General features: G+C 36.0%; 4 protein-coding genes and 1 non-coding gene across 5 annotated transcripts; 4 read left to right on the top strand and 1 right to left on the bottom strand.

Moving 5' to 3' along the window:
* Window positions 1-3,966: 3,966 nt before the first annotated feature.
* On the top strand, window positions 3,967-6,954 carry Smp_166920 (hypothetical protein; the record flags this gene model as incomplete). Its single annotated transcript, XM_018795879.1, has 2 exons — window positions 3,967-4,118; window positions 6,285-6,954. Coding segments are annotated over 2 exons (822 nt in total), but the record flags the coding sequence as incomplete, so codon positions are not given.
* Window positions 6,955-21,755: 14,801 nt separating this feature from the next.
* Smp_166930 (ADP-ribosylation factor-like 10, arl10) lies at window positions 21,756-24,971 on the top strand. Its single transcript, XM_018795878.1, has 5 exons — window positions 21,756-21,953; window positions 22,035-22,115; window positions 22,148-22,221; window positions 22,257-22,489; window positions 23,918-24,971. Exons 1-5 carry the CDS (start codon window positions 21,831-21,833, stop codon window positions 23,962-23,964), a joined length of 558 nt encoding a protein of 185 aa, XP_018650146.1. The 5' UTR covers window positions 21,756-21,830; the 3' UTR covers window positions 23,965-24,971.
* A 2,829-nt stretch (window positions 24,972-27,800) lies between these two features.
* Window positions 27,801-27,872, top strand: Smp_tRNA_00708_Pseudo_TTG.1.1. Its single transcript has one exon. It is a non-coding gene (tRNA).
* A 12,785-nt stretch (window positions 27,873-40,657) lies between these two features.
* Smp_166940 (excision repair helicase ercc-6-related) lies at window positions 40,658-50,314 on the bottom strand (the record flags this gene model as incomplete). The annotated part of the gene is made up of 7 exons (XM_018795877.1): window positions 40,658-40,968; window positions 42,850-44,367; window positions 46,904-47,942; window positions 48,018-48,262; window positions 49,395-49,814; window positions 49,855-50,058; window positions 50,096-50,314. 7 exons carry the CDS (start codon window positions 50,312-50,314, stop codon window positions 40,714-40,716), a joined length of 3,900 nt encoding a protein of 1,299 aa, XP_018650145.1. The 3' UTR covers window positions 40,658-40,713.
* A 17,645-nt stretch (window positions 50,315-67,959) lies between these two features.
* On the top strand, window positions 67,960-71,187 carry Smp_166950 (hypothetical protein; the record flags this gene model as incomplete). Its single annotated transcript, XM_018795875.1, is given in 2 exon segments — window positions 67,960-68,322; window positions 68,326-71,187. Coding segments are annotated over 2 exon segments (3,225 nt in total).
* Window positions 71,188-71,200: the final 13 nt, after the last annotated feature.

Here is a 71,200-nt window from a genome sequence, read left to right as displayed (position 1 = left end):
AATTCAACTATAAATACCTGACAATGCTGTACCATAATCTACACTGTTCGGAATAACATTCCTTATACTTGTCTTCTGTCGAGCCTAAGCCCTTAACCGATAGACCACTGGTTAAGGGCTTCGGCTCGAGACTGGTAGGTCCTGGGTTCGAATCTCGCGAGAGCGGGTTCGTGGATGCGCACTGCCGAGGAGTCCCATAATAGGACGAAACGGCCGTCCAGTGTTTCCAGGTTTTCCATGGTGGTCTAGCTTCAATTGACTCACGCTTTCAACTAAGAAATATATATCCTAACGATTTACTACAATGTATATTAGTTTAATTATTCTTTATTATTCTTATGTTTCTATCGCAATTAATATTTACAATAATAATATCCACTCAGTAGCTGAGTGGATAACGCAATGATGTTTGAAGTGAAAGGTACTGGGTTCGAGTCCCAGAGTGAACATCAACTCTGAGGTGCAGGTACATCCAACTGACGAGTCCCAAATAGGACGAAACGTGCGTCCTGGATTCCACTGCTAGCCACTATCCATCTTTGCTTACCATGCTTGTGAATTAAGGCTATATCGAGGCAATACGCACAGTATGCACATATGCCAATAAGAGACTGACCAGTTGCAGTCCTAAACATCAATGGGAAGATTCAAACAAACAATACTAAGCGAATTTAAAAGTAAAGATGGTTAGTTGATTAGATCAATGAATAAGTTAATGTGAGTTCATTTAAAGTCATATATCTTATAATCTTTTGACATTCGACAAAATGTAAAATATTCAAGTTAAATTAGAATTCGCTGGACATTATTTTATTGATCGAAAGGTAAGTAGTGGTTAAGATAAATATAATGCTAGTACACTGTAATACGATTTGTAGAACTTCAGTAATAATTATATTTCTAAATGAAACCAGAAACCAGAGAGTCTATTTTAAGTTATTTAATCAAAAGATTTTATACATGAATGGGAGATTTATTGAAAACCACAAAGGACTTGATAAGTAATTCATCTAAACTTCAAACTCTTCAGTATTATTATGAATCTGGTGTTCATCTTGTTGTGCTGACGAGGTATTGCAACTTGGACAGATGCATATATGTGTTTGGTCCTACGTTGTAGCTGACTGACTGACTTCAGTGTTATACACTTTTGACATGGTGGAGAAGATTTGTAGCTCAAGTGGATGATTTTGATGGAGTTTTGTTGTCTGAGCTGGATAGTTTGGTCGTGGAGCTTTCATCGTCCTTCTGAACGACATCATCAGCACAAACTTCGGGTAGAGGAAATATGGAATAAAATTAGGGATTCCAAGTATCCAACTTGCAGTTCAGTAGTAATACTATCTCCTACACTAAATGTATGACTCAAGGTGAAATGAATGATTTAATTAGTCGAGTTAATTAGATTAATTGTACTCATAAACCTGAGAAACTTGTTAATAATATATTCTAAGAGGCCAAAAACTAATACGAATAAAGAGACCATTAAAACGTATCCAATGATTTGGTGATCTTAATTAATCAAATACATGGATTTCGTTCTCATCGGCGAACATATGAACTCAGATGAAAGAGATATCTTAGTATTCAATAATTTTCCAACTGACATCGAATGGTATTACGATTTTTTGTTTAGATATCTTAATTTATTCTAGTTTATGTAACTGAAAAATTTCATTAAATATCAACAATACAATTCATATACATTAACTTTAGTATAGTATTCCTTTTTTTCCCCACACGTACTTGTTAACTAGAAAAAGTCCTTAGTTTATGCATCCATTTTAATAACGTAGGCATAAGGTATTTCAAGCTCTTCGAATTTCAAGTATCTATTTATAAATTATGTCAAAATATAAATATCTTATTCAAGAAAGACATCCCTTTCCTAAGGTCTTCTGAACAAAAAAACCGTACTGTGAAACATTTGTATCATCTTTTCAAAAATAAAAAAAAATAGAAAGGGAAATCAGATTGTAACCATTTGTGAATTATATAATAATGACATTAGAATTCAATGAATGATGACTATCAGGTGTTTCAAAAAAAAAAAAGAAAGAAAGAATAAAAACTAATAAAGAGTGAAAAGAAGGAGAAATAAGAAATATGTATTTACTTTATTTTGTATTCCCGCAAATTATTGTTGACAAATGAATGATCAATGAATTTATAAAAGTGCAGAAAATATTTAACTTTGAAGGACAAAAGCAGGAAATAATTCAAACGTTTATAGAAATGTTCTTGTAGTTCCATTTATCATAACTTATGACCTAGTTATAATAAATATAATAAACATGTCATTAAAAAAGGTTGTCATATATATATATATCCAACTTAAGAAAAGAACTTGAATATTATGTATATTGTAAAATTGTTTCGAATTTTCTTTCGAATTGTTGATTGGTTTAAACAATTGGTTGTTTGTGTTTTTAAAAGTTACTGATAAAAGTCCAACATTTATTTGGTCATTTAATAAGCCTTAACATACAAATGAACTTTAACGGTAAATTTTTTTTCTTATTGAAAATCTGTGTTAAATAAAAGAGTTGCTAATGAATAAATAATAATTTTATAGTTGAATTCATGAGTTAATTGAAGCTGGACCACCATGGAAAACCTGGAAGCACTGGACGGTCGTTTCGTCCTGTTGTGGGACTTCTGAACAGTGCGCATCCACAATTCTGCCTCGTGAGATTGGAATCCAGGACCTATGAGTCTCGCGCGAGAGAAGCACTGGATGGACGTTTTCAGGTTTTTCATAGTGGTCTAGCTTTAATTGACTCATGAATTCAACTATAAAATTACTGAAATTTCCACAAAATTCTCTGCTGAGAATAAATAATATGTAATTTATAATATTTTCTAACCTATTTCAAAAGTATGGGAAGTATAATGAGCATCAGATACGAAAAAGAAACAATTTTAATCGTTTCATTAAAGTGATATTATGAAGATTTGTTTAATTTGTTGGCTGTATTCGTCATAGATTGATTACGTTCGGAGTCCTATAGAAACTCAAAGAGCGTTGGATAGCTATTTGTCCTAGTAGGGAACTCGTTAGTAGTACGTATAAACTTGTGATGATTACAGACTCTGAATTAAACCAGTGACCATTAAACTCTTTCAATCACACTGTAATAGCGCACTAGTCATTTTGCTTCAAGATATACTTGAGGTTCTAGTAAGATGTTACTACTGGTAGAGATCACGTATGTGAAGAAGGAAACAGTTGCCTCCTAGTGATATTAGATTACTGTCACATTATATTACAAATTGACTGAAGTTAGTACTGTACTGATGTACTAATGGCAAAGAGTACGCTGTGAAACTGGAAAGTTCTGAATTTGATCGCTGGTGGAGTCGTGGATCTGCACTGTTAAGGAGTATCAATTCGATTGAATAACCTTGTATAAATTAAATATAAATAGTTCAAACATACAGAGTGGACGAAAACTCATTTTTCTTTTAGTTAACAATGTTTTATTATTTCTACAGGGTTATAAGAAATGACAGTTATAACTTGACATTGATTATCAGGTTTGAAAACGTAATAAGCAATGAAGCTATATGAACTCTGACATCTATAAGGAAATAATGATATAGAAACGTGTTCTGGTCCAACACGGGAAAGGCATGGTTCCACAAATTTCTGCCACATCTGACTAGTCTTAACGTCAGTAGATGATGCTTTATATGGTCTTGTTAATAAATACATAAAAATGTAGTTAATTCATTAAGACTAATATTTTGGAATAGTTTCACTAATCGGATCAAAGCTTGCATCTTACAATGACTCAGATCACTAAACCTTAGCATTGTTTACATGAAGAATCTAAAAATTAGTTAATCATTAAGTGAAACATCTGAACATATTTAACACTTGTATCCACTGAACTGTTTGTACATTTAAATTTTTACACGTAGTATGAAATCAAATTATGAATTAATCATTATTCTTACTTTCAGGTGACCTCAAATGGACTAGCCAATCAAGCGGGCATAGAGGTTGGTGACGTTATAGTAAGCATTTGTAATTCCTTAACAGTTGGCAAGACGTACGAACAAGTCAAGGCGGAGATTTTACGAGCTGGCAATGAATTAGATCTTATATTAATCAGGTATGCAGGTATTAGTACTAATGTGGTTTTATTGCAAGTTGTTCATGCTATGTTGCTCAAAGAACTTCATTTTAGAAGATAGCGGTCGTTAAAGAGATTCATTCTTCATTTATATGTTTTACAATATAAAATACAACTGCCTGTGTATATAATCTGTTTGAGAGAAATTGCGATCAATATCAAATTCTGTGTTACAGTTTAAATAAAAAAAAACATTTACCTCCGGATACTGTCAGAGCACAAAATAGCTCGTAATTGAAAAGCATATTCCGAACTGTACTCATATTCCTCTAATTGACTGTAAATTAGTGACTGATATCACATTATTTTTTATTTAATAGTATTCTAATTATAAAAATCACGTTTGGCTATAAGCACTAGTCTAATTGCTTTAATAAATTGATTCACTTTATATAATGTTGCGTAGTTGGAGGTAATAACCAGGATGCCTTGTTAATATCTTCTGTTGTGAGACTAAATGATTCGGTTTTCAGTCATACGTGGAGCACGTTCTCATATAAGTCTTTGTGACAATTATCGGTCAGTATAAAAGTCAATTCTATAATTTTCTAATGAGCATCAGTAATCAACTAACTAAAATTTCAGTTTTCAAATGTTTAAGCCAAGTGGTTATGTGTACAATCTTCTAATGCATGGTTTAATTAAATTATTTGTTCAGTTTCTGACTATCTTGTTGAAATTTTTGACAAAATAAAAAGTGAGATAATGACATTCTATTTCACTTTATAATACTGGACTCTATAATGGAATTTATAATTTTATTTGCACATATTCGTTCACAAATTGTAGTCGTTGATATTCTATATAATCCTTAAAATTCGTATATTGTATGTCCTGATAACCGTCCCCAGATAACGCCCCCAATGGTGTGTAAATCAGAAGCGTTGATCATGCTTGTTATTACACCATGAGGAGATCGCCGGAAACACAGGCACGGGAAACAAGAATGAAATGCTAATGCCGAAAAGCAAACAAGCGAGTGAGCTTGGTAGTCGAATGAAAAGGAATAAAATGTACATATCTATACATAGAGAAATGAATGAATCATCGAATCAATTAAGCGACTAACATTAAAACTAGCAGGATAAATGTGCGTGAAGGCGGTAAGCGATGCTCAAGTATACATATTCATACAAGCGCAGCAATAGTTAAAGTACAGTGGTATAAATAAGTTGTTATTGAACGAATGACTCTGTCTGTTAAATAAATCAACAAAAGGGCTTAACCAAGTTAAATGTGAACAAACTCAAATGTATGTGGGCTACTATAGTTTACACAACTACCTCGATGACCAGATGTTTGTCCCTCTTTTTCATAATGCCAAAAGTTTTATTTCACAATTTCTGGAAAATCTGTATTTAACTGTTTTATTCTGAAATTCTATTCAAGTGTATTTTTTTGCATTTTATCAATATTATGTATGGATTTTCATTGGAAAGATAAAATATTAGGCGAACATCACCTGTTAACGTATCAGTTTTACTTAACTTGATAGTTAAAATATAAACAGTTCTCTATGGTGATAATCGATAGCATTAATATTAGTAGTGGCGTGATGAACGTAATCTTGGGTGCGGTAAACCAGTTTACTGTATTAGGCTCAAGTACATATTGTATTTGTAAAATATTAAAAAAAATACAATATTTGAATACACTTTATGTATATCTCCCTTTAATTGTCTCTCCGTCGCTCTCTCAATCTAACTGCTACTTGAACTGCTTCTGTTTTTCTCTTTCTTCTACTCATGCTCCTCTTCTGTCAGTAAGAATCATACTACTGACTTTCGAGACAAACTAATGAATTCTGTCTGTATAAGTAACACACACCACATAAACTTGACGTGATAAGCAACATAATTCTTGTTTGGCAGTGTTATATTTTCTTAAGTCAAGAAAACAATCTTACATTCAAGATACATGACCACCAAATGCATCAATTTGAACAACGAATTATTTTCATCATTACGAAATTTTATGAGTCCTTTTATAAGATCTGACATCTGTGTTGAGGGCTTACTTGTTGTTGAGTAAATATCAACGCTGTAAGCTTCTTCTTGAATATATATATATATATATATATATATATATATATATACATAATTGTTTTTGTTCTATAACTAAAACTTTTTTCCTTATTTCTTAAAGACGAGGTGTTGACCTAAATAAAGTTGGACAGATTGCTCCACATATAATGACTACATCATCTTTTGGTCATCAGTCATCATTTGATTCGGATAGTAGCAATCAGAGAAAAATATCAACAAGATCATTAACACGAGGTCGATCATTCCGCCCGATTCAAACAAAATCGTTCCGTATTTTAGAACAACAGCTTAGTATTAGTGAAAGCACCGGGAATCCAATTGTTAAACCTAGACAAAACGTTCAGGAACTACGTATTGTAACCTCACCTAGCTATAGTACTACATTTACTAAGCCCTATGGACAAAATATGAACAGCCAAGGATTTATTACTGATGTTCAGAATAAACCACAACAAATACATCACGTAACAAAGTCAACAACATTTATACATCCTAAATCCAATCAGAATTATAACCAAACTCAATCCAGTTCATATGACTATAGTTATACAGCGAGTAATGTTTCTCCAAATCGATGGGTAACTACTCAACCTATTCGAATATCAAATACAATGAATACCAATAATATGAACAATGGTAATTATCAGTCATACCAGAGAACTGAAAATGTCAACTGGATAAACGCTACTCCATCTAATCTACATTCTCAAAATGATTTGTATAATCAAAGCACATATATAACAAACAGTTACACTGAACACAGTAAGTAATTTTTTCTTCACCAGTTAGCGATTCTCAACTATTTTCACCATAACTTAGAATCAATTATACATAAGAAGATAATTAAGTTTAAAACAAATATGAGTTTTAGTAATAAAAGAATTATTGACTTTCAGGTGACTAGTTGACTGGTTTCCCAGGTTAATTGCCAACCCATCAAATAATCACTTTATATAAGTAAGTTAATTGCTTCTCAAATATACAATAAATTAGTACACTACTGAGTGGTTAAAATAAAATTCAGTCTTAGTTTATAATTAGGTTTCATATTTCAATCATTAGGCCGACTGGCTTTCCGACCATCCGACGATTTATGATCATACAGAAATTATCTTCCCTTTAAACTTGAGCTTTACGTAAAATTCAAGAAAATGAATGTTTGAAACTAAACAAGAGAAACTGAAATAGTTGAAACTCAACTGGCCTTGAAATAACAGGAATAGGGGTAAGATAAAATAAAGTATGGAGATCCAGTTAAAGAAGGCATAGAGAAGGTCATATCATTTTAGATATACTGTCAGCTTAGTCAGAGTCATTGGGTCTAATTTGTCTCAACGAACCGTAGTTTCCGTTGTCTGAATTCTAGAGACTTTATTTATATTAATTTGTTGGTATTTGACTATGATAAAGTAGAATATCACACCGAGTAAGCCTAGGATGCAGATTCCTTGTAATATAACAAATGTTTTAGTGGAGAAAATCTTCTTTACAGTGATTTCATTTTCTTGTAAACGAGTGTGTAACAGTAATTGGAATAACTTATGATTCGATTGATACCAATCCATTGATATTAAACGATTACTTTATTTTCATAATTGAAATCATGAGTCAATTGAAGCTAGACCACCATGGAAAACCTGGAAGCACTGGACGGCCTTTTCGTCCTATTATGGGACTCCTCAGCAGTGCGTATCCACGATCCCGCACCTGCGAGATTCGAACCATGGTGGTCTAGCTTCAATTGATTAATGATTTCAACTATGAAAATACTGAAATATCCATAAAAACCATTTCTGATTACTTTATTCACCAGTTACCTGAGTTAATATATTATATGGCTTCATAGATTTAAATAAACCTATCACAGTTCAAAAAATCGTCTTCAGAATGAAAAGTGTTATTTTTCTCAAGATCATTATTTTCACAATTATGGGTATGAAAATTGAATGAAAACAAAATTCTTAACTATTTTTCAGGTATTTACGAAGGAAATTTAAGTACCATAGACTACTTACTTCTCACACACCTACAGTTTTAAAAATGCCACTATATAAATCATTTTTCTATTTCAAAACATACTAAGTTTTTTTCACAAACATAACAAAACTCAGTCCAAAGTTCTTATTGTCAAGACGAATGTTGTTTGATATTGTGTAGAACATTTCAATATGTAGTTCACACAAAATTCTTCAAAGTGAATTTTTCAACCCTAGATATACACTTATGCAATACATGTGTTTCTGTCAAAGTAAAGTAAGTCAGTATACTAACATATTATACTTTGTCAGGATAATATGCTGTTTACTGATACACAATCAACATCAACTTTTGTTTGAATTTACAAGCCCTACATTATTGAAACTATTTAAATCATTTGTTAAGTAAAGAACTTACAAACATATTTATAGGCAACATAACATTTTTTTAGTTCATTAAGTGAATCGACCTTTACCTTGTAGAAAGAAACCATAATTTTTTTTGGATCTGAACCGTGGTTTCACAAATGTGTCAAAAAAGAGAAATAACCAATATAAATCTATAATTTAAACAGTTAGTATGCTTTTCTATCTTTTAATGGATAACCTGAAAGTTATTTTTATTAGTTTATTTAGTCTTTGGTGATAAACGAATACTTTTGATCAAGTCCACAGTATAGCTATCAAGTTAAAAAAAAATGTGATGTTTCTATATATTTCGCTTAATAAGAAAACGGTTGGAAGCGTTTCGAAGTGAGCTCTGAATTTGAGTTTTGTTTTCTTTTTCACTTACCAGAAAGAAATAGTTATGATATCAAAAAATCCATGCTCACAGAAGAGTTGGGGCGATCCTGAAAATTTCTCTCAATAGACATGACAAGCTGAGGGAACATTAAGAAACATTTGATTAGCGTTTGATTAGAAGTTTTGCTAGAAATATCGCGAAAATGAAAAGTCATATGTAGAGGTTCTGATTGGCTGATAACTACACTGCTACTATGTTTACTAGTATTCTAGAATTTTCAGGAAAACCCAAAGACTTCTAAAATACTATAAAAACCCTATATTTTCTGTACATAAATGAACCTTTAGAGTAAAGTGCTTCTCATATATTTTGCGCCTTTCCTCTCTTGTTCAAGTCGCTGTGTAGTTCTAGTTTGAGGGTTACAAGACTAGCTTGGGATCCGAATATAACGTTCAAATCTGTAAGACATATCAAGAAGGTATTTTGTGTTGTATGTGTTCAATTCTATAAGATACATAAGTTTCCTAAAATTACAGTTCACAACAATCTGAGAGTAAAGCTACATAGTAGTATGGCAGTGATTATTCATTCAGAAGAAACAGATAAACTCGAAAAGATACTTTATGCCATATATATATATATATATATATATATATATAGTGAATGTAATCATATGAAGTGAAGAGTAGATGAGTTTCAAGGTGGTACTTCGGTGCAGCCCTTTTAAAATTAAATAACCTTTACCGTGTACAGTTTTAATGATTTTCAATTTATCGTTTTACATATTACAAATAGCAAGCTATGGTGTCTGTAAGTTAAAAATAGTATCAGATTAAGTACTAGATTTCTTATTATTTTTAAAATAATAGTAAGCTTACTAGAGTAAATGAATGTCCAAGATCCAATACTATGAGTTTACAAGTGGACAATACCAGAAATTTTCAATTTAGTATAACATTAATAATTAGGATCATCTAATTTTCTGGTTTGTAAACTAATTCATGGATCATCTTTAAATTGATTAAATCTTCAAAAATAGGAAAGTCATCATATTTTATTACGTCGCAAATAAATACAAACTTTTATTTTAAACAAATATGTATCATAGTTTTTTTTTTACTTTAGTTATTAACTTTAGGATAATACTGACACAGATTTTGGACGAATTATTCCCTTAGCAACTTAACTATATGTTAATAAAGATATATAATATTATAATGTTATAAGCAGATGATTAACCATTAATTCTCACTTTCCTATGACAAATCTATAACTATATGTCATTCATCTGGGTCCACAATTTTCTCATCTAAATCGTTTTATCATACTTTTTTTCTTTATTGATTATTCTGTAAATTATACTAACAGATATGATTTACTTCCAATTACGAAACACATTCAATTAGTACTGAGTTAATTAAACTGCTAAAAAACAAAATAAACTGAATAAACACTATTTTAATTAACTAATTGGGTAAAACAGATTTAGTTGTTTTTTGCTGATTTTCATATAATCTATGCTACTGGACTTCAGAAATAGAATTGATTTCAGTCAAATTCTGAAGATGTATGAAATTTAATATGTATGCAATGTATAGTGTATATGGTTACAGCTTCTTAAAATAAAAGGATATTTAGATATCTGTAATGTAGTGAAAGAGAACATAAGTGGGGACAATCGAGTGTATTTGAACACACAAATTACGGAACGTTTAAGTAAAACCTAAGAACCATAATAGTAAATACTTCATTTACAAAATATCAATCAATCGTTTCAAACTTCATTGTCTCCTCGCTTTCACAACAATAAGTTTCTGTTCTCGTTCTCTTTCCTTCGATCTACTTAATCTTCTGCCACCAGGCAATTCTCTTTCGATCCATGATGCATATTACTTATATCTCTCGAAATCAGTAACACACACCACAGCATTAATTTATTGCTTTGTAAGCGATATTTATGTATTCAAAACAAATAAAGGAGAAAAGATTACAATTAGAAGATATTCATGACTATGTGAAGATTTCAACAGTAATCCTAAAATATTATTGGTATAATACTCAACTAATCAAATTATTATGAATTATTTGAAACATACAAGATTATCCTGTATGAAACCGACAGAGAGATCACTTTATTAAAATAAATAATGAAAAAAATATATAATTACTGTTAAAATTCCTAATTATCCTCAGTAAAGTTTTGACCAAAATATCAATGAAAAATATAATCAGAAAGGGGTTTTGTGAATATTATAGTAATTTACTAGTTGAATTCATGAGTCCATTAAAGCTAGACTATCATGGAAAACCTGGAAGCACTGAACGGCCGTTTTGTCTTTGTATGGGACTCTTCAAAATTGCACATCCACGATCCTGACTATGGGATTCGAACCCAGGACCTATTGACCTCACTTCCAGGTTTTCCATGGTGGTCTAGCTTTAACTGATTCATTAATTCAACTATTAAATTAAAATATAATTAACAATAATGTAATTAATTACATCAATTGTTAACATTAACAAACATGAAATTGAGCTTATTCAAATGAATTAATGGACAAAATGCACATTTTTCATTATTTTAATCATCTTTTCTTATTATTGAAAAAACCTTTCATTCTTATTTGGGCTATTATTGCGTCTTACAAATTAGCCTTAATCAGTTATCTAAACATTTTGTTGCCCCCGAATGCCCTGGTACAGTCGAGGCTCGGAGAGTCAGCTCTGCCTCTATAAATGCTCACACATGGCCATGCATATACATTCACTATTACGGAAGTCCTACTCACTGCATCCTCACGACATTACTGTTGTTTATAAAATTGAGAGGATGAAAAGCGAATATTCGGCAGGAGCTTTAACCGGTTTGGTGGACACGGAAGATTCACTCAGAGGAGTTGGAAACCCTCATTCCAAACTAATAATACACATTGACTCAAGCATCCTGAAGGAACAAATGGCTTATTAACCAATTTTTGATCACCAGCTACCATAGGACTGCATCTCGTAACTCTTGATTATACAATTTATCATAGAATTAGTATAACTTGATCATTTTCTTTTAGTAAATGAAAATAATATTAATTTTCAAAGAGATATTTCATTAAACCACGTTTTGTTTTAAAAATTAAGCAAAATTTGTGTGAAATTTCAAATTTAATATGGATTGGTAAATGAATGAGATTTAAACAACTGTAATACATTTTCAATCAGTTCATAGGCAATAACAATAATGTTGTAACGTTTAAGCGGATTTCACTAAATAATGAATTAATTAGTCTTCTATATGTTGTTTAGTTAATAAAGGATGTATAAATTCTTCTTTATGGATATAAATCACACATTTTTTCAAGTCCTTATAAGCACCAAAATATTTTGCATTGTTTCTAGTTGAGGTTAAGTATTTCAGGACAGAACTAGCGTTTTGGCTTTAGAGTTTTCATCGGTAAATGATATACGGTGCAATCGAATTATACTTTGTAGCCATTTGAATGAATGAGTCCTGCTCAAGGAAATTCGAGAGGAGTTATCTTGTATTCGATTAATCCATTCAAAGATTATAACTCTATCTGGTTGAGGTTTGCTTCTGGAATAACAGATAGTGTTAATTTGCTGGTGAAGAAGATATTACATGGAAGGGATTCAGCACTTGATATTTTTAACACTATCACTTTTACCACATGACAAAAAAGTAATTTCTCGTCTTCACATTCTGAGAGGTATAACTAAAGTATTTCTACTGCTCATTTCATGTATTCTGAATTTCGCTTAAAAGTCATTCTCTCGATTCTTATTGGCTCACTCCCATACCATACTTTGATCAAATTTTCTTGAAAATCATTCGAAAACTTAATGTAAGTGTTAAATAGTTTAATTGTGACCTTTACAGTCCGCTAATACTGCTGGAGAAAGAGACTGACATTCGAAAGACAAAAGTAAATTCTTTTGAAGTTAGTCTTCATCACTATCTAACATCATTTGTAAAACCATTAAAAATTATGTTGCAATAGACATTTGTTTGATTCTCGTTTCGAATTCCTCAACCGTGTAAATGCAGGACTTTCGAGTCTCGAGATGAGCACTATATTAAACTAGAGTGAAAGAGGTGTGGTTGTCAATATCTGGTTTTCAAGAATTTTCCATTTGATGTATGTAACAAAAGTCAACTTTGTACTTTAAATTATACATTATTCCTGAATTAAAGCTCTAGAAGTGAGTGCTGATAACATCATTTGGAGGAAAAAACAAAGCTTTATAGTTAAAACGTGGAGCTTGGACGATACAACAACAAAAGCATGCAACTGGGCTACGAAGTTCTGCCATCAGTACAACATTTCAGTGGTAGCGAATAGTTTCTTTTCTTTTCTTGTACATTCCTCTGCTTTAAACGATTTCATTTATCAATCCTTATCCATCTAATGAGCGGAAATGAATCCATAAAATGTAACTAAAATGTCACTAGATATTAAAACATCATGACCGTGTGATGTCTCATTACAACCATTGATAGTAAATATCTTTTTAAATAAATATTTTAATTATATCTGGAGTGGCACATTAACTCGGAGATCATGATGAATAGGGATAATGCAATGTCACAAATTGACTGAAACTTAGAAATGTAAATTCTCTAATTTCATTTCAGTAGCTTGATGGTATCGTAACTGTCCTAAGACCTTAAAGCGCCAGGTTCAGATTATTTTGACACTATGTATTCATTCCTCTTAAAGATACTCAAACATGATGAAATAAGTGTTCGATTCTACATTATTTTTAATAGCTTTCTGGTTTGACTTCGTTTCACAATGTGAGTTACTTTTGAATGGATGGATATTACAAAAACAGGCTCATTTTACATTTTAAAAGCATTTATTTGAACCGGATTTTTTACTTTTTATGTCATCATCAATAGAACTTATATTCGTTCAATTTAATTGTTAGTGATTCAATTACAATTCACTTAGACTGTTTTAAATGATAAATGTTATATCTCGAACTTAGATTCTTAGTATGTCGCGTAATACTTGAGCACTCGAACGCTAGAACCCTCCCAAGTCGCGAGATCAGAAGACAGAAGACAAGTAGAAAGAATGTTATTCCGAACAGTGTCAATTATGGTACAAAACTGTCAGGTATTTATAGTTTTTAGTAGGAACAAAATCATCATTATAGTTATCCAATCCGCACACAGGTGGTTATTAGCATTGTCCAATAGGGGAGTATACGTAGTGATTCTAGAATATTCTTTCAAAAGCTGATCGGATGGAATATGTTCGGCTCCTTCTGGGCTTCTTAGAGCTTCCTCAACTTCAATTGTGAACCGTCCTCACAATAAACTATAACAGTTTACTCTCTACAACCAGTCTTTTTTAACGAATATTTCAACAAATGCCAACCGATTTTCTGAATTATTAATAATGCCATATGTGTATAATTTATTCACGTACTACTAACCATTTATTTTAAAAAGCTACTTCTATTTATAATTGACACAATTTATTTTATACATTATTTCTCTTGTTTTTTAGGAGATACATCAAGTACTAGATCTGTTCCAATCTATCCTACTTCATATTCACCTTATAGACAATTCTAAAATCTGGTAGCAGTTATATCTTAAACTTCTACTGAATAAAAAAAGAATTTTCATAGATTTCCTTACATAAAGTATACAAATATATAAAATCATTTTATAGAATAAGATTTATCCATCTATTCCATCAATCTGTTTTACTAAATCGTATATTAATAGTATTCCTCCTCCATCTCTTCTTTTACTATATTTTCTACCTTACTTTATAATTTTCTAATATGCCTTATATTAACCTAATGGAATGAGAATGAATTGTTTAATTTGTTGAAAATTTTATCATTTTTTCCTGCCTAAATTCTTAACTGCCTTCTCCTACCTTACATTATTCATTCGATCAGATTTGATATCATTCTTTTTAATATTTAGTACAGTAAAAGAAAAAAAAATTGACCGATGTTACTTTTCATCATGTACATTGTACCGTGAGCACTTTAAATAAACACACCTGTCACGTTGTCAAGCCCTTCTCTTAATAAGTTTGACTGATACTTCACACTTTTATTTTTAGTAAATTTTTGACTGATTTGAGTAGTTTGCTAAAATTTCCTTCATATATATTTATATATACATATACATATTCATTTTATCCTAGTAATTATACAGTTGATTTTTTACTAAAAATAACTTTGATGTAAACTACAAACAACTGAGAGAATAAGTATTTGTTTCAGCTGTTGCTCAGTTTAAAGTGACGTCTAGTTGATGTTAGATAGAAATTATGACTTTACCTAGGTATTAAATATGCTTTTGAGAAAATCCTCTAGTTTACACAAGTTAACTAGGAAATTAACTAGAAACACAGATATATTTCAAATAGATGTTATTTAAGGTTTCTATTTTTCAATGACATATTCGTCAACATGTTGCTTAACTTTCAACAGACAGCTTGTCTACTAACACACAATGTGCCGAAAAACTGAATGCGTTTGTGAAAAAGTATCAGGTATTTTTATGTATTCAAAGCTAGATTCCATTCGTTATCAGATATTGTGATAATTAACAAGTGCTCCTGTGATACATTAGGAAAAATGTCAACTCCAGCAAAGTATGAAACGAAGTATTTGAATAGGAAATGATGATTCGCGGTTTATGACTAATCACTGAATGATAATATGGGATAATAAAGTTACAAAATACTGAGAATTAGGATGAGATCAAGTCATATTTGAATCTTTATATCAGTTCATGAAAATTCAAACTGTTCAGATTATTTTTCGGCCACTTTTCAGATCAAGTCTACTTACCACACCATCTAATTTGTTTATTAGCATTAACCCAGGTTTATTTCTCTTAAATTCAGCATTTCCGTTCTTCTGCCGTATCAGTATGAAAGTAGACAAAGAGTAATACAGGAGATCATATAAAGATAGACAAGTGTACATACAATAGACCGAAAAATTCTCAGTTGAACATGTCAGGACCAGATAACTTCATACAATAATTTATATCAGTGTCATGTCATTTCCTGACAGAATTGTGACTTCAGTTGAGCGCTTATTACGCTACATATGTAGTGTACCTCACTTTTTAATGTACTGTTGTAGCAGCCTTACTTCGAGTATTTTAGGATAATTTGATTGACATCTCGGAAGCTGTACAATTTGTTTCGTTGTGCATTGATTAATTGAGATTTATACGCACTTCCGTGACATTTTAAAATGAACGTGGCCGTTCCCACTTTGGTTAGCCAGTTACATTTGTTCAAATCCTAACACCTCGTATTTTTGACTTCTGTTTTCACATAATTTCTGATGGCTATTCTAGTCGTCTATTAATACCAACTACAATATACTTCCATATAGGAGTCAGATTTGTCAGCTAAAACTTTGCTTATTAGTGTATGAGAATGTATGGTTGGATGGAGATTCTCAGAAGTGCTTTGAGGATCCAAAATACTTGGAATTCCAGCTGTTCTGTAACTATGATGACGATATATTTGAAAACAACTGTTCGCTTACATGTGTTGTTCTAACTATGGATTCATCAGTTACGCGCTTTGTAATTCAAATATATCATAACACTGTATTTCGGCAATAATTGAGTATAATTGCAAACAATAATTTATAAAGGCGTACAGAAGCGCATAGAAGCGGAAATGTCAAGGCAAATGTTAGCACAAAATAAAGAAAGCGCACCTGAATGTTACTTTCTATAACAAGTACAATCAATAATTAGTACGACCACTGTACACAACCAAACTGTAAGACAACACGTGACCGAAGTTTTAAGAATATGAACTAGCTGCGTGTCAAATGCAAGAAAGTGGTTCTTCTAAATCAAGGAACAATATTATCTTTTAAAAGATAGATTTATTCAACTGATTTCAAAGGTGAGCAATCAAATTAGGGGATAATAAGTATAAAAATGTTCAAGAGTCACATAATTAATTGCTGCTTCCAATTATTGAAACTTACACACTTCAGCCGGACAAGAACAGAGAAAGTCAAAGCACAAGGTGAATACATGGAAGCAAACAAACAATTGAAGCAGAGCTTTAGAGCTGAAAAGTAAAAACATGGAAAACTCAGCAACAATAGCGGATAAAGCTGCAACAGAATGAAATATCAGACAACCATATGACACGACGAATAAACTAGCAAGGACATATAGTAAACCAGATAAACCGATCAAGGGCAAAGAAAGCAAGACAATCACTGAGATTCAAGAACAGATGAATAGGACATTTCGAGGAACTCTTGGATTGGTCAGCTCCATTGAATCTGTAGTGACCTACTTTTCATGATGGGAACGCGAATGGTATAATCGAAACAATTATTATCATAATCAATTGTACTAATGATTGTTTAACTGTACTTGTTTGTTTAATCGTACCAAACATACTTTTCCTTCCGTTGCCTGTGACCTTGCACGAACCCGCTTACGCTCCATAGTTTTGCCTGTAAACTTTGGCACGTATCGGTATTCTTTCGGTATCACGAGATCGCCAACAAATATATTTTATTGCAACCGTTAACAGCCTTCTGGTTTTTTGCCTATCGAGGGATCCACGTCGATACCTGACACGCAATCTTCATGTGGTGGTGATCATAGTTAACCGCGACTTAATGCCATCTACAAATCCACCGGATATCCCAGCAGCACCTACAGACTTTCCTATAGATGTCGCTCCACCAACGATCGAACAAATCAGAGTGACCAATAAACAACTGAAGGGTGTGAAAGCAAAAAACCAAACAATATACCAGCCGGAGCACTGGAATCAGACAGAGAAGCAACTTCAGCGATGCTTCACGTTCTATTCGGGAATATTTGGGAGGAAGAACAAGTGGCAACAGATTGGAAATAAGGATATCTCATCACGAGTACAAAGAAAGGAGATCTGAGGAAATGTGGAAGGTACATAGGCATTTATAATATTTAAAAGTATTCGGACTACTGTATTAACTAGGAATTCTCGAAACAGTGCACTTTAAGCCAAATAAAACTAGGTGAGTACAAACGAACATACTGTATTTAGAATTCCGAATATACCAGCAATCAAGTATAAAGCATTCGTTAATTCATACAAACACCACAGAATCACACTACCAGTGGTACAAGGAAAAATGTTCAGCAGAGTGTTTCTGGACCGGATGAAAGACTCAGTAGATGTCTAGCTTCGAGATCAACAAGCCGGATTCTGCCAGAGACGATTGTGCATCAAACTGTATCACGAAGCAAGCACTAACTTGGAATCCTGAAGAGGAACATGGAGGAGGAAGACCAAAGAAGACATTGCGCCGAGAATTGGAATCAGACATCGAAAGGATGAATAGCAACTGGGAAGGATTGCCCGAGACAGAGTTGGATGGAGAGTGCTAATGGGTAGCCTATGCTCCTTTATGAGGGGTAACAGGCCTAAGTAAGTAAGTGTGTTCTTATCTACTTACGCCTGTTACTCCTAGTGAGAAATAGGCCGCTGGCCAGGATTCTCCAGCCAGCTCTGTCCTGCACTCTGCCTTTCAGTCTTTGCCGAGCGCTTTCCATTCTCTTGACCTCTGAGTCCCATTCCCCGGGGACACAACTTGCTCCATGACTTAGTTTGGTGATTTCCATAAAGCGTGTACTATCTAACTCCTGTGACTTTTTTAATTTCCCCTTCAGCTGGAAGCTGGTTTGTTCTCCTCAGGAGTAGGTTGTTGTTGAAGGTGTCCGGACAACAGCTCCGAAGTGTCTTGCGTAGACGATTATTTATAAATAACTCTACTTTATCTATGATAGTTATAATGGTCATCCTTGTTTCGCTTACGCGCAACAAAACTCGTGATGTTTGCATTAAAAATTCTGACTCTCTTATGTTGACCGACAGTTGGTCTGAGTTCCACACGTTCTTTGATTCTAGAAACGTTACCCTCGTCTTGTCCATCAGGGCCTTCACATTTCTATCAGTCATACTCAACTTATCTAGAACTTCTCTATTAAGTGCGATATGGTTGGAGCTAGCTGTATTCTATTTTAAGACTAGATCATCTGAGAAGTCCAAATCGTCTAGCCGCATACAGTTATCCATCTTACTCCATGCTTCTGAGGTTTGAAGAACTTTGTGATCCGGTCAACCATCAGAAGAAAGAGAAAAGACGAGACTAGTCAGATTCGTCTTAGTTTGGATTGTTTCAATTATTTTTTGCTCTTTAGTGTTTTCGGCAAAGTATTTTCTATGAAAAGGGTTGAAAACCTCAGTTCCAGCCCTCCTCTCTTGTTCTAGAAGGGCTTCAGGCAGAGTTTCAACAATAGGTAAAGAAATATATATCCTTTGTAGATAGAATAAATAAAACAGGTATGATAGACGCCAAAGCACATGCTCATGTGAAGGGAAATCAGAACACAAAAAATGAAACCAAGAAAAACTTGAAAACAGAACTGAAATAAAGTAACGACATTTGATCTCAATTATGTTGACAAAACGTACAGAAATTCCAGAGAGCATTGCTTCATGTAGTTTGAAACCAACACTATCACAAGAAAACCATCATTTAAGGGTAAAGATACCACCAGTATTGTAGTTTGACAACACTTTACCAGTAACACCTATAATGGAATCGCGCCCACCCAGTAAAATCAAAAGTCGGAAGCGAGGAAGTTGGAAGGTATATTCAATGGGTTATCAATATAATGAGAAATAACTGATCTAATCTGGCTGATGATCACAGGAGATGTTTCGCACGCCGTTCTGAAACATGATCTGGTGCGGATGCACGACCGAGTGCCTTCAGCTAAATGAGTCCACTAAAACTAAAGTGGTAAGCATCCAGTGTCGAACACTTACAGAGCTATTGATTTGGGGGATTTATTTACAGCTGCGAAGGATTTTCTCACACATTCACGAATTTACGTACAAAAAAGATTTTTCAGTAACGTTCTGGTTCCCTGTGTGTTATGCTTGTTTCACACTTATATGTGAACTTATCAGTACTGGTATTTTTAGTAAATCATCATGTTCCAATATAGTTTAATTAAAAGAGGAATGATTGAATAATTCGCCTTTTGTATGGGGCCTCCATGAAATCTAGGAATCTTGGAATTTGTAATGACGACTACATTATTGTTATCTCTGTTTAAGTTTTATTTATAACAAGTCTTAAGCAACAAACTAGTTTTTGGGATGATTTCCTCCACACATTAGGCTCTTTTTATTATGGATGATGGACTCTCCACTGCTTACTGTTATATCTATTTATCATGTCTCTCAAAATAACTAGGGGGGTTAATGTGCTTCTTAAGATATATGAGCCTTTCAAATGATTACCGCAAGGAATATCTGTTGAAGCCGACGAAGATGGTTTAGAAAATTTATTTATCAATTGGCCTCTTTGGATAACCAAGTAGATTGAAGTTGACTTGAGTTTCACCTGACATTCGTAAGTTTGCCATATTACAGTAAGTTTTCATTGGTAGTCTAAACTATGTGTTTTAGTAGTGTGACAGTCTCTGACGTTTGGAACAGTGAAACTGAACTCCTTTATGAATCTTACATAAGAGTTCCATCAGCAGCCTTAAAATCATCAGGTTTTCCAGCTCAACTCGGCTTACATAGACCAAACATTCATCCAGGCTTTTCTAGTCTTGACAGCAGTGAACCTACATTGTTAAGCAACATTCTTAATGGGATGACACTACACTATGGCTTGCTGTCCTAACCCTACCATTAGACAAATCTATAAACTTGCAATGTTCCAAGAAAGGGTTTGAAGTCATGTATCGTAAACGTATTTGGCAGGGAAGACGTCAGCAACCATTCTGAAAAGCTGAGCATTTGGAAGGTAATAAATACTAAATCTACCTCATTGATGAGCTGACCAACGGTGGTCAGTTTATCTGCCCTTAACATCACAAGCCTGAGAGTCAAAATCAGTCTACCTATGTCTAAGGAGTTATGTTTCCCAACCTCATTCGTCTTCCAAATGTCACAGATCTTCGAAGTTTGACAACGCCATTACACGTAACACCTATAATCGAAACGCGCCAACCCAGTCAAATCAGAAAACAGCAATGAAGGAGTTCAAAGATATGCTAAAAAGGCTATCGATATACCGCAAAGCGTTTGGTCTAAGCTTGCTAGCAGTTGAAAAGAATGAGTACCACGGCATACATACTCGTGATCTGGTGCTAATGTGTGACCGTGCGCCTTAAGCAAGGTGAGCACAGTAAAACTAATGATATCAGAACGAAAAATCGAAAACTTGTAGAGCTATTTATTTTGATGACTTATTTACCGATACACATTCATAGTTTCCCTCCTTTATCTACGGCTTATCTTATACCACCTTACACTGCTTAACAACACTGTCGTTCAAAAATTCTTCTAATACACGGATTCTGAAAACAAGCTAAACCAGAAGTTAGGGATGAAGTTGTTCGGACGGTAGTCAATGTGTTGAGGCAAGCACAATCTGGTTAGGCTGATTGTTGTAAAGGTGCTCAACGCGACGCACCCATAGATGGTCTGATACTGATGCTTTGGCAACTGCCTTCAACTAGGAGTGTTTACAGTTAAAAGAATAAGGTCAGAATAAGTGTCAAACGTTTACAAAACTATTTATTTAGGTGGTTCATTGAGTGGTACAAAAGATTTCTTAATATGTAATCAGACACGAGTTCACTCCGGGAAGTAATGATGATCACCAGCTCCTTCATGGATACTTCGAACACTTAGGTAAGCATAACGACAAAAGGATTGACACGGTTTGTCGATTTCCTGTCGTCGAGGCGAAGTCTCTGTGGGTTCTGAATTTGATGAAGAATATTGAATATTCTTGAGTAGTTTTCGTTTTTGTGCGCTACTCAGTTACTTATTGTCATTGCCATTCGCTTTATCGAGAAGTTGGAATTAAAATGTTGGCATTTTTCCAGCGTATTCTCGATTGGATTCGAAGTCTTTTCTGGAAGGAAGAAATGGAACTAACATTGGTTGGTCTTCAGTACTCGGGAAAGACCACCTTCGTTAATGTAATTGCTGTAAGTCTACCGAATTTGATTGGTTCGGCAGTATACCTTAGTTTGGATATGAATTGATTGATAATTTTTGCTTTTATGTAGTCTGGGAAGTTTGACGAAGATATGATACCTACTGTTGGTTTCAATTTGCGCAAGGTTACTAAAGGGAATGTCACTATAAAGGTAAAGGATTTTGTAGTAATAAACTCTTTCAGATGTGGGATATCGGCGGTCAACCTCGTTTCAGAAGTATGTGGGAACGGTATTGCCGGGGAGTCAATGCGATCATGTAAAATTTACAGTTATTGTATATATTTTATATAGTTATATGGTAGATGCTGCTGATCATGAGAAACTAGAAGCTTCGCGCAACGAGCTTCATGCTTTGCTTGACAAACCCCAGTTACTTGGCATCCCTGTTTTGGTGTTAGGAAATAAAAAGGATTTGCCAAACGCTCTTGCAGAACATGAGCTAATTACAGCTCTCAATTTGGGGGCTATTACTGACCGTGAGATATGTTGTTACTCTATCTCATGCAAAGAACAAGAAAATATAGGTGAGGTTAATCTTATTATCAACTCTTAAGTCATCATATTGTTTTGTCAAGGATGTGAGGCAAATTAGTAATTTTTATGAAACACTTCAAGCAATTCTATTTATATGATTTACATCTCCCAGTAGGCTTGTTGTACAAAGTGACACTGTGTGTTCAAGTTTTTCTCCTTTATTTCTGTCGACCGAAGTACCTGCGATCGTAGCTGTTGACCTCAGTGGCTGATTCAAAAGTGAATCTGGTTGTCTTCGTACCCAAATCACTATGTGACATTCTAGATTATCTGTCAAAGGACCATTTTATTGAAATTAAATACCTCGTAACGCAGGTTTAGGATAGCAGTTTTCTGATAACTGAACATAATTTTTTATCCTTATCAGCTTTATTATTCGCACTTACTAGGTAGTATAGTGTCATACTCTGCTTTCAAACGGCTGAATTCTGATCAGCAATAAATTCAACCTAATCGACAAGTTACATGACTTAAAATCAAACTCAACACCCAATATTCTTGAGACAAATATGTCAATCACCTCTAAGCAAGTATCGATTGCGTGTTTAAAGTCAATGGTTGGAGAATGTGGACTGCATTCTGCTTACTACATTTTAAGTATAAAGAAGAGTTCTCTTTTCAGTGAATTCATTTTCGAAACTGTAAGATCACAAATATGTACTTATTTTCCAAAATAAAACTACACCCATAGTGATAATAAAACTGCTAAAGTTGGAAACAGTAAGGTAGAATGAACAAGGGGATTAAAATGTTCCTATCAAGGAAACTAATCACTGATTGTTGTCGAGGTCTTGAATATTCATAATGAAGATAGGCAGGGAAATTTAAATTAGGTGAGAAAGGCTCAGAATGGTAAGATAAAATCTTTGGAATTGAAATTAACTGTAATTAGAGGGATAATAGTAACAAATAAACCAGTTGGGGGTTAGAGATCCATGGAGAAGATAGAAAGGAAGCAGACGGTTGTCAGTGAAGAAAAGTACAGAGAAAAATAGTAATCACGAAAGATTAAGACCATGGTAGAAGAATAGGTTGTACCAGCTTTTAGTGCAACATAATTCTGGTTTTCCCAGATAAACCAATCCTTATTTTATGTCCCAATTAGTATGTCCAGTTTACTACAGTTTAGACAAACAAGTTATCGTTAGCCGACATAATAGACATGGTTCATAACGTAGTTCATGATTGTATTATTAATGCCAATAATATTATTTCCAGGTCTCAAATTGTTAAGCCACTAAAACGTTCGTGGCGATCAATTCATATTGCTCGACGCACATCACGGGTCTTTCTGCAAAAACTCATTCACAAATGTAGTTCATGTTTGTTTTCGAGTCATATCTTATTATCCCTTTGTTTTGTTGTTATTGGTACTGCTAGTCATGTTTTTTATTTAGCTTTTCTTCACTCTGTTTTAGACATCACACTCCAATGGTTAATTAAACATTCCAAATCTAACCGATAAAAGTAATGAATTTGAAATAATCCATTTACTCGATTGATAATAATCTCTAATTCACCCAATGAATAATTTAAAATACCATCTTTGGCTGGATATTCAACATTATGGACAGTCCGAGTTATACTTTGATTTACACGTTATTTTTCTCATATATTGGTCATTATGCGAAGATTTAATTAAATCTCATATGTAATCCCGATATACCTTCGTAACCACTCACAGAAGAATTCAAATAAACAATCCCATCTTATTTCGTTGTGTAATTAATTTCTTTGCGGGAATAATCTATTACATACATAATCATTTCCGTATTCACATTCCCTATATTTACTTCATTGTAAACTTGAACTAAACAAAAACATTTTTGTTGTCTCACTTCATTAAAAGTGTGCGTGACTGCTATTTGCTTATTATTTTTGTATGCTGTAGTTGGAAAATGATCAATGTGTATAATTAGTATTACTTTGTTCCTTGCTTCATTTTCTAAATATTTTAACTCGGTTGTGGGTAAAAACGAAGTGATTACTATTCGTTTTTTTGTATGTTCCATACTCGTTTCGTTGTTTTCCCAATGAACTAGTACCGCATTTGTGTTTTTTCCTCAAATTTCTGATTTTCGTTTTATTTTCTTTATTTGTGTTTTTACTTCACTAACCCGTTCAAATTAACCTTTCGCTTTTTGAATATAGACGGTTTGTTTTTGCCTCTCCTTTTTGGTCAGTCAGTTTTAATTACAGGTAACCGAACACTAAGCCTAACTAAATGTAATAGTTATTTCATTTTAGGGGTGCTGGTATTTTCTATGCATAATATACATTAAAGCGACAAAATCAACAGATATAATGTACTCTAATAATTTTTGTCTTATTGATCATATTGGTGACAATTTATTTTCGTTATAGATCAAATTTGATGCTAATCTCTTTTTTGGTCTATAATCTAATCAGTTCATATATTTTTTGCATCCATGTGAACGCGTTTTTCATTTGGTGATAAAATGCCTTGGTAGTAACTTTCAGACTTTTCGTTAAGCGGCTTTAAATCTGACTTTAAAATGTAAGCAAGGTAGCTGTAAATTAATAGGGGAGGGGAATTCCTTGTGAAATAGTGTATCGTATTCACAACACATTGAGTGGTGCCTTTTGAACCGTATACTACTATACTGAGACTATGATCTATTAATCATGAATTTATTATTAGTTAGAGCTGAAAGATTAGTGTTAGGACAGATACATCAATATAGGACCTGTTATAAATAAGCATTAATCTACGTCACCAAACCACATTAACACAGTCAGATGAAATTAACAAAATATATAGTGGAGTCTAAATAGTGTAGCAAAGATCATGAACAAGAAGACTATGTTGCTCGGGAAGATGGTCGTATATATGAAAGGATACTGGAATTCAAGATCTAGAGTTATCGAGCAAATCCCAACCAGATAATCTTTATCTACCAGCACGGCTAAGATCTGCAGTCTGTGAATTCACGCGATGATTCCATACCCTTGTTCGGTCGTTCTTAGCTTCCTTACAACCTGTATGTATACCAGCTTATACACTATATAGAGGTAGGTACTGGATGGGCTTGTAAACCTTTATCAACTGAGACGGTCAAGATGTGTATTTGTAAGCCCATCCAGCACCTACCTCTGTAGTATATAAGCTGGTATACATATAGGTTGTAAGTCACAGACTTCAGATCTTAGCCGTGCTGGTAGATGAAGATTACCTGGTTGGGATCCGCTTGATAATTGCGATCAGTGGTTGGTGTTGGGTAGCTTCACTAAAAATCGGTCACAATGGTGTGGATTTCCTTCACTCATTATCTTCCTTCGAATCCTGTATTTCAGATTTGTTTTACACTTTCCAGTTCACCATTAAATACATTCTTTTTGAATCAGATTCTCTGTGCTTAAAGTTTTTTATTATTGCTGATGATACTATTATTTCTCCTTTTGTATTCGTCTTCATACCTTCATCTTTTTATGTTTATGTGGTGTAACAACTTAGATCGATTCACATTTGTCCCAAATACTGTTTTGCTTATGACTACATGTTGATCAATCATATATATTTTTTTTCTAAAAAAATCTTTGGGAATGAGTGGATTGGTGTTTATCTTAAGGTTATTTCCTTTGAAATACTTTAATAAATAGAAAACAGGAACATTTATGAGATAAAATGAATTCTCGCCTCTATTGATGACTTCACATTATTACGAGTAACCTTGAATCATACCATTTATAATGCCGGGTAAGATTATAATCTAAAAACTAGGTGATTAACAAATCAAAAAGTGTAGATCACTTCTGATTTATATATGATCGAAAGAATGTAAAGAGAAAAATCATTAGCAATCATTGACCGATCTTGCAACGCGTAAAAATCTATAGAAATTAGTCTCAACAGTTGGAACTAAAAAGGCGACATTAAATAAAACATCACTTACCAGTTTTGCACAGTAACATGTAAGAAATACCATAAATTCATTTTGCCCTACATATATGTATGCATAAATTTTGTTCAGTATTATTTATTGTTACGATGCTTATAATTGACAAAATATTTTCAGTAACAGATTTACAGAATAACCTAATCCGAAATTGCACACTATCGGATTCTTACTTAAAAGTAACTCCATGATATCATTCTCTCTACTGTAAGATTTGAAAGTGCTAGATTTAATCCTGTGTGTACTATATTTTGGATGGGTTCATGTTATAGCTTGTGGCCTGTGTGCCCTGTTAATGTATGACGTGATAATACAGCCATTTAGAGATCAGTGATTTATCGACCGGACCAATGACGCATAAAACCTGTGCGAGCAGTCTAGAGTCTTATTCGGTCCTTCTTCCTGTCTAGCCATGCCTGTTAAGTCCAGAACACCAATAAAAAACCCTGCTATATGAATCATGTATTTCAAACATACTGGGTTTATATACAAACCAAAAAGACCACATCGTAACATAAAATAAAAAATAACATTAGTACAAGATTAAGCTAAATGTGGCTGTGAATGTTTGAGATAGTAATTGATAGACAGAACATAACTCAAGAATGGTAAATCGCATAATAATAGATAACAGGTCAAAATAAGGTTCATAATAATAGGGACATGAATAGTTTACTTATTTAACAATTATACGATAAAAATATACTCATAGTATTGGTCCATAAATGAATCCCAAAAGTTACCATTCATTATTTTTATTTGGAGATAACAGTTCACGATTAGTACGCCACAATGTAGGATTCTTAAACTAGATGATTAACAATCATTCTATTTAAATGTTATTGATTTGTAATGAAAATTATTCTCGAAAATGTTTTATATGAACTAAAAAATTGACTTGAAATGTCATTATATCATTATTGCTTCTAGTTCATTTTTATAGAATATAGTTGAAATATTTCAACCTTGAGATTAATTATGAATAATAACGCTTTTTTTTCTCCATATTATCATTTAGTAAATAATATTATGTAATACTGTAATATCTTGACAAACATGGGGAATATTTTAATATGCTATTACATTATCTTAGTTCTATACTAATCTTAGGATAAGATAAATTTGTTCTGTTTTTAGTGATATCTATTTATTTGAACACATAAATATTGGTACAAAGGGGCACCAGATACATATGAGTCATACAAATCTTTTTTGTGTGATAAAACATTTGGTTTAAATCCACTTAGTATTGTTTCTTTGAATCTTCCCATTGATGTTTAGGACTGCAACTGGTCAGTCTCTAATTGACATATGGGAAGATTCAAACAAACAATACTAAGTGAATTTAAACTTCACCCCATTGCACAAGCAAGTGGCTATCAGGACTTAGTAGCTGAGTGGATAACGCGATGGCGTTTGAAGCGAAAGGTACTGGGTTCGATTCCCAGAGTGAACATCAACTCTGTGATGCAGGTACATCCAGCCGACGAGTCCCAAATAAGAGGAAACGCGCATCCTGGATTCCACTGCTAGCCACTATCCATCTTTGCTTACCATTTGGTATAATATTCATTTTAATTCAGAATGATTTCTTATTCAACATAATCTTCATTTTATTTTAATGTAACATTTATTCAGAATGATATTTTTGATTTGTAATAATTTAGTGCAAACTTCCATTCAATACAACGTGTAGCATGTATTTTGTTTTAATAACTTTGTCCAGTTAAGTATTTTTGTTATGACTTTATAAAAAATGGACGTATGCTAATTCGTTATTGATTTTCATGTCCGGCTTTTATCACGTGAATTATCCACCAATCGAAATACGACTTTTCCGATCTTAACACCGTGACTAATCAATGACGTTCGACCAGTATGAGTAGTCTAGCGTCCTTATTGGTCCCTTGTCCGCCTAGCCCCTCCAATTGAGTCCAGAACACCAATTGCAGCTTCTGCTATACGAATCTATGCGAATCATTTATTTCAAGCATACTCTGTTTATATACCAGACAGACAGAGCGCATCACACCATAAAATAGAGAATAATATTTGTACAAGATCAAGCCAAATGTGACTGTGAACGTAGGATACAGTAATCAGTAAACTGAACATAATTTGGGAACAGTAAATCATACAGTAATAATTCATAGGTCAAAATGAAGCATATAATAAGATGAATATATATATATATATATATATATATATATATATAGTTAAACAGTAAGAATATATATAGAATTATAGTCCATTAACAGGTCCCGGAAGTTACCCATACTCATGTCTTCGCTAGGATATAACAATCTTTTTTCCTATTTCGATCATTTTTGACAATTATTGATAAAATTTCAATAAAATCGATATATAAATGAACATATTTTGATTAAATTGATCTTCACACTTTTGATAGATGAATGAGTGTGATGATTAAAATATTCGAATTATTGTATTGACTAGAAATTCCCGTAATAGTAAAATTTGTAGCAAATTAAACTAGATAAGCACAAATGAATGTGTTATATTTGGAATTTTAGATCAGCAGGTAATCAAGTACAAAAGAATCATTAGTTCGTACAAATATCACAATAAGATCCATTTCTTTCATAAGTTTTGTATTCTTTCTTGCGTTGTAAGAACCTCGCAGCTTTTTCGTCTTAAGTATCCAATTCCACACTTATAGTAGTTACTATTGTAGTGTATCTAATTAGCTTTATATACATTACCACGTACTAGATATGTGATTATGATAATTAAAAGTATTTGAATCGATGTGCTATTGTAGAATTCCCGAAATAATGCTATTTAAGGCAGGTAGAACTTAATGAGCACAGCCGAAGTGATAAAATGAAACACCTTAAGTGGATTTGTAAAGTTACTGTTCATTTCCCCACTAGGGATGGTAAATCCAGTAGTTCGGATTTAATTGAGCTGGGTGTTTCTAATGATCACTTATCTCAATCTACTAGTTCGGAAGGTAGTTCTCACATGGAGAAGCGATTACATACCTCCCGTGAGTTATTCCATGATTTTACTATTGACACAGGAAGTATAGAGTTCATTATCTCGTTCAAGAACTTGAAATCATTAAATTCTAACGTGTTAGTACGACCCGCTGAAGTCTCAGTATTAAGAATTACTGAATACAAACTGCCTATACGGGGATGCTGTTAATTGTCAATTAGAGACGATAATTCTTTATATATGCCTTGTGAAGTTTTAGTTGGTGAAACAGGACTGTCAATATTTGGCTCAAAAAATTTGAAGACAAAGTGTTGTCTTTATTAGTTTTTAAAGATGATTCTAATGCTTAGGAAGAAGGACCGAATAAGACTCTAAACTGCTTGTACGGGTTTTATGCTATATTTGGAATTCGTTTTAAGCGTGCAATCAAGTATCAAGCAATCATTAGTTAGTGCAATTATCACAGTGATTTAATAACAAACATTATTAGTTAAAATACAAAGTTTTTCATAAATTAACTTGTTTATGCACATGTGTATAAATTAACAGTCGACATAGTAGTTATTGATTTATGCCTATTGCTTAGTTTATATATATTAAATACGAAATCATGTAAAACCACTTTCATGAAAATGATAAATCACAACCGAAACTTGATGTATGTTCTAATTACAATAAGCTAGGATTGGGTAATGTACTCGAACAAACTGCTAGATCTGTTTTGTTGTACTTTTTGCTAGCTGTATTAATTGCAATAATATTTACGTATTTTTGGGCCTGATAACGTGTTCTTGATCTTAGATGGTTTAACGTTTGAGAGATCAATAATCTTTTATGTGTACAATGGCATCATTTCCGTCGTTAATTCTAGGAAACCAAGCTTCACATCAAAACATAATGTATATTAGTAATGAGACAAAAAACTAAATTACATTATTTTCATTACTGAATTTTTTAAGTTGATTGATTGTACAGATTGCGTCAATTTTGAGACGTATATAGATTGAATGATTATCGTTGTTTACAAGTAAACTGGATTTGAATATACAGACCATTAGATTCCCGCTCACTAATCTAAAAGTAATGCGCTCACTTAAGTGCGATATCTGGTGAGGACAGGACGGTCAACTTGAATACAAGGACAAATCAATAAAATGCAACCTACGAAGACAACCAATCGCAACCAAAGTCAGTAGAAAAATTGTTTTGAGGCTTGTGTAATAGCTAATAAGCTCATTATCTAGCTCAGGGATTTTTAAGGATGGTGGTCCAGTATTAACAGTGAGATTGACTGAGGTCTTAGGTAGAATCTAGGAACTAGACGTAATCACACCTGACTAGTCCCAATCACTGATTGTGCCAATCTATAAGAAAGGACAAAAGTCCTCTTGTGACAATCACAGAAGAATCAGTTTGACTAATATAGTGTCTAAAATATTAGCTTCAATAATACTTCGACGCCTAACTAAAGCTCGTGAAGAGCAGACTAGAGAAAACCAAGCTTGTTTTCGACCTGGACGTGGTTGTATAGACCAGATATTCACTCTACGTCAGGTCCTAGAACATAGGCACACATTCAGACGTCCCACAATAGTAGTATTTCTCGATCTTAAGGCGGCATTTGACTCCATTGATCGTGAGGTTCTATGGCAGTGTTTTTCACTGAAAGGAGTACCAAAGAAGTACATTAACATTATAAAGGCTCTCTACTCGAACACAACTGGTCGAGTTAGAGCTTATGGCGAACTGTCATCAGAACTGATTCCCTCAAGCGGTGTACGTCATGGCTGTCCACTCTCGCCATTCTTGTTTAACTTTGTCATCGACATGCTTTTAGAGATAACAATCTCGTCATCTAAATCTCCAGGAGTTTAACTTTTACCGGGAGGCTCACTTGTTGACTTAGAATATGCCGATGACATAGTTCTATTTGGTGAAGACGCTGACAAAATTCAGAGTCTTCTGACCATTATAATCAACAATGCAGGCATGTTCGGGATGCGATTCTCTCCATCGAAGTGCAAAATGTTACTTCAGAATTGGGTTGCATCGACACCCGGAATAATGATAGGGAGTGAAGTAGTTGAGCGTCTTGACTGCTTCACTTATCTTGGGAGTCTCATCAACCCTTATGGTCTGGTGTGTGACGAAATCTCAGCACGGATACAGAAGGCTCGTCTAGCTTTTACCGACTTGCGTCATTTATGGCGTAGGCGAGATATCCGTCTAGCAACCAAAGGACGAGTTTACTGTTCAGCAGTTCGCTCCGTCCTACTTTATGGCTGTGAAACATGGCCAGTAAGAGTGGAGGGTGTTCGTAGGCTGCTAGTATTCTATCATAGGTGTCTTCGAAGCATTGCTCGTATATCCTGGGACCACCGAATAAGTAATACAATCGTTAGGAAACGGATACTAGGTAAGGATGGCAAATCGATTGATGAAGTAGTGAAACTTCATCAGTTGAGATAGCTAGGACACTTGTTACGTATGCCCAACCACCGACTGCCCCGACGTGCAATGTCTTATGGTGTAGGAGTGGGTTGGAAGAAAGCTAGGGGCGGACAGACCAAAACGTGGCACAAATCCATGAAGTCGCTGACAAGTGGACTGGGCCATATTGGTAGGTGTAGACTACCTGGTTGGGATTCGCGAGATGATAGCAATCGACGGTTAGAGGCCGTGAATAACATGACTCAAAATCGTTTGCAATGACGAAGGTGCATCCACTCTTTGCGTTTTCACAAGTCCTAATCTTCTAAATTCTTCACGTCCCTATCTTTTTTCTCTTTCCAAATTTATTTCACTGAATTGTACTCCTTGAATAACATCTTCAAACCCTAATCTTTCCGATTACTGATATGCTCTTACGACCTCTACCACTATGGGATTTGAACCGACAACTGCATCTCTGTGCTGATGTGGTATGACAACTCGAACTGATGTACGTACGTACGAAGTTCTACCTTGTGACTGACTGATCTAGCTCAGAGATGTCATTATCATCGGAAACACCCATCTGAGCTGCAAGTTTTATCTTCTATTTTTAAATTCTAAAATTAATTTTAAAAACTATAATTCCTACTAGTAGCTTTATCCTTATATTGTTCAATCGATACCGAATTAAACTTGTACTCTTATATTTTTAACAATATCCTTGAACTTGTTATAGCTACACTATGCGGTTTACTTAATGAAAAGATTTGTCTTCTTTTACTGATAGCTGTAGTCTGGGAATTATTGTTGAAATATTCGTATAGAGTATTAATCTTTGTCTATATCATTACTTGTACCTGTTACCCCTGCTTTTCATATCACATGTGTGCTATTAGCTAATATTATACAAAAACTACAAAGCCATTTTTAATGAAGTAAATTTATAAAGGAGAAAAAACTAATAACAGTAAACACTACATGATTCTTAAATGATCAACACAATTTAGTATAATGATAAGTAAGTCTAAAATACACTCCAGATACGATTCTTTATGCTATATTCACATATAATAAATATCATGTTGATTCGTTCAAAAATGATTTAACAATGATTAAAAGACTAATTGTGAAGGAATCTATTTAGTTTGTATGAAAAATGTCAAACTGCTTAAAATGCTCGTACATTGGAATTCTTTGAATTTGTGTAACATGTAATCCTTAAAAATGTTCTCTCGAACAGTCATAATTTTCTCACCACTATCTGATGTCAGACTGTTGACTTCATGGAAATATATGCAGTTTGGCTCAATTCACAACCACAAATTAGTATTAAACCCTGAACGAATTTAATAATGAAGAATGCTATTCAGTAGAAATAACATTTTGTATTTAGTAGCTGTAAGTAGGAAAATTAATCATCTATCAAAGTCATATCATTATGGTTATCAGCCGAAATGTAATAGTTAGAAGGTGATTTTTAATTAGTTTTTGAGTCTAATAGTTTTCAAATATCTTTCATTAATATGTCTACATATTTGTTGATTTGATTACGCTTAAGTGAAAAGACAAAAAAATTCCCAGAGGAAAACCCTACAGAATTTAGAAAACAATCGATTCAAACAAATAATTCTGTAACAGTAATTATTTCTCTCATTTAAAAACCAAAACAGACATTTGATACTTAGCAGTGAAATTGTTGGCTTTAGTGAACTAAAACATCTAAAGTTATGTTTCGACATCACTTGACATCAGTGTATACATACACTTTCCCTATCTTTCTAAGCTATTTCGCAATTGTCTACCTGATTCGATTAACACTTGTACAGTTCAATTTAAATTAACATTGTCTTCCAGCGTTGTTAACGAAATAATGTGGTAAAACATATTAGGAGCTTGAAATCAGTTAAAACTAACTTCCTAAAATACTTGATACAGTGGGCTGGCTCTTGACAAATCTAAATCATAAATTATACAAAATTGATAACCTAATTATGAAAAATGACTAGCGATTGAAAAAGTAAGCTACAGTTTGATACGAAATCAAGTGACTTTCATTTTCATAGTTTGAATCCTTAACTGATCTTGGCTAGACCAATACTGAAAACCCGGAAGCACTGGACAGCTGTTTCATCCTAGTATGGGACTACTGAAAAGTGGGCACTACAGAGGACCGAACCCAGAAATTTCAGTTTCTCTCGCGAACACTTAACGTGTAGACCATTGAACAGCCATCAGTGGTTTGCATCTCAAACTTCAGTCAATTCACAATATTGCGAAACCCTCATCTATTGCCTACAATGGAAAACTGTCTCACACCCGATATGATTGGACTTCATTTTAACGGCTTATCACTAGAAGTGCAAGAATGGCATCTTGAAGCTAGTTATTGATGAATGGATAACTATTATTAGTGGAGTGTTTATGTAGATTGTAGAATTCTCATTGTTTTAAAGCATACGATATAAAACTATGAAAATCTCACGAACCGTTTCGTAGTTGAGGTCACAACGTTACAGATTTAATAACGTAAATATATCAGTATTCACTTTCATTATTCCATATAGACATTCACAATGAACTTAAAATTATTATGCATGTGAACCCAAATATCTCTAAAAGATTTAAATAAACCGTGTTGAACTAATCAATGAAGAATTAGTTCACTGTTGACAGTATATATGAAGTATGTTGTTTGCACAACGGTTAGATATAAGGATATGACCACTTAAAAGACTTAATAACATGTACAAACTGTAGTAGATAAATAACTCCCTCTCTATACTGTGCATAAAAAATACTTCAAAATGTTAAATTAGCATAGCACAGACCTTTTAATAAATATGAAATTATTAAACACCTTGTTTCATACACATGGGAATCTCTCCAGTGATATCCAATTTCAAAAAAAAACGTCATAAGAAGTCAAATGATCTAATTTGATTGATAAGATTATAAATTTGCATTCAAAATTAAGAGTATCGAATATACAGTTTTTTTTTAATTGATCACAAATCTAGTTCTTGATAATCCAATCAAAAAAGTCATAAATCAAAATGTGGAGAAATTTTAACACCTCACTTGTTTTTGAAGTACGTGCTAACAATGTTGTCTATGAGGAGAATGAAAGCTTAATGACTAAACCATCCAGCTCAGAGAACATTTTACCTCCAGGAAAGTTTCTAGTCATTATCAATAATACAATCTTAAAAGTATACATCTAATATTCTGTGTAAATTGTTCATTAACCCATAGCAAGAATACTAACAATGCTTACAGCTCAGATTATAAATGCTAAATTGACGTGGTTATCTTACTTTTACATCGTGACAATCCAGTTGGGCTACATTGGTTGGAGTACTTTTTCTTTGTGGTTGTATTATATCAAGCAGATCAGACGGACAGTAGTACTGTGGTATGGGTTACTTATATCCACATAAGTAGTATATGGTAGTGGCTAGGCATAGAATGTATTTTGGCAGAAGATCGATAAGGAAAGAACAGGAACGAAGCGCAATCGGTATGAAAATGCATGAACAATGAAATCAGAGAAGATAGACTGATATTTGCTGAAGGAACAGTCAAGGTTGAGACAATTAATTGTTATTTTGCAAACTAAGTGTTTACTGTATGGTTATCAGATTTTAGTGAGATAGTCTGCAGTTTGTGCTTAACTACATTCGATTGTCCCCACTCGTCTGTTCTGTTCACTACAGTACGACCAAAAATAACCAATCTAAAGCCAATGTGTTGTGGTGTGAAACGACAAGATATCTAAAATATTAGCCAGCTTTATCACTTGATACATAAATAGAGCTTTGGAACAGCAAAAATGCGTAAACCAAGTCACCTCGAGACCTGTTCATGTAAGTATTGACTAAGTCAATATACTAAAGCAAATACCAACGTTCAACTGTAATCGAATTCAATGACATGAAGACATCATTTGGCTACGTTGACCAAGAGGTTTAGTGGTTGTGTTTGTCGTTGAAAATGAGTGTTGAAAAGCATGTAATCCTCCTGAAGGCTATTTACTTGAACACCTTTAGTTGGATTGAGGCCGTAATTGGCAACTTTCATCAACGTTCTCCAAGGTAGCTCACTACTCCCATTTTTACTTACTTTCGTTATAAATATTCCCAAAAATCTTCGTTTAAATTTCCAAGTATATATCTTCTACTCGGAAACTCAGTTATCAATCTGGAATACTCAGATGAGATAATTGTGCTAGATAAGGATAATTAGAAAGCCGTCTTCCAAATGCCTAGAGCAACAATGCAAGGATTTATGGGTTACTTTTCTCGCAATTTTAGGACTGGACTGCAACATCACTTAAATTGTTCATAGCGAGTGAAGTTGATTGAGTTAAACACATAATTTATCTCGGAATTCTCGTCAGCCCTGATAGGCTAATGTCCGTTGAAATCTCGAAAAAGCTTTAGAATGCTCGATTGGCTTTTGTCAAATATTCTACTGTAGCATTTTCACTTTATATTATATACCTCATACTTACAAAATAATATCGGTTTTTCTTATGAAAAGAAATATAATATTTTGGTGTATTTATCAAAACATTCGTGTGAAATAAGATACAGAAATTCAGTTCATTAGATAGACCGATATCTGATGACACGATAGGATTGATACATTTAGATACATCAAATGAATAAAAACTTTCTACACTTATAAGAGACAGATTAGAAACATTTCCATCGATACAAAGGCTGTTCTTTTTTAAATAATAGACTGTCTGAGTGTACACAGTAGGTACAGAGTAGTTAACGAGTGGCTAAATCACTAATCCCTTAAGTTCATGTTCTTACTACCGAGTTCAGTTAGATCAGTCAAGTAAAAAATTCACAATACCCTTTGAAAGCAAATGTAACCTCAAAGTCAGACGCAGACTACTAAGTTAAGCCAATCGACATAGCTTTCCAAACTCTACTCATACATACTCTACGCAGTTACCAAACGCAATAAGTGTCATGCGGCAGCTAACAAATTTTACGAGAAAGAGGACACAACCCATATCTGCCATAAATCTGCGACAAATTAGTAGATCAACGAGCGAGTTCAATACAGCCTACAGATCTAAGGCATCTCGTAAACCAAACGTAGATTGATGCAAACCCAATTTGACAAATCTTAATGTTTTAACTGCATTTAAACCAAGTGTCAGCTGTTTTCACACTTCAAATCTTTGGATTATATTTACGCAACCACATTGAGGACATTCGGAATTTACTGGGTTCTTCCATAACTATTCATCAATTCAAACATTTCTCTCTGAAAGGCATTTTATTGATTTAATCACATATATATTGGTACAAAGGGCAACGGATACACATGCGCCACACAAAATAATGAGAATAGGAGGAGAAGGAAGATGTGTATATATAAAAGGAAAAAAGAGAGAAGAGTAATGATGGGAGGAACTGAAATGTACAACCAGAAGAGCTCTCTCAGTTAAGAAAGTTATAGCCACTCTTTATGAAGAAAGTGAGAGAAGGTTACAGCAGGATCGCCACTGGCTTCTACTCTGAGCCATGTCTGACAACGTCTCTAGCCACTGTGTTGCACCATCTCTCGGACCCCAGCCAGGGAGTCGTGAAGGACCAACAGAAGCCAGCCCTTTGCAGCTTTCTTTCATACCACGACACCATGTCATACACTAACCACCTCTCCGCTTTTTCCAACCAGTCCCAGAGTCGGCAAATAATGCACGACGTGGAAGTCTCTGGGACGACATTCGTAGAACATGTCCAAGCCATCGAAGTCGGTTTTCACGATGGTGACACCAATTGAATTATCGTCTCGGCGCCCGAACACACGATGCCGAGCCTCTGCATTACTAACATGGTGTTGCCACTGGATGTCAGCAATCCTTCGGAGACAACGATGATCGAACACAGAGAGTCGTCTAACATCCTCAACTCGGAGAGGCCAGGTTTCATAAGCATAGAGCAAAACTGCTCTCACCGACGCGTTGTAGATCCGACCTTTTACAGCCAGACTAACATCACGAAGGCGCCAAAGATGGCCCAGATTGGCATAAGCCGCTGTGGCTTCATTATACATGCATCAATCTCATCATTCACGCCACCACCAGCACTTATATAGCTACCTAGATACACGAACTTCTCAACTACTTCAATCTGCTCACCATCTAGGGTGAGTACAGGATGAGAATCCTGCCAGTCTTGTAGGAGTACTTTGCATTTCGAGGATGCAAAGCACATGCCGTACCTGCGGACACTGATTGCCAACTGATTAAGTGCTGATTGCATGCCTTGGGCATTATCGCACAGTAAGACAATATCATCCGCATACTCAAGGTCGAGAAGTCGTTCTCCAGGCAACATATCCACACCGCCATTACTTACATCCACCAGAGCTGTTTCCAGGATGTCGTCGATGGCAAAGTTGAAGAGGAATGGTGAGATTTGGCAACCCTGCCTAACCCCACTGCTCGAATGGAACAAGGGAGAAAGGTGGTTGTATGCCCTCACTCTGCCTGAGGTGTTCGTATACAGGGCCTTTAAGATGTTAATAAACTTCTCAGGCATACCCTTCTTCAATAGACAATCCCAGAGGACAGTCCTGTCCAACGAATCGAAGGCAGCCCTGATATCAAGAAACACTACGATTGTTGGCCTGCGATAAGTATGACGGTGTTCTAACATTTGGCGGAGGGTGAAGATGTGATCAATGCATCCTCGACCAGAACGAAAACCAGCCTGCTCCTCGCGAGTCAATCGTTCTCGGCTTTTAAACAACCTACGAAGAATGATAGAAGCCAATAGTTTGGACGCAATCGGAAGTAGACTTATCCCCCGATAGTTGTTACAGGAACAACGTGAACCCTTTTTAAAGATAGGGACGACTATCGACTCATTCCATGATGTTGGAACACTTTCTTGCTCCCAAACCTTTGTAAACAACATACTCAATTCCTTAGTCAGAAAGTCACCACCATCTTTAAAAAGAGCTGGAGGTAAGTCATCTGGGCCCGGTGATTTGTAGCGCTTCAGGAGTTGAAGTTCCTTGCGGACTTCCGCCTCGTTTGGTGGATCAGTCGTCACCGGCCATGGGGGGCAGGACAAACTGGTTGATATTGCCGGAGCAGCAGGCCAGTTGAACTGCCCTTCGAAAAATTCCGCCCATCGTCCAAGACGTCGAGAGATGTTAGTGATTGGCATCCCGTCATCCTCGTAGATTGTTTCACTCACACCAGGCTTCTTGCTGCCAGTGGCTCGGATGAGTTGGAAGAGCTTCTGGCAGTTACCAGATGCAGCTGCTGCTTCCACCTCATTAGCACGCTCCGACCACCAGGCTTCTCGGTCCTTACGCAAGCTTTGCCCGATTTCATTACGTAACAGCCTTCGTTTGTGGTCATACTCACGGTCACCCGGAGTAGACCGACGGGCTTCCATCAGTTGTAAGGAGCCAGAAGAAACCCAGTGCTTATAAGAGGGACGTTTCGCGAAGCCGCAAGCGGCTTTACTCGCTCTTCTCATGGCGTCGTGAAGTTGCAGCCAATGCTCATCTATACTTTTCGGTGGGATGGCAGTTAGCCTAGAAGCTAGCTCCGCTCGATGCAGTCCCATGGTAGCCGGTGACCAATAATTGATTCATACGCCATTTGTTCTTTCAGGATACTGGAGCCCATGTGCACCATTGGTTTGGAATAAGGGTTTTCCAACTTCCCTAGGTGGATCCTTCATGTCCACCAACCCGGTTAAAGCGCCGGACATTCGCTTTTCGTCCTATCACTTTCGTAAACAACACCCCCGCCACGAGGGGCAAGTTCATCTCGTTTTCTTAAAGTCATTTTACCTCATATTCTTATCTACATTGGTCAGGTAATTTTTGTATTATCATGTTATATACTCATTTTTCTCTTCGTTCACGTCCAATAATACACGTACGCAGATATCTTTAATGTGAATATACCATTTGTTATGTAAAACAATCTTTATAGCATTCTGAATCACTTATTACAGCAATGGTTTTATGCGCCATTCTGATTGATCATTATTATTCACTCCTGTGGCTATTATTATTTATATACGATAATTTTGATGTATAATCTGCTCGTATATTGTCAGTTTATTTGGCGGTCTAGCAACACAAATGTGCATGTGAGTCATCAGTCTAAGCAATCGAGCAAACCTCTTCCCCTCTGGAAGTAACTTGGTCCAAGATATCCCCAAAATTCATTAGCACTAGCGAGCATTAGTCAAAAAATACATAATAATTAGATAGATTGACCAAAGTGGTGAGCCCTTTGGTTAAAAAATGCTACAAGATCCAGTGGGAGAGAATGTCTTTTTATTTCCATTTTGTGTGTACTTTTATTCTCTTGCTGAGGTAGTTTAAAGACTATTTAGCAGTCCGTTAAAAAGTATAGATGAACATTTGCATGATGCCACAAAAATAGTGATTGATGTCACTAACGAGTAAAATTTACAAAATGATTACTTCTGCACCTTTATATTGACTAATTTCGCTTAAACCAGTAATATCTACAATGCCGAATTTCACCAATACTTAGAATGGCAGGAAATATGGTGTTAGCATTTTCTTAAAATTGGCCCATAGTTTACTAATATTCTGTTTGTAGCTACTCAATTGACAAAAATATACTTTCAAATACATTGAGGATTGAGTGAATTGTTTGTAATAATAAAATAATATATTCGTAATATCCCAGTAAGTAGAAAATTGAATTGTTTCTAAAACAGCAACTTACACGATGCCATTAAACGATAGAAATTCTATTTTCTACTTATTAGGATATTATTTTATCATTACTCTTTATTAACATAAAAGAAAGAAAACGTAACGATTAAACTGAACTGATGCACTATTTACATATTTTAAAATCAATTTTTAAAAAAACATCTTCAGAAACTAGATTCAATAATATCGGTATCGTCAATATGCGTTTTTTCAACAGACTGATGACTTATGTAAGAGTCCACGGCAACTTCAGAATCACTTAGAGATTTAGTGAAAGCATTTTCTTCCGAAACTGAATTAAGTTCTTGGTGATTGGGAGATTTATGGATTTCAATTGAATCTGACATGGGTTCACCTTCCTCAGTTTCATTTATATTGTTTGAATCAGTAACATTTAAAATACCAGATTTTGCAAGTACCTAAACGATCAGAAAGATATAACATTACAATCAATTTTTTTTCAATAAGCAGAAAATCTATAGCTGCACATAAAATTTACACACACAAAAATCAGATATATTTCTCTTGCTACTTATATCTACAATTTCATGGATATTTTCTGGGAAAAATTCTAAGGAATATTTCATATCAAACAGCATATTATAAATAATCAAAACTGGAGAAAGAATATTCAGTGAATAAACACTATACTGGATTAAATCATGATGAAAATTTAACATAAATTCCAGTTCTGTGTGAATACTTTGGAGGTAGAATGAGTGTTTGAAAAGGAATAACACTATTACATACAACTTAGTATTTCAATTGATAAACTTCTAGGCGTATCCTTCTCACTAACTACAAGCGATAATTATTATTGACACATTGTTACATTCGGTTTTTGATCAGGTCAGAAGCAGAAATTATACATACCAAACAAATAAAACCAAAAAATAGTAACTATTTGATAAAAATACAGGTTAGTCTACTAACTAACCACCTAATACGAACAGCAAATTTGCTGTATAACGCTTATGCAGTCGTAGAACGCTTACTGTTTTACTATCTATGTAGATCTTGAACTGAAAATAATTTCTGATTTCAGTATCAACAGTTGGTTAGAAAAGCCATCTAGTTTGAAAAACAAGATGTCGACAAAACTAGTATTGCTCTCTAGTGGGTGAACAATTGTGGTTGAAACAGAACTACACAAGATTGCAATGTAGCGCTTGCTAGATACTAAATTTAAATCTATTCTAACCAAGGCCAGTTTAGAAAACTATCAAAAATGATATTTTGCAGAGAACCATAGAAATGTATGGATGAAGCTTAGAAGTACAAGAATGAACCTTACAAACAGAGAACTTCGTAATCAAAACCCAATAGCAACAACCACGATGATACTTTGGCGGTATCTGACAACAGACTCAAAACGTGTTCTGGAAAGAGTAAAGCTTCCAGAACACCTAAACGATTACTACACGTAAGATACTACATAACATTTTGTTTCGTCTCGATTTTTCTTTGTATTATGTAAAAAAAAACTAATTTTAACATGCTTATATATATATATATATATATATATATATCAATAAGCAGATTTTTTGTTTGCTAATATGCTCGCTTATGTGCGTATATACTTATACAGCCCAGGTTATTTCCTTAGAGGGTCAATCCTTGAGCCTTTGAGCCAGGAGTCAAATTCACAAGGCAGTGGAGCAACGTTAGGAGATCCGGTCCCTAGGTGGCCTGTGACCAACAATAAGTTTATATACCATTTTTTACTCAGGATCCTAGAGCCCATAAGCAACATCGGTTTGGAATCAAGGTTTTCCAGCTTCACTAGGTGAATCCTCTGTACCCACCAACCCGGACGTTCGCATTTTGTCCTTTGAATTTCGTAAACAATACTCCTGCAGCGAGAAGCCAATGAATGGGACTTCCCTGGCAATGTCTACTTACGCATTTCGAGAGGGAGAGCGGTCTTTCCCCAGCCTCGGGCGTATCGGGGCATTTGGAAAAACCAGAGTTACCTATTCGGTCACACTGAGTGCAGAAGTTTATAGACGACTTCTCCTTGGTAAGATAACCTTCCATAAGGTACAGTTCGACTTAATATCATATAAAGTTAGTTCGAGTATTTGAAATTACGTGTCTATTGTAACATTTTTCCGCTTTTTATAATGTTTAAGAGGGACAACGAAATGTTATGGTCGTTTCGCTTATAAAAGAGATTCCCTGCATTTATTTGTGTCCGAAGTTGAAGAACAGTACCCACTACTATGCATATTCGTAGATTCAACACAACTACTATGTAAACGAATATACAGAAAATTAAGTAAAAACTCAAAACTACCAACCTGCTGAATTGACTTCATATTTACTGTGTTAGCTAAATCATCTTCGTTGATGTCCATACTAATATCCATATGTATATAATTCTGAGCAGGATCAAAATCTGTTGGTGATTTGACGTCACCGAGATCTTCGTTTAATTCCTGTCCACACTGTTCAAAGTGTTCCTTAGGAGGAATTTTCGTTGACTTCCTTGAAGATAATGGAGTAGAACGATAAAAATTTGAATTGAATGGTGCAAATGATGATCTCGAATTCAACGAAGTTCGAAAATGATGAAGTGGAGTTTTTAAAATATTTGATTCTTTGTCGCTTTTCTCATTATCATGAGATCTTGATGGAGTTTTCTGAGTTATACTTATTTCTCGCAAACTTTGTGCAATTGAATCCTCTATAGTTATGCATTCTATATCAGCAACTGGTGCACTAGAAGGTGTATCGATGCACTCATTATCCGATAGATTATCACTAGGAGAATTCCTGATTTCCAGAGATTCATTGTCATATTTCTGCCGTACTTCTACAACTTCAGTAACATCTTGTAACTGACGTCCCAGCTTTGGCGAGAGAGGTCTATTTACCCTGTCAGTATTTACAGGACTACTTCGATCAACTGATTGGTGCTCAGCAGTAGTGAATGCTAATGGTACACTTGAATTGGGACTTATATTGTTACCAAGATGTTTAATATTAGATGAAGTGTGAATGATGTTAGTGTGTGGATTGTTAAATGATGTTACTGGTCTATTGAACATTGGTCTATGAGTGTCAGACCTGGAAGGCTTGAACAATTGATTTAATGGTACATGATTAGTAAAACGACTGTCATGATTGTGGTGGCTGGAAGGTGGTAATTTGTTTTGTAAAGTAAGATTTGCCAAATGTGTTGGTAATGATTTTACAGTACTTTCTGCTTGTATCATTGTTACTGCTGGCATTTCTTTACCAATTACTCTTCCTTCAGCAGCGCATTCTTCAGCTATGGCGCGTTCAGCTGCAACACAACGATTCATAACGTATAATTTCTCATGATCTGTATCAATAGCTCCATCATTAATAGATTCTTTACTAAACATTAAATCATGAAACGATAAACCGTATACAACATGCTTTAGTGCATCACTACTGAGGAATTTTAAATGTGGGCTAATTGAACTATCAGACCACCTATCTGAACCATCGTGTAACATATCTAGCTGCCGTTTAGTTTCAGAAATACGTGTGTCTCCCAGACTAAATAATTCAACCAGTTCTTGACGACTGAAATACCGGTAAGGATCTAAGTCCGTTTTGTTTTGGCCTGTCGACGTTGTCTGGCGAATTACGGAATCTTTGAATATTTGACGACGATAAATCTTTTCTTCAACAGTTGCACAAGTAATCAATCGGTATACAACTACATCTAATTTTTGACCTATCCTGTACGCACGATCAACAGCTTGTGAGTCTACAGCTGGATTCCAACTTGGGTCGAGAATGATAACACGATTAGCTGATGTAATTGTCAGTCCAACACCACCAACCTACAACAAAAAATCATGAAATCTGAACCGAGTCTGGATTATTTTAAGATATATTACACGTTTATATTAATGAACTTAGTCATATTTATTAAGTGAAAGCTAACGCTTTCACAAAGTTATAAAAAAGCGTAAGTGAAGCAAAACTAAAACTCGAGTTACAGCGGGGAAATGTTTTCAGAAATTAGCTACGAAGTACTAATTTCTTAATGCTATTATATAAAAATGGCTTAGTCCAGTAGGGTATCAAAACTGCGTTGCACAAAAAGAGACGACAACTACCAAAAAAATAGATGGAAAATGGTACAGTTAATCAATGAAATAAAACAGTGTAACTTATTAATTAAACTATTACAGTCCGAGTAAGAATGTAGCAAAGATAATTTTCAATTATTTAAAAAAATCATCTTACCACTTATCGAAAATGCAACTGAAATAATGGAGAATAATTACTTCTGATAGTTAGACTTTAATTTTTTTTGGTGAGCGAGTGATGTACAAAACTTACATTCTCCAGCTGTCCATTTATTAAAGGATATTTGATCATGTTTACTTTGGGTTTAATATGTTGTATGTAAGAATGCTATATCACAAAATAAAAGTTGTAATAAAATAAATTTGTTTACGACAAAATAATTATAGCTTTTACAACTTTTGAATTTGTATTTGTGGGTAGGGAGTCATTTTCTGTATCGTAGTAGTCATAAATTTTCGAAGACTATAATGATGCATGAAAATTACAACTTGAAATAAGTGATTTTCCTACACAAAAATCTGAATCATTTTTATTTGAAGGCCCAATTGATAAGCTGGTGGAGCGGTGTACAAATTCAATGCGTAACGTAGGTTCATATACCGGTCCTCTCCTTAGAATCTTGGAGCCCACATCACTATGAATTTGAAATAAGCTTTTCTCAGACCCTTAGATAGATCCATGAGATACAGTTTATGATCGGTAATTATAACAAGATTAAAAATTATTTATTGTCCTCTCAAATTTGATATTTGATTGAGTGTTACACTACTACAGTATTGGATTTGTCACTAGACTTTATACAGTGAAGTGGACACACTAACACCTTTTAGTTGCAAGTCAGTCATAATCAACGTAAAGCTTAGGAAAAATATGAGTTATCTTAAGTTGACACATTACATCACGACGAGATGAAGTTAACAAGATGAATAACATAGAAGCTAGGATAATTTCAGTGGCAATGATATTGACAAGTATAAAACATTGGGAGTATGGTTTGGTCCAAAGAGGATTAAAGTACGATACAGGTGACGCCTCAAAACTAGAATTCTTCGCCGCACTAAATTATCCACTCAAAACTGCCGGAATAAGTGAAGAAACTCAACAGGAAATAAGACAAAACATAGTAATGCTAACTTGACAGTAGAAAGACAACATCCAACTGACTTCACAAGAACAAACAGCTTTAAAGAAACTCAAAACTAGAGAAGATATTGTCATAGTTCCAGAGGACAAAGGATGAACTACAGTGATTATGGACAAGAAGAATATATCAGGCAAGTCGAGGAACTACTTGAGGATAAAAGCGTATATAGGTCAATGGACACAAATCCAATCGAAAGGTTAGACAACTAAATTTCAAGGACTTCAAACAAGCTTGTAAAGCAGAACAAATATCAAAGCAAGATCAATGGAGAATGAAATCCGATGGACTAGTACTCCCTCAATCCTACGGTAGGTCGAAAATACACAAACCAAACATCCCACTACGTCCAATCGTAGCACTCCCCGGGACCCCAACATACAATTTGTCAAGAGAAATTTCTCGAATATTGAAAAATTTAGCAGAATATAGTTTGAGAAGACAGAATGGGAAGGAATATATGAACATATACAGGAACCGAATATCTAGCGGAATATTTAAAATGAATCCGTCTCTCCCACTGTGGCCAAATCTAAACCATATAACCCAACGTCTCCAGTCATGGTTTGCGGTTGTTGCACAGAGGCCTTAGTTACAAGACAGTTAAAAGGATAAATAAAGTAAATCCAGAGCACAAAAACTTCTACAGGACCCAGGTTAAGTGAATTATATTCCGTAAAACAAATAAGACAGAAAAAATATGTCAGACTTGCTGACTTTCTGAAAAAGTGGAGTATCAAGCGATAGTAGTCTATAATGCACTGGATGACGAATGTACTGGAAAGGCAAATATCTTTCGTTTAGTGATGATTTGAGTATGAAAAACGTCGGAAACATATTTGACCAACTAAATATGCCCCGCATTGAGTATAAATGAGAAACGTTTGTAAGATTAGCGATATTATCTGGCTAAAAATTGAAACATGTGTAGTAGACTCGAATTCTATCATACAATGGGTGGGCCACTGCCTCAAAATGATCATAATTATCAAAATTTCAGAAATAAACTCAAATAATACCAGCCAAAAATTCTTACCATAAAGTCATTGGTGAGTGGAAAGATCTAAAAAAAAGGCTTAGTGATAGTGCATAGTATATACGAATAAATGCTTTAGAAGTGAAAAACATCCGTTCACACTTACTTGAGTAGTTAACAGCATAACTGTATAAGATTTATCATTTTGAAATTTATTAATTATACTTAGACGATCGCATACTTTTGCAGTACGACCATCTAATCGTAAAATACGATGTTGTGTAGGATAGTGAATATTATCATCACCAAATGTATGATTATTAACAGGACATTTTATATCCAGAATGACTTTTTCAGCCATATCAAGAAATTTTATACTTTGTGAAAATATCAACGTACGCGGCGAATCTCGTTGTGGATTCGATTGTAATTCAAGTAAAAACTGTTTCATCAAACAATGCAGAAACAAGAATTTCCCAGATTCTTTAATCAGTTGTTCTGATGGTGGAAAATGTATTTTATGTGAAACAATTTCATTAATATGAAAATTATCTCCTTTGCTATTGCCATCGTCATAATTTAAATTAAGATTTAAACATTGTTCAGTAGACAAAAGACGTGGATGATCACAGAGCTTTTTTAAAATTACCAATTCCATTAATGGTGAACGTTTTGTACGTTGCATTAATAATTCTTTTACATTATCAAGTTGTAAAAAATCACGATATGTGGATTCTTGTATGGAGCTTAAGTAAACCCATAATACAATTTCTGTTTTACGTGGCATTTTATCTTTCATCGGTACAACCGCATTCATATTATACTGTTTAGATAAAACTTCAGACTTTGTACGTCTTAAGAAATATGGATCTATTATACGTCGTAAACTTTCAGCCATTAATTGACCGTGTACTTTTTCAGCACGAGTAGCATCCCTCTCGCGTCCACGAGTTATTGGTTTATCATATTCAATAGAAAAAGTTTTTTGTGTACCTAGGAGTCGACCACGATGAGTCACATTGTAAAGAGACCACAATTCTTTGAGATTATTTTGTACAGCAGTACCAGTTAGGAGAATACAATGATCTGCATAAATTGCTTGAGCTGCTTTAGTCGTCTTAGCAGATGAATTTTTGACTTTGTGTCCTTCGTCCAATATTAAATAAGTCCAATGAAATTCTTTACCCATTCTAGCAAGAATATCACTGGCATCATTGTCAGTGGATTTTTGTTTTTTGTATGACCTTAAAAATTCAGGATTTGCATTTAAATCAGTCGACAAATCTCTTATGCTGGAAACAAGTGTTCCGTATGTCGTAAGTAGAATACCACCATGTCGTTGGACTGATACCAAACTTTTAAGACGATCCGCTCGACTGTTATCATGAAAAACAATAACACGAAGTCCTGGTGCCCATCTTTTTAGTTCAGCTTCCCAAGTAACCAAAACACTGACTGGCATCACAATCAACACTGTGCAAGAAAATTTACTAGATACGAATAGGCCAGAAAGAAAAGCAATAACCTACAAATTAATAAAGAAAGAATAGTTACTACTAACACAGCCTAAAGTAAATAAATAATCAAAAATAAATAATTGTGAACATCATATTCGCACTTAAATGTGAAAAAGTGATTAGAAAATAATTTTGCTATTACCATTTATGTTATGAGTATACGTTGTTTAGCACGCCATGGAGAATGAATGTGTCTGTAGAAACACAAAATGTCTCGTTTAAAAACATTGAGTCTCTGTAGATTAATACTACCTACTTAATATTTATCAGTTCACCTTAGCAAGTTCAAAGAGAAACAATCTGCATAAGACCTATAATCAGAAATTTTCACGAACCATACATGGAGACCGCGTAATCTAGTGTTTAGAATGCATCCAGTTGGTAGTGCATATATAAGACCAGTCAGAGTTCACAAACTCCTATATAGTTTACTTAAAATGTTTAATACCAGTGAATTAAGGCACAGTTATTACATCCTTAAAATATTTTTAGAAACCAGAAATTTAACCTGAGTCACAACGTAGTTATGTAGAGTGATATTCCAACTTATTCCTTATACGCTAAGAGTCAAACACTCAGACTGCGGATGGCAAATAAATACTTCAAGTTACCTGTGATAACGTAAAGACATTTTCTCTACACAGATATGCTCTGAAGAATTGACCAATTTATTGCTTAGTAGACATCAAATGTTTCCGAAAAGCAGAAAGTTCAACAAATGGCAAACTTATACACCTGGTTATTTTGTACGCACGATATTATGTAAGTACTAAGCAAGTCTTATATATCTATTCTGAAACGTTTTTAGTTACTAACTCAATAAACTTGATAAAATCACTAGTTTAAAAGTAGTGGTCAGTACTCCCAAGTAATTTGAGGATCTTTAGGCAAGAGATTAAGCTTTGATATCTGGGGTGAGGATGGGATTACTTCTGGGAAAAGACAGAATCAGGCAAAAAAAGAACAGTTTTTCACCTAACACTAACTAGCGCTAGGAACTCAAAACTATTTTTCTGAGAAAGATATAAGTTGCCATCAACTTGGAAAACTAAAACGTATAAAATTAAATAGCATTATACATGAGACGTTTGCTGAGTCCATTTCTAAAGTCATAAGATTTAAATTCCCAAATACACTTACCTGAACTGTTTTACCTAGTCCCATATCATCAGCTAATATGCCGCCAGAATTTCTCTGATGCAAACTCCAAAGCCATTTAACACCGTACTTTTGATAATCATACAATTTATCATATAATAACTTGGGAACACTGAATCCATCAGCTATTTCGACCAAATCATCAGTGAGTTTAGGAGGCTGCTTTTCATCATCATGGTCAACTGCCGTATCATTATTAGTGTGCAACTCATGATCATAGTGATCAACGGGAATTCCGTTTTCATTCAAATAATTTTCGATCCTTTCAATTTTCCGCTTTACTTTATCACATTGCTTAAGGTTGTAGGCTTTTTTAAGAAGACGAAGGCATTCAACATAGTCTCCAGATTGATATAACAATTTTGCTTTATCAATTAGAGCGAACTGAATACCATCATAAAGCTATTTTGTCCATGAAAATTTATCAAAAACGAGTACATACCTTTTCTTTCCCCGAAGTTTCTTTCGTGTTTGAAGTACGACTAGTATAGGTTGCAGGATATGCTGGTTTAATTTGCCCAATATTTGATTCAATCTCAGCTGATGGAACACATAGATACGCTTCCTTCAGAAGATTAGTGCTGTCAGTTATGTTGCCAGGAGATACATACTTCTCAGACTCACAAACAGAGTACTTAGCAGCTTCCTGATTGCATAAGCAGTGAAAACAAGAAGAATCTTACTTTTAAAGGATTGTCAGATTGTTTGGGAGCTATTGGGATGTTCTCCTTGGTATCTTGGCATATTAAATTTTGAAGACGAACAATTTTTCGCATAAGACTAGAGGAAGGATTTATTGCGTAGGCATCCTGACAAAGCTTGAGTGACTCATGAAAATTCCCTTCCTCACATTTTAGACGCGCTTGGGTGACAAGTGATGAAAATTCATTCTCTTGACTCATCAGGGCGTAATTATTTTATTTACCACGAGATAATCTAGAAATCAAAACGGAATATTCAGTAGTATGAAAAAATTAAACTGTAACGTAGAAAAACTTTGAGAAGTGGAATTTGTCAGAAAAACACCAACTCGACTAAGAGCTCTCTACGATTACTGACACTCTTAAACTTAGACAAAGAAGGAGAGTAAGCGATCCCAACCCCCGTAAAAGGAACCTCACTAAAAAGCGTTAGCCAGAAACAGTCGCTTAGACCACATAAATTCTGCAGTGACTTGAAGAGTCTTCATGTAGAAGAGTTATGACCTCTGACGATGAAAGCTAACATTCTTCGAAAGTCAGATGACTGACGTCCCTCCTAAAAACCAGAACAACAATTAACATAGGTAAGTGAAAAGTTCAGATACCGGGAAGACCTTTCAAATAGCGGGGAAAATGAGATATATCCTGACCCTTATTGGGATAAGCAAAGCCCATTGGACACAATCTGGATGGAAAAGACTAACTTTGGGAGAGGTGATGTTGTATTCTGATTATTAAGAAGAGAACACGCTGCAAGCATAAGAATTTTAACATACACTGTTCAAAGAAACATGAAGTGTTCACAGGATGGAAAACTCACAGCTGCTAGATCACCAAAGTATCCTTCAAAACAAAGAAGAAAGTGGTACGTACCTGCCAATAATAGCGGTGAGATCAAGAAATATCAATTTCATGAGACAGTCCCCAGGAAAACCTGACGGTCCTGATGAGAGACTTAAACGCCAAGGTCTGGATGGACAACACCGAGTATGAAGGCGTCATGTTGTGACATAGACAGGGAGAAAGGGACGAGGATAGTGAGATGTGTCGCAGATCTACGTGCTTTTACCATGAGTATAGGCTGCACCATTCTCCCTCATAAATGCATACATTAGGCTGTAAGGGTTTCATCGAATCACACTACAGAAAAACACATTGGTTATGTATAGATCAATAAGAAATTCAGAAGGTTTATGGGACATAAAAACAAAGAGAAGTGCCGATGAGGCTTCAGATTACGACCTGGTGGTGGCCAAGCTGAAAGTGAAGCTAAAGAAGCCTTTAATAGTTAGACAAGCAGCACTGCAAAGGCTTAATACGGCATTCCTTTGGTGTGCTAAAAAGCATAATGAGTTTAAGATAGATCCCACTAACAAGTCCCAAGCCTTATAAGATCTACTAAAAAAGAGGGAATCACTATAGAAAGAAACTGGAAAGGGATGAAAGAAGCAACAACTTCAACATGACAGGAGGTGGAGGATCCCAAGAAGCACTATTATGAATAACGGACCTCTGCAAACAGCCTAGGCACGTTTCAAGAAACAGAAAACAATAAGCTATTAGTCAACAACAGATGAACAAAAGTAGAGAAAGCCAAGGTACAATCAGAATATACGGGAGCAAACAAATGAGAGAAGAGGATTAAAGTTGATGAGTGGAAATATGTGGAAGACCTAGCAACTACTTCAGAAAAAGCAGTGAGAGAAGGAAGTGACCAATCAAGAAAAAAGAGAGAAAACTAATCACTGAGATCTGAGAGCAGGGAAACATGTGGACAGAAAACTTTGAAGAGCTCTTGAACGGACCAGTCCCACTGAACCCACCGGACAAAGAAATAACACAAGACCTATCTACAAATGCTACCATTCAAACAATGAAAGAAACCAACGTAATCAGACAAATCAAGAGTGGCAAAGCAGCAGGATCAGACAGCAAACAAGCTGAAGCATTAAAGACACGGAGGCAACTGTAAGCATGTTCCACGTTTTTTTTAAGATTTGTAAGGAAGAACAGGTAGGTGCCGGAATACTGGAAAGAGGAACATGTCATCGAGATACCAAAGAAGGGGGATCTCAAAAAGTGTGAGAACTACAGAGGCACTACACTATTATCAGTACCAGGAAAATATTATATGAGAAAACTATATTTTAAATAATCTCAGAGATTGAAATTTAAATAGTTCTAACGTTTTGACCAGCAAACTTGTTTGGACTTTCTCGGGGTAATAATCAAAATCATCAAAGAACATATAATGTTTAACAATAAAATCAAATCTATACTGTGTATATCCAATCATATTCAGATGTTGACTTTAGTAAGTAGGATAACATGATTCACTTAGACGTGAAGCATGTGGAAAGTTTATAACGTGAAAATAAATGAATGAGTGATTTTTGTGTGTGTGTGTGTGTTCAAGTTGTCAATAACTGATATTAGATGTTATAGAGTTCAATTACATGTTTATGAACATTTTCCCTTTTTGTAAGCTGTTAACTGGATCATGAAGATCTCTACAGCTCGGAAGAAGCAAGAGATACAGTGGATAATTCGGAGGCACCAGGATGATTCGGACTTTGTACATGAAGAACATCTGGAGCTCAAAAGAACGGTCACTCAACATCACAGTCTGACTCTTCAAAACCATCTTTAAAACAGTTCTATTTCAAAGAGCTGAAACTTGGACAACTACCACCACTATCACCAAAAAGTAAAGGCATTTATAAACAGTTGTCTACGCAAGATACTCAGTGGTCGGATACCATCAGCAACAACTTGCTATGGCAGTAGACAAATCAGCTCCCAGATCAATAGGAAATTGGGGAAAGACGCTAAAGCCGGGTAGGACATAAATTCCGGAAATTATCAAACTGTATCACAAGGAAAACCCTAAAATGAAATCATCAAAGCAAAATGAAAAGAGGTATATCAAATGACATGGCCCTAGGAACCGGACTCAGACATCAAAAGAATGAATAGCATCTGGAATCAACAGGAAAGAAGAACCCACGACAGAACTACTTGGAGATTCTTGGTAGATGGCCTATTCCCTAACAGGACTAATAAACTTAAGTAAGAAAACAAAAACCTGAAATAATCTCTGAAATATTATTCAGGATAGCAACAGTTATATTTATAAATGAAAGTAGTGTGCTGAATGGAGTCTGTCAACAAAGGCCCTATACACAGCACTAGACAACAAAAGAGGGATGGGAAGCCATTCAGTCACAACGTAGAACCCAGTACATATTTGCATCGGTTCAAGTTGTCATAGCCTATTAGCACAGAGAGATAAAACTGTCAGGCCGAATGCCAGAATAATAGAGGTAGTAACAGTAGCAGTGGCGATTGAAAAGATTAGGTATTGAAGATACGATTTAAGAAAATATAAACTGATGAAGTAAAAACACAAAAAAGGTTATGAGGTACTCGAAATTTGGGAGAAGACAAATATGGGATGCAGCTGTGCCGTAGTAAACGATTTTGAGTCATTTTATCCAGTCTATAATCACTAGTTACGACGATAACACGGGCCACAACCAGGTAGTCTACACCTATTCACATGGATCAGTTCACTTATCAATGACTTCATAGACCGATACCATGCTTTGGTTAAGCCAGCCCTAGCAATCTTACACCAGACAATATTGCCCGTCGAGGTAGACAGAGTGAAAAGCCATGAATGTCTAGTCACTTTGAAGTATTAGACCAAAGTGACGCAAAATAATGTACACAACATAATTTAGAGATCATTTTAACTGTATATTCGCTTTATGCCTTTTCTTTTTCTCAATTCGCTCTACATATTTTGGATGTGGTTTGATAGGGGATTTTCCGGTGAATAAATACCACTAATTCAACAGAATATGGGATTCATAAATTCATAAACCCACGTTTTAGTAAACACTGCAAGTACGTTTAAATTGGCTGTATTAATCTACTAACAAGCTAACATCTAAATTTGGATCAACTAGAGTCAGTTTAGTTGAAAGTCGAGGTAGAGAAATAATAGGAATTGAAGAATTAGATTGATTATGAACACAGTAATCTTGAGTGCTGTTGAAGGTATGAAGGTGGTTATCACTTCCCGGTTGTCTACACTGGGAAGGGTTCTTCTAGAGGTACCTGAAAAAAATGGATTAGAAGTGGTCTTAGTGACCTGAGGGCGTGACCGCAGTGCCCAAGAGACAACTGTTTGAGGTCTATCACACACGACCATTTCGTGAGTAGTTTTGTGTTAGCTCCGTACTTGTTGGGACCTTACCGCCGGAGACGGATATCCGTGGGATAAGGCGAGGTGTGCATTTTTAGGGTCGACCTTTTCTAACCTCATACCTCCTCGTTGGAAGGCAGCATCGATGTTATGCTGATTGTCTGGAGGAAACACCTTACTGCCGTCAAACCTCTGTACGGTCAGCAGTACGACTTCGCCTTCGGATATTGGGTTTGCTACTTTTAGTCTTACCGCACTTTAACCGACCTGCCTGGCATGGGAGGACCTTGAGGAACGATTGTCCCTGTCATTATAGCCCGATTGGTTCATCACAATAAGCAAGCCCGACCACCACGTCAAGGTAGCAGCAACGGTCGGGGGATCAATTAGAACTTTATGTTTTTGTGACCACTTGGTTACTATAGGACATGGTTGATATAATAGATCTACATGTAACGGTCAACAGCAAAGCAAAACTAGATTTGATGATTAAGACACTCGGTTTTCGAGCAGCCATGTAAAACCACAAGCCATAGCATACAATGTAACTCGAAAAATATATAGACCTGTGTGGGGTAAATGAATTACGTAGAAGTGTCGACCGAGTTTATCGTGTGCAGTATTAACTCACCTCTCCCTACCATATATATTTCTTGAATCCCCGTTAGCAGTCATTTGTACACAACATTTCCCTTGCTTTAGTTTGGGCGCCCGGGCAGTACTCCAGCCCTCACGCAAACCGAATGGTTTGTGTGGAGCATATGTATTTGGTGCCTTGTACCAATGTTTGTGTTTAAATAAATAGTAAATAAATACTCTTCCTTTGCATTTGTAACGAGTGCCAACGACTCGAACTAGTGTTATTTTAGATCTCTTAATGCTGCGATTATTAAGAGTTAAGACTAGATTTTCTAACCCTAACATACCTGACGATAGGCTTTTGTAACGGAAACTGAAATCTCATGCAGAGATGTATTTCTAAAACCTATGCGAGAGACCAATTTTGATAAACACCCCAAGTTAAGCTGATCAATGTGGCAAAATTGAATAGTCAGATGGGAATTCAGTACAGATTTTGAGAGTCACCGTAAGTATAGCTGTTGCATTTATCAACAGAATAGGTACATTTGAACTAGTCTACAGACATTAATGAACAATTAGATTGAATACTGCAGTAAGAACAGTAAATGATCAGGATACATATTCAACTTTCAGTTTGCAATTGATTTCCCACTAACTGCTACTTACATGTGACGGAAGATAAGTTTTGCCATTAGCTGTATTAATCCTAAAATATCGTGTTCAAGTGCTATGGTATGACAACTTATGCCAACGCAGATCTGTCAGGTTCTACGTCAACGGTGACTGACTAAAAGTTAAAGTGAGTAGGCTAGACCAGAAAAACCAATATAATTTAATAAACAAGTAACAATTAGTGTCTACTGAAACTATTTGCAGATAATCGTTCATCTCAATCTATCAGCCACATTGAGAGGAATTTTTATGCCTGGAAATTCATATTTCCCCAATAATGAAAGCAAACAGATTACAATACCATTAGTCATCACTAAAACCATTTGATAAAAGGCTGTTGCTCCCTATAAAAATCGTAGAATGATACTAAACTCAAGATTTAGAAGATAAAGTATAAATGTAACTAAACAATTGTTATCCGTTTCACACCACTTTAATTACAGTTTCGGCGAACGAATAAAACATGCTCATTGAGGCATGTGTTACGCATTTATAGCAACTTCTTTACCCAACTAGGAATCATGATTGGAGTAAGAGTAGGTTGGAAGAAGACTAAGAACCTTTATTCCAAAACAAGGTACAGCTTCCCTTCATGATCGAGCTTGGATCATATTAAGCTGCAGACTTCCTAAAATTAATAATATCGGAAACGCTACCCTACAGTTGGAAGGAATGTTACATAGCTATAAACGATTTGTATTGTTGATGTGTTCATACTTTATTTTGCCTCTAACTATTATTACATTTACATCGTCCCAAAACTTAACTACATCGCTCTACCGTGTGTTTATCGTTTTTATATGCTCACTACTTACAGTACATAAATTTCGAGAGCTTTGTCTTCCATACAACTGATTCTATCCTGTTGTGTTAATGAGGTGAGACAACTTGGGTCGAAACACTTATGTACAAGGTCCAACACTGGCTGAAAATTAGATGGGAGTTACCCTCTGGAAGATATAATCATATGTTTTATATTTGGGAGCTTTAGAATTTGACGTCCCCTCGTTTTACACATGTCTGTGTTGTAATGTCTTTTTACTTTTGCTGATTTTCTGTTGTTCGAAGCGCAACAACCTAAAATGGAGCAATTAGGTTAGAATTCTACGTTTATTAGGTTACCATGTGCAGAATAGTAGTTTTGATAAATAAAGCCGATAACAATACTAGCTACACGGAATTTCATTCTGAAGGAAATTTTCCATCCTGAATATGTGCGTCCTGGGAAACTGCAATTATCAAAAAATAACTAACTAACTACGAATGCACAAATGTGACTCAAAAAGTGAGAGTATCAAATTCTTATTCATAAGCTCATTCGCCACGTATAAATTCGTGCACTGGACGAGGTTCGAACCTGCGACCTAGTTGATGAAAGTTGAGCACCAGTGACTCATCGCCCAGTAAATAACTTCATGAACTGATGGTACGTTTCGGTTCGTCTGCTCCCATCCTTCTTTTAACCTACTACTCAACGCTGGTGTGTATATCTAGGTGGAAGGTTGTTAGACATACGTAACATACCAACCACTTATTGATAAAGGTAAGACAACAGAAATAAACTCGTAAGCAGTTAATAATAATATCCCAATACTAAATTACTATCAGGTCTCGGTACGGTAAATTTGCATTAATTACTATCATTCGATGTTTTCAGTCGACAGTGAGTACTAAGACAAACTGAATTATCAATACTATAGTAACTAAGCTAGAGCCTATGGAAAACTGTCACTAGGATGGCTAACAGTATAATGGTGTTTGCAAAGGTTACTCAACTTTCCCATTTCTATCTTTATAATAGACATTCATTTACAGACTAAGCTATCACTGTTTGATTTTTCTAAAGATTGATCTACAACTGGGAGGTTCACTTGTTGACTTACAATATTCAGACGACGAGGTTAGTCATTTTTGGGAATAAGGTTCCATAGCTAATTAAGGACAGAAAATCCTACCGAGCTATAGACTGTAGCTGTTTCACATATTTATTTGGCACTAACTCGCCTGCTTACATTTGCTATATCGGAAATAAAATGAAAAGATTACGAATATCCTTTAACATACTAATGCAGTGACGAGATTATAATGTATGGACGAACCAATCAGATATATGATAACAGGTCCACTTGGCCAAATAGCGTTAGGTATGGTTCGTCAGTTCGTGATGAAAATCCTAACCATCTACTGCAAATCATAACTCTAATTCCTCACTGCCCCGACGTGCAATGCTTTATGGTGTAGGAGCAGGTTGGAAGAAAGCTAGGGGCGGACAGACCAAAACATGGCATAAATCCATGAAGTCGCTGACAAGTGGACTGGGCCATGTTGGTAGGTGTAGACTACCTGGTTGGGATTCGCGAAATGATAGCAATCGATGGTTAGAGACCTTGAATGACATGGCTCAAAATCGTTTGCAATGGCGAAGATGCATCCACTCTTTGTGTTCTACCAAATTCTAATCTTCTGAATTCTTCATTTCCGTATCCTTTTTCTCTTTCCAAATTTATTTCACTGTATTATACTCCTTCAATAACATCTTCAAACCCTTATCTTTCACATAATACTTATACTCTTACTACTTCTACCAATATGGGATTTGAATCGACAACTTCATCTCTGTGCTAATGTGGTATGGCAACTCGAACTGATGTACGTACGTACGAAGTTCTACGTTGTAACTGACTGACTGACTGAATTCCTCACACTGGCTTATAACCCTAATTTAGTCTTAGTAGGTGGATATGATCAAGGTCACTTTAACGTCGTCCATAAATTGGTCTCACCAATGCAGTCAACGTATTCTCCTATAACTATCAATTAAAACTGTGATTCAGCACCGTACAAACGTCGCCGAGCTGACCACGATATATCGAATAGTCCTTAAGTCAATAGCTTCCGGGAGCGATTAAAGCATTCAATTTATGTAGATGACTACGAACACGACGAAGAACGTATTACATGACGAAGAACGTAAACAAATTAGATCTAGGTTAACTAAAAGCCTAAGGAACGATCGTGAGCAGTGGTGGGCAACGAAAGCAAAAGAGATGGAAAAGGCAGCGGCTGTAGGCAACACCAGGCAACTATTCAGACTAATAAAAGAAACCGGAATTAAGAAGTCAAGTGTAAGTGAGACAATCTCGGAAAAAGACGGAACCCTTATCTGCTCTCAACCCAAACGTTTAGAACGATGGGCGGAACACTTTAAGGAGCAGTTTAGCTGGCTTTCAGCTACTGCACAACTACCCACTATTCCCAGAAAACCTGAATGGAACATTGAAGTAGGCCCCCCGACCCTACTTGAAGTTCAAAAGGCTATAAGTAATCTGAAACGAGGAAGAGCAGCTGGTCCGGATGGATTGGCTACAGAGGTCTTTAAATATGGTGGTCCAATTTTAGCGATTAGGTTGACGAATATTCTGGCTAAAATCTGGGAGACGGACGTAGTCCCATCTGACTGGTCACAATCTCTGATTGTCCCAATATATGAGGGGGCCAAAATCATCCTGTGATAACCATAGAGGGATTAGTCTGACTAACATAGCATCTAAAATACTAGCCTCAATAATTATCGGGCGTCTAACTAAGACTCGTGAACTGCAAACACGAGAAAATCAGGCTGGCTTCAGACCTGGTCGTGGCTGTATCGACCACATATTCACCATTCGTCAAGTTTTAGAGCACAGATATGCTTATCGGCGTCCGACAAAGATAGTTTTTCTTGACTTGAAAGCAGCATTTGACTCTGTAGACCGAGAGGTTCTGCGGCAGTGTCTGTCATTAAAAGGTGTACCTGAGAAGTACATAAACCTTGTGAAGGCTCTTTACTCGAATACTACCAGTCGACTCAGAGCTTATGGCGAACTGTCATATGATTTTACAACCTCAAGTGGTATCCGTCAAGGCTGTCCACTATCTCCATTTTGTTTACATTCGTCATAGACCTACTGCTGGAAATAGCGCTCTCATCAAACGAATTTTCGGGGATTGATCTCCTACCAGGAGGTCCACTTATCGACTTAGAATATGCAGATGACATAGTCGTGTTTCGTGAAGACGCTGATAAAATGCAGTCTTTTGGTAGCACTGAGTAACAGTGCCAGGATGTTTGGAATGCGTTTCTCCCCATCCAAATGTAAACTGTTACTCCAGGACTGGCCTGTGTCAACACTTGAACTAAGGATATGGAGTGAAGCAGTCGAACGAGTCGACAACTTCAGTTATCTTGGAAGTCTGGTCAGTTCCTAATGGGTTGGTGTCTGACGAAATCTCAGCACGAATTGGAAAAGCTCGTTTGGCTTTTGCCAACTTACGTCACCTATGGCGAAGGCAAGATATCCGTCTATCAATTAAGGGACGAGTATACTGAGCAGCAGTTCGCTCTGTTCTACTTTACGGCTGCGAAACATGGCCATTTAGAGTAGAAGACACTCGTAGGTTACTAGTATTTGACCACAGATGTCTTAGAAATATTGCTCGCATCTGCTGGGATAACCGGGTAAGTAATAGTAAGGTTAGACGCATGGTATTAGGGAATGATGGTAAACCAGTTGACGAGGTCATGAATTTTCATCGACTGAGATGGTTGGGCCACGTGTTACGTATGCCTGAACATCGATTACCACGACGCGCAATGTAGACTAGTATTGGGGATGGTTGGAAGAGAGTTAGGGGCGGCCAAACCAAAACGTGGCATCAGTCATTGAAGTCACTAGCTTCTAGTCTGAGCCATGTTGGCAGATGCAGGCTACCTGGTTGGGGTCCGTGTGACCATCGTAACCAATGGTTGGAGACTCTAGGTGACATGGCTCAGAATCTATCACAATGGCGTAGGTGTATACACTCTTTATCTTCCCTTAAACTATGAGATTAAAATTGCTTCGTAACTTTTTTCCTTCCTATACTATACCCTTATATACAACCTTTCTTTATATACTACCACCACTAAATTAACTATTTCTATGAATCCGGTGTTCATCTTGTTGTGCTAACGAGGTATGGCAACTTGGACCGATGCATATATGTGCCTGGTCCTACGTTGTCGACTGACTGACTGACTGAGATGACTACGAAGTAAATCCACCTCTATGTTTGGTAACACCACTGCATTTGAAGGTGAAGCCAACCCAACGTTTACTTAAAAATGATGTTAAAGCGCATGCCAACCCACAAAAAAAGTCATAATATCAAACTGAAAATTTGTTCTACACTTTTTAGCATTCAACAAGTATGATATTTCATACACTCCCAAATCAACTTGACAGAACTTGACGTTGATTACTTTCTAAGGCGAAAGCGGCTGGGTATCCTCAAAAAAGTCATTTATTATTCATTAGTAAGGATTACAACTGATTATATATGCATTATTCATGCTTAGGCCAAGAGTACTGGTTTCTCTTTAGATGAAGACAACTTATTTCCCTGTAACGCGTTGATAGGTCCTGTCTCAGTAGGTTAATTCACTTTAATTTTCGCAGTTCTCCCTAGACAATTCTAAGGAACATATAGGACACTAACGATGTTTCGAGGTGGGTCGACCAACTATATAGCTGATTAAATATCCACAGTCGAGCTTCGGAACGCAGGCGCTTTAAACTAGACCTACATAAAATCACTCTCTGTAAGCTACTTCAGTAAAAGAAGCTATACTTAGATTATCCATACAATAATATGCTTATCTAGAGTAAATATTGAGTGACAAAAGTATATAAATTAATACTGAGCAAACACTAGTTCCCTCTAGTTTTAAAAACATATCACGTGCAAAAAATGCACAACGAAACCACAAGGAACCCCGAAAAGTATCTTTTAAGAGCACTACATAGCCTACCGTGTAACAAATCAACAGCCAATCCTGGTCATCAACAGTTTGGAAATGAAATTACCGCTTCTTCGTTTCGGTAACCTTGAGCGGCTTGGCCCAAGGAGGTCATTCCGTATTCGCAGTGCCTCATGTCGGGACCGTTTGTAGGTTAGCTCAACTTAGTATAATGTGTGCTTTTGGAAAATCCGTATATTTCAGGAAACGCCGTACGACATATTTCCATGTGTGTTGTGTGTTTTTTTCTGTCTGTCAGCTGAAGAAAAATTCAGTGTTGCACTTTTTGATCGTCGACCAGTGGCTAAATATAGGTGGGTTTATATATTGCATCCTTTTGTGGCTGTCATGATTTTTGGCCCATTTGTTCAGTATTAGTACCGCTTTAAGTTCTTTTGAGTCTATTTTAACCGAACTAACGTATACTTTTCGGAGGACAATACCACCTCAAATGTTTTTGACATGGAACGAATTCAAAAATTCACTAAAAGATGCTCAGAGTTTCGGAAGAGCGTAATTTTGATAGTTGCAGGTGACGTTTACTCATGATATCCGCTTACAATGTAAGCACTTCATTTTCTTGTGATTTATTCTAGTAACAATATCGAGCAACTGCCAACACCAGGACAACAAACTAGTACTGGCTATTGTCGTTACTAACAAAATGGATATTTACTTTGCTTATAAAGACCCTCAGATAGGTGTCATGGAAGCCAATTTATTTAAACACATCTCATGATGATTTTGAATGTGTAATTATCTCTTGTGACGTGCAAAAAAGCCTGAATTACATTATCCGTTGCTTGTACTATTCATTTTTCAGGAGAGTCCGCACTTTGAATCGTGGATAAAGAAAATATGGCTATAAATAAAGACCGTAATCTTGAACTACTACAAATTGTTAGTTAATTATACTTGTATTGCTTTTAGTTCCATATAAGGTATAAATAATAGTCAGTTCGATTTTCAACAAGCTTTTTTGGACTCCCAAAGACCATCACGAATGATCTCCAGCAACTTTGTCACTTTAAATTTTATGAACAGTTATCACAACCTACGAAGTGATTACTGACTTTTCGTTTCTTGAATGCAGCTTCTAGAGTATGGACTATGTATGTAGACCGACATCAGCCTTAAAAGTTTCGACGGTAAGTTCAGACACTGAAGTGTGGAGTTTACTTGTTTGATACCAGTTTCCAGCATAGAAACTACGGTTACGAAGGAAAAAGTCAAATCCCTTCATCAACGTCTCTGAATCATCTGTTAATTTTGTGATTACTCTGCGTATTATTGTGGAAGATAAGACAGCTTCGAATAGCCTATATACATAAACAATTGTTGCTGACACTGATGCATTTCAACCCTGAAATGTTAGAAACCTTTAAGAACAAAAGACCTCGCCGCAAAACCAATACTTCGTCTTACGTTCATCAATAAATCATCTCTCTGGCGGTACTGTCGTCCAACCACTCAGTGCAGTTATTTACCTTAAAAACGCCTAAATAAGCGTTTATACTCTAAAAATAAATGTCTGTATGCAATCACCAACTTCAGTGTTTATTTTAAACGGTTCCAAAAACGCCATGATAACACATAAAAATCCACGAAAACACCTTGAGCTATCTTTTATGCAATGTTGTCACCAACTGCAATAACAAACCGGACAAAGGGAATGTCAACAATGCAGGCTGCAATTTTGATACGCCTAAGCAGCATAGATATACCATATTGCTGAGAAAATGGTTTTTACTTACTTGACAGAGAACCTTTTTCAATGCATTCTTTTGATAGTTGATCTGAATATGACTTAATAATCGGGAGTATTAAAGGTTCCTAGACTCAGTTTGCCTGTCGAAGCATACAACTGAAGATGTACACTCATATCTGCTTGTCTTTTTGACTGTAACTTGTGCTCATTCAAACTCGACTAGACTGATTTTATCCACAACTTTGAGTAGACAGATAACTAAAACTGTTTCACGACTGGTGCCAGGGGTTAAGGAGAACTTTTGATAAAGTGATTGTGTTCTTATCATCAGATCTAACCGAAACGCACTAACATTTAGCTTTCTACCAATCACACGGTTTACGTGTGATTGTTTGCTGTTTACGGTAGTCACATCGATTTTCATCTTGTCCCATTTCGTTTTTGTAATATAAGCGAGTGGTATAAAAGTCTTGGGGACCGTCTTATGAGATCTATATATTGTTTGCTGATAGTATGTTCATTGCATCTTCACAAGGCCATTTATTTTCATAGGTGATTTACCTCTGTACACCTGCCACATGGTCTTTGGACAGCGAAACACTCCTTTTAGTGGGAATTTCGGTTCACAGATAAAAATAAAGGCAGTAGGTGACTGGTATACATCAAAAATATAAGGTTTAGAACCGTAGATCTCAAAGACAAGTACGGTATAATACGACTAATCATTAAAAAACGTTCAGATTTACTGCATAAACTATGAACTACATTATGTATAATAAAATCACAAAATATGTTCAAATAGAAATTCTAGAGGATTTATATGGTCTCAGGTAACAGAGATGAATGCCAAATTTTTAATGACTTCATGTCGGCATCTGAACTATGGTATTGTAGCTGCAAATAATTCCCCAAAATCAATAGCTCATTAAGTGTTCGACATTGGATGCTGACCACATTGTCTTAAGTCGACTTGTTTAACTGAAAGCTTTCGGTCATGCATCCGCACCAGATCACGTTACAACCCAGCTTGGGACACAGCTCCCACTTTCACTAGGCAGATTAGAGTAAACGCTTCTCGGTATATTGATAACGGATCAAATATATCTTTCCAATCTCTTGGCATCTGACTTCTGATTTTAACCGATTGGGAGACGATTCGAATATAGAAGGTGTTACTGGTTAATAGTTGTAAAACTTTAATACCGGTTGTATCTTCAGTGGTGAGACCGACGTGATCTGGTACACCAAGCGCATAAACTGTAAGTCTGCTCCTTTTTGGAACTTCATTATTCATTGTTCTTCTTAATTTGATTTTTATATATTGTGATATACTTTTTTTCGAGTTTTTCGGATATATTTTAATTATATATTTTTCGTTCTTTATAATACTAAGACGGAACAGACACCTCAAGTATTTAAGTTAAGGACTATTCCCCCACCCTCGATTCAGTTAACGCCTTTTTGGCCAGACAATATCGAAGCCTGGTTCTGCTACGCAAAAGCTGATTTTGCGGGCACGGACTCACGCTCACAATTCCTTGCGGTGGTTAAGGCACTACCCCGCGAATTTAACAGGTACGTAACACCTAGTATGTTTACTAGCGATGATTCCGAACCCTACGAAAGTCTTAAACGGTCGATCCTAAAACGCAGAGACCTAACCGATCGACTACGGTTGGATCAACTCCTTAACTATGTCGACCTGCGACATGGTTCCGCGACGGACATGTTGTTAAGGATGAGGGAGGTGATAGGTCAACGAACGTTCGACGATGGCCTATTTAAACAGCTCTTCTTATCCAAACTCCCAAAAGAGGTGCAAGCAGTTCTCGTCTCGTTTCAAAACAACGCCGTAGACGAACTCACTGCATCTGCTGACCGCATTTTAGAGATTACAAACTCCACTAACGCTGAGGTCGTTTCAGTCAAAGAAAAGCCTCAAACGACCCCGAATGACATTAACGAATTATGTCATACACTCACCCGATACCTTAGATTCCGTAATAACCGTATTCAGTCAAGAAACGCGCGAAGAAGTGTTTCACGTCTCTCGTGGTAGAGAGACAGATAATCCCGACTGGTGCTGGTATCATAACCAGCATGGTAAGTCTTCCAGAAATTGCAGGAAACCCTGCAATTATCCGAACTCCAAATCCACTGACACGAAAAAGAACTCGGGTAACTTCTCGGCCGGCACGCGTTAACGGCAACCGTAGCCGGCGAACACAGCCGTCTTTTATACGCCACAGATGTGACCACAAAAGTTCGCTACCTCGTCAACACCGGCGCAGAAGTTAGCGTTCTTCCCGCGAATTCCAACGACAGACTTCGCGAGTCTGTTTTAAGTTTACAGGCGACGAATGGAAAACCGATTGCTATGTATGGTAAAGGGTACGTTTACCTTAACGTGGGTTTACGCAAACCCATACACTGGATTTTCGTTGTTGCAGATGTGTCTATGCCAATCATTGGTAAAGACCTGCTACAATACCACAATCTACTCATCGACACAAGCTCACGAAGGTTAATAGACGGAAACACTAAGTTATCCGTTTGCGTAACTCCTTTTTCTGGCTGCAGGTTATTCCCAGTCACAATTAAGCACGCCATAGACCCCCTATATCAATCATTACTCGATAAATACTCCGGGATATACCAACCGCAATCGAAATTGCCCTGTGTAACCAGCAATGTTACACATCACATCTCGACTACAGGACCACCTGTATTCTCAAAAGCACTCCGACTGGCTCCCAAAAAGCTTAGGTTGGCTAAAAACGAATTCGACCACATGATAGACTTACGGATAATTCGACCATCAAATAGTCCATGGTCATCTCCTTTGCACATGGTCCCTAAAAAGGACAGCAATGATTGGCATCCAACTGGTGATTATCAGCGTCTGAATGCTAAAACCATTCCCGATCGTTACCCGTTGCCCCACATCCACGATTTGACAGCTACCTTGAAAGGTACAACTGTCTTTTCGAAAATCGACTTGGTTAAAGCTTATAACCAAATCCCGATGGCACCTGACGACATTCCTAAAACCGCCATCATCACTCCCTTCGGTCTTTACGAATTTCTACGAATGCCTTTTGGTTTAAGAAATGCGGCTCAAACCTTCCAAAGGTTTATAGACGACGTCTTCCGAGGTCTCAACTTCGTACATGCGTATGTTGACGACTGTCTAATAGCAAGTCCGGACAGCGAATCACATCTCCAGCATCTGGACATTGTTTTCGAACGACTCCAAAGGCATGGCATTACTGTCAACATTCAGAAACGCCAAATGGGAACCAACTCCTTAGACTTCTGATGTGAACCGCGAAACAAGAAGCCTTAACAAATTACGGAAGCTACTTTTGGGGACGTCAATTCATTTAATTCAAAGCTTGTAAAATTGTAACATTTACTTTTGCCCCTGGTCTATTCTTAAGATCATGAGCTTTCGTTTGATGTATAATTCACTGCCATAGCATTTTCTGTTCTAAAGCTATTGTAATTTAGACGTAACCTTTTGTACTCTATTTTTTACTACAATCCCCCATTTTTGGACATAATTGTATTTTCCTAATTATTGTACGTTGTGGTCAGGTTATTCATCTATTTATTCATGTAACTTTTCACCCTAATCTGAATTGGCAATTCGAGTGCTAGATCGGGGTTGGAATAAAGTGATTAGTGTTCCAGCTGTCTTTGTCGTCTCTCTCTCTCTCGCGTGCTTGCCAGCCAATCAGGAATAGAATAGTTTTCGTCTCTCTACCCCCACTTCGAACTCACGCATACTAGCCTCAAGGTTAAGCCAGTCAGCCCATCGGGTCAAGGTCTTAATCTACATTATACAAGTCACACTCGGCACTAAAGTGGGTAGACAGGTTCAAGGACGTAACAACTTCTTAGGACACACCATTGATGCTCAAGGCATCCGACCCCTTAGAAGCAAAGTGGCGGCCATTCTGGATTACCCAGAACCGACCACGATTAGGCAGTTGCGCACTTTCAACGGCTTTGTAAGTTTCTATAGACGGTTCATACAAAAGTGCACATCACTTATGAAACCGTTAACCAACCAACTTCGTGGAAATGCGAAATCAATTAATATAGACGATACCGCGTGAAAAACATTCTCCACAGTTAAGGAACATATCGCAAAGGCAACCCTGCTCGCACATCAAGACACTCAAGCGCCCATTAATATCGCCGTAGACGCATCCGACTCAGCAATCGGAGGAGTCTTATAACAATGGGTTAATCACTCCTGGCAATCTTTACGATTTTTCTCGAGACGGTTGCTAGACGCTGAATCTAGGTACAGAACATTCGGTAGGGAACTCCCAGCTATATATTGTGCTGTACGGCATTTCCAACATTCCATCGAAGGAAGAGAATTTGTAACAGCTCAGGTTGGTTGGTTAAGAGTTGACCCCAAACAACCAAGCATATGCTAAAACAGTATTGTTCAAGTATTCATTCACTTCCTTACTTTTTGTAAGCGTTATATTCCCTATTATCTTATATTGAATGTTGAGAGCCTTTGTTTGTCTGAACAGATAATCCCACGCTCCACTGTGACTGCGCGAAGATCGAAATAAAGACCTATTCACTACTTCTCTGGTTTCTTCTATCAATAGCACGAGGGTTACCTTAAGGCACGAAAGTGGTGAGCCCTTTTTGAACACGAATTTAACCTCATTTCTGTCATCAATTTTTTTTTACTTAATCGTAAAAGTAGACCTGATTATCCGTAAACTAAGTTGAGTATATAACTAGTTTATTCCGTATTATCTTGAGTTATTCGTGTTATAGTAACCATTTTTCGTGCTAACTTTACTGCTATATTTGTCACATACCTCATGTCAGACTCAATAGAAACCCATAATCTGGAGGATTTGTCACCAGTGGAGATAGACACTGTTATGACTACGAAATCCCGACTTCCAGAATTTGATCGTAGTGATCCTGAGTTGTGGTTTGCTCAACTAGAGCATTATTTCACGAGACACAACATCAAATCTGAAGGGATTCGCTATAGAGACTTGTGTTCTATTCTTCCTCCTTCAGTCGCCAAAGAAGTCCGTGACTTGATTTTAGATCCACCATCTCCACAACCATACACCATCTTAAGACGAGAGATAATGAACCGTTTATCATTATCAGATAGTCGAAGAATCCAAAGACTTTTTCAAGGTGAAACACTAGGTGATCGGTCGCCGTCATAGTTTTTGCGTCACCTCCAAGTGTTAATGGATGATAACACAGTGGGTGAAGCAGTCCTAAAACAAGGATGGATACAAGCTCTCCCATGCTACGTCCAACACTGTTTGGATGCACAAGATCCTGAAACCTCATTATCTCATTTAGCGCGTATAGCCGATAGAATAATGGAGAGAGGTCCTCCAACTGAACCAGGCACAATAAATCACACACAAAAAGTAGAATCAGCAAAAGACCCCGTCATAGAAGGACTCATTGCGAGTGTTAAGAGTCTCACTGAGGCTGTCACCAGAATGCAAATGGGTCAAAGAAACAGGAGCAGGTCACCACAACGACCACGATCCAAGTCACAAAACAGGTCACAAATGTCCAGACAACCTGGGCAGTTTTGTTGGTACCACTGGAAGTTTGGTGTCAACTCAACCAAGTGCATGCAACCATGCGCCTGGCCTAAGCATAATTCTAAAGATAGCGGGAAACGAGTAACCCCTCCCCAGGTCGCGACGACTGAGGAGGGGCGCCTAAACAGTCTCTTGTTTTATGTTAGAGACAGAAACTCTGGCTTGAATTTCTTGGTGGATACTGGCGCTGCTCTTAGCATCATCCCTCAAAATAAAGCTGAGATTAGTCGAGAAACATCATCAATTACACTTCAAGCTGCAAATAAAACTAAAATTGCGACATTTGGGCAGAAGAACTTAACCCTAGATTTGGGGTTCAGGAGGCAATTCCCTTGGGTTTTCACGGTATTCGACTTAGATCTGGCAATACTGGGGATGGACTTTCTAGAGAGATACGAATTTCTAGTTGACACCAAGAAACGGCGATTAACACTAAAAGAAACTTCGTATTACACAAAAGGCAAAGAAAGTCACATCAGCTCTCTTAACTTGATTCAAACTCCTCCAGTAACAACAGCGAAATTCCAAGATATACTCGCGGAATTTCCAAACTTAACTAAACCAAACCCACGGCCTTTTAAAGACAAACTAAAAGTAAGTCACACTATCAAAACCGAAGGTGCACCGGTTTTTGCAAAACCCAGGAGACTAGCACCAGATAAGCTCAAAATCGCTAGGGCCGAGTTTGATTATATGCTACAACTGGGTATTATCCGTCCCTCTGATAGTCAATGGGCATCCCCTTTGCATATGGTCCCAAAGAAGAATGAAGGTGACTGGCGACCGTGCGGGGATTACAGAGCCCTCAACCGTCAAACCGTACCAGATAGGTACCCAATACCGCATATCCAAGATTTCACAAACGGTTTACAGGGTATGAACATATTCACTAAAATTGACTTAGTCAGGGCATATCACAATATCCCAGTGGCTGATGAAGATATCCCCAAGACAGCTATTACAACACCCTTTGGCTTATTCGAGTTTGTACGCATGCCATTCGGCCTGAGAAATGCGGCACAGACATTTCAAAGATTCATAGACAATCTACTTCGAGATATGCCATTTGCGCAGGGGTATATAGACGACTTGTTAATTGCCAGCCCCGATTTGCAATCACACGAACAGCATGTAAAAACAGTGTTAAAAAGACTGGATGAACATGGAATAAACATACATCAAAGTAAGTGTGTTTTCGGTGTTCAAACTTTAGAATTTCTCGGTCACACAATAAGCCCAGAAGGGATTAAACCTATCAAAAAAGAAGTAGACACCATTAAACAATACCCCATACCTAGTTCTCTAACACAACTGAGAAGTTTTCCAGGTCTAATTAACTTTTATCGCAGATTCATACCAGGTTGTGCACAATTAATGCAACCTTTGACAGATTCACTAAAACGAAAACCAAAAGAATTCAAACTGTCTTCTGACGCTGTCGAAGCTATTAAACAGCTTAAAGATAAATTAGCTCAAGCAACTACGTTGATGTATCCGAATTCTCTTTACCCACTTGCTTTGATGGTGGATGCTTCAGATAAAGCAGTAGGCGGTACCCTTAACCAACTGGTTAAAAACGCCTGGAAACCAATTGCTTTTTTCTCAAAAAGACTCGCTCCAGCAGAGACAAGGTATTCTACCTTCGGGCGAGAACTTCTTGCAATCTACCTAACCATTAAACACTTCCGACACATGTTAGAAGGCAGGGAATTTATAGTCTTTACGGATCACAAACCACTAACGAATGCACTAAAAGCGAGAGCTGATAAATACTCACCTCCAGAAGTCCGACACCTTGACTATATATCACAGTTCACAAGCGATATCCGACATGTCAAAAGTCAGGACAATCAGGCGGCAGATGCTTTATCTAGGCTAGAAATAAACGTGCTACAGCAGTCTACAGTAAACTTCGAGACGTTGAGAAACGAACAAGAGCAGGATCTAGAATTACAAAACCTGCTTAAAACAAACAATTCAAGTCTTAATTTAAAACAGTTCCCATCACCTGTCGATGGTATTCTAATCTACTGTGACACGACCAAGGCAATGCCGCGACCTTTCGTTCCCAAAAGTATGCGAAAGTTGATATATAATAACTTTCATTCTTTGTCTCATCCTGGCTCAAAAGCTTCAACAAAACTAATCAATGCCAGATATATATGGCCGAATTTACAGAAGGATGTACACAAATGGGTTAGAGAGTGTTCAGCATGTCAACAATCAAAGATAAATCGTCACACAAATTCGCCCATAGGTGTTTTCTCGCAACCAGATGCACGTTTTGCCCATGTGCATATTGGCTTGGTAGGTCCTTTACCGCGTTCAAACGGTTTTAATTATCTTTTTACATGCATAGATCGATTTACCAGATTCCCTATAGCCATCCCGATAGCGGACATCACAGCGGAAACAGTAGCCAAAGTTTTCATGCAGAACTGGGTAACCATTTTTGGTACCCCATAACAATAACGACGGA

This window comes from Schistosoma mansoni, chromosome 2 (genome assembly GCF_000237925.1).
Source record: "Schistosoma mansoni strain Puerto Rico chromosome 2, complete genome".
Lineage (NCBI taxonomy): Eukaryota > Metazoa > Platyhelminthes > Trematoda > Strigeidida > Schistosomatidae > Schistosoma > Schistosoma mansoni.
This window is presented reverse-complemented; position numbering and strand designations above follow the sequence as displayed.

Coding starts and splice junctions, on each gene's coding strand:
- Smp_166930 (XM_018795878.1), top strand. CDS start 21,831: ATGTTGGCATTTTTCCAGCGTATTCTCGATTGGATTCGAAGTCTTTTC. Junction 21,954..22,034: donor CCTTCGTTAATGTAATTGCT/GTAAGTCTACCG, acceptor GCTTTTATGTAG/TCTGGGAAGTTTGACGAAGA. Junction 22,490..23,917: donor CAAAGAACAAGAAAATATAG/GTGAGGTTAATC, acceptor ACTCTGTTTTAG/ACATCACACTCCAATGGTTA.